This window comes from Malus domestica, chromosome 04, assembly GCF_042453785.1.
Source record: "Malus domestica chromosome 04, GDT2T_hap1".
Lineage (NCBI taxonomy): Eukaryota > Viridiplantae > Streptophyta > Magnoliopsida > Rosales > Rosaceae > Malus > Malus domestica.
In genome coordinates, this window is record NC_091664.1 from 12,598,664 (window position 1) to 12,670,752 (window position 72,089).

Consider the following 72,089-nt stretch of genomic DNA (forward strand, 5'->3'; position numbering starts at 1 on the left):
GCAGATGCACTTAGTAGGAAGCCTCAAGGAAGAATTAATGCTTTGTACACTTGTCATGTTCCTCTTCTAGCGGAGTTAAGGTCCACTGGAGTGAAGTTAGGGGTGGAAGAACGAGAGAAAGCTTTACTTGCTAATTTTCAGGTTAGGCCAATATTAATTGATTGAGTACTCGAGGCTCAAATGAATGATGAAGAAATCCAGGAATTAATTCTGTTGATGCACAAAATAAGTGAAGACTTTGCTACAACAGAAAATGTTAAGTTTGTGACCTTCGCTAGATTGCTTTGGTCACTGGTGTGGATAAATATGTAAATGGATAGAGACAGGGAAGCAAACACAAGATGTACGTGGTTCACCCAGACTGACTACGTCCATGGAGTAGAGGAATTCTCATTAATTGTGAGGAGTTTACACAAATACATAGGTTCAAGCTCTCCTTTAGTGAGTACAAGTGAATGATTTAGTACAAATGACATTCAGAAATATTGTGAGAGAATGATCTCTATTTATAGTTTCATTCTGACATTGACACGTGTCATGTTGTGATTGGCTTCTGATGTTGACAAGTGTCGCACTATGATTGGCTTCTGATATCAACATGTATCATGCTGTGATTAGTCTCTTGGTTGGTGGGAAACTCTTCTAGGTCCTTGACGATATAACGTTGACCGGTGCTCAGTAGTTTCAGGATTGGTCAAGTATGGTACAAACAGTGCTCCCCTAAGTTCCCGAGTGAGGGAAGTTTCTCGGTTGGGTACTTGTAAGATCCAAGCCATTGAGTAATCACGAAACTTCTAAGTACCGAAGTGTGGTATCATTTTCACTTGCCTTATCTGTCTCATACGTAGATGTGGCATTTTCTCAGGAAGTACTTTTCCTCCATCCAGGGGTGGTATTTTTAACCGATGAAGATACACAAGGTAATGTATCAATTTCCCTTGAAGCTTACTTGTAGTTTCGGGCTTGGTCAAGTGCAATACAAAACCCTATAGTAGGAGTCCCCTAAGTCGCCGAGCTAGGAGATTTTCCGAAAGAGGTAACAGACAAGGTAAGTAATCAGACTTCCAAGCAAGCAACCTGGATCGGAGGTTTGACTTTGGCTTCCGGTTGATTGTTCTCCTTCTCCTTGTGTCATAAACAGCAACAAGGATAAAGAGAAGCAAATGGAGAAGAGATGATATGAGATACTTTTGCTTTTGAAGAAGTAACTTTCCACAGGCTTATTCTTGAACTGAGCTGAAGGGTTTTCTGGTTTCCTCTAAAGTATAAGGCCCACTCAAGAATTTGAGGGTCAAAACAAGTCCATCAAATCAAAAGTGCGTTTGACCTTGATGATATGGGATACTTTTGCTGTTGACGAAGTAATAGATGAATCGGCACGTTTTCTATTGCGCTTGTCTCCACATGTTTCCTTGTATCCTTCTCACTTGCCCTATCTGTTCCTCATGTAGATGTGGTGTGTTTTCTGGAAGCATAAGATGTTGAAGATGAGTACTCGAGAGCAATGCCAGATAAGTAATTAGGCAAGGGGTTCCAGGCAGTCAGTTCCTGACTGGAAGCTTGATTCCAAGTGCTGACTGATTGCTGTCTTTCTCTTTGTCTTGTAGGTAAGAACAAGGCCAAAGGAAAAGACAGGGAAAAAGCATGATATGGGATACTCTTGCTTTTAACCCTGATGATATGAGATACTCTTGCTCTGGTGTGGCTTGTTTGCAGAGGTATTATCGGGAGGAAAAGAAGTTGAGTATTTCGAGAAACTTCGTTGGGAGTGCCCTCTCAAATATAAGGAAGGGTTGAGCATTTTTGCAGGTTTACCTGTCCGTGGAGGATGGAGGTCGACATATATAGGAGTCTCCCTAACAAGTAGTAATGATATTCCTTTACCCTTCTTGGTCGTAGCAATGTAGTGGGAGCTGCAAGCTTCACGTGTTTTAACTTTGTCAGAGCACTTTGAAAAAGTGGTATGTGGTATCTGGAAAGCTGATGTTGCATGTGAAGATTGCAGACAAGCTTTATCCAAGGAAATCTGGCTCTTGAAGTTCGGAGAGCGATGCCTCTTTGATTTTCGAACAAGCAATCTTGTCGAGCATCTGGCTCTCGAGATTCGGAGAACGGTGCCTCTTTGATTTTTGAGAAAGTAATCCTGTTGGGAGTCTGGCTCTTGAGATTCGGAGAGCAATGCCTCTTCGATTTTTAAGAAAGTAATCCTGTTGGGAGTCTGGCTCTCGAGATTCGAAGGGCGGTGCCTCTTCGATTTTTGAGCAAGTAATAATGCTATTCCTTTACCCTTCTTGGTCATAGTAATGTAGTGGGAGCTGCAAGCTTCACATGTTTTAACTTTGTCAAAGCGCTTTGAAAAAGTGGTCTGTGGTATCTGGAAAGCTGATGTTGTGTGTGAAGATTGCAGACAAGCTTTATCCAAGAAAATCTGGTTCTCGAAGTTAGGAGAGCGGTGCCTCTTCAATTTTTGATCATGCAATCCTATCGGGGATTTGGCTCTCGAGATTCAGAGAACGGTGCCCCTTCGATTTTTGAGAAAGCAATCCTGTTGGGAGTCTGACTCTTGAGATTCTGAAAGCAGTGTCTCTTCGATTTTTGAGAAAGTAATCTTGTTGGGAGTTTGGCTCTCGAGATTTGGAGAGTGGTTCCTCTTCGATTTTTGAGCAAGCAATCTTGTTGGGAGTGTTTTCTCGAATGTGAGTAAAGGTTGGGCATTTTTGCCAGTCTGCCTTACCACGGAGCATGGAGGTTGACACATATTAGGACTTTTTAGTTATCAAGTAGTGGTGCTGTTCCTTTACCCTTGTGGGTAATAGTAGGGTAGCTGGACCTTCAAAATTTATGTGTCTAAACTTTGTCAGAGATCTTTGGTAAAGTTATCTGTGGTACTCGAGGAGCTGATGTTACGTGTGGAAAGTGGTGCCTCTTCGGAATCCGGAGAGTGGTGCCCTTTCTTTGATTTTTGAACCAACGGCCATGTTGCCCTTTCTTTTATAAGGGCCCAATTGTGTAGGAATTTTCCCCTTACATCAGAGATTTATTGCACCTCATTTCTCCTTCATCATTTCTGAGAATGTCTGGCCTATCCGACCGTCGTTTTGACTTGAACTTTGGTGAAGAGGCAGCCATGCCTTCTCAAGACAATATATGGTGCACATCCTTCTTATCCCCTACTAGTCCTCTTAACATTGGGGACTCTGTGATGAAGAATGATATGACCGCTGCGGTGGTAGCTAAGAACCTTCTCACTCCCAAAGATAACAGACTACTTTCCAAATGGTCTGATGAGTTGGTTGCTAGGGATTCTCTGGCTCTCAGTGTTCAGTGTGCAGGTTCTGTGTCTAATATGGCCCAACGCCTATTTGCTCGAACCCGCCAAGTTGAATCATTGGCGGCTGAAGTGATAAGTCTTAAACAGGAGATCAGAGGGCTCAAGCATGAGAATAAACAGTTGTACAGGCTTACACATGACTATGCTACAAACATGACGAGGAAGCTCGACCAGCTGCAAGAATCTGATGGTCAGATTTTACTTGATCATCAGAGGTTTGTGGGTTTGTTCCAAAGGCATTTATTGCCTTCGTCTTCTGGGGCTGTACCGCGTAATGAAGCTCCAAATGATCAACCTTCGGTGCCTCCTCCTTCTGGGGTTCTGCTTAGTACTGAGGCTCCAAATAATCACCGTCTGGTGCCTCCTCGTTCTAGGGCTCTGCCGACTGCTGAGACTTCTCCTGAGCAACCTTTGTGAAGGCTCCCTCTTGTTTGTTTATTTTGATTCATGTATATGTACATATTTGTAACTTATCAGAGATATCAATAAACAAGCTTTGCTTCATTTCAACGTATTGTGTTAAATACACCAAGGCCTTCTTCACTAAGTTCTTTGAATTTTTCCTTTTGTTAAAGCTTGTATGTTGAAGCTTTGTGATTGATGCATGTAGGTTGAGGTAGTGCTCCCTTAATTTCCCGAGTGAAGAAAACTTCTCGTTTGGAGACTTGAAAAATCCAAGTCACATAGTGGTCATGAGACTTCCGAGTATCAAGGTGCAGTAGCATATGGTAGGAGTCCCCCAAGTCTCCGATCAAGGGAGTTGACGAATGAGGCATTTTCTTTCTAAGTGGTAGCCCAAAACTCCTTCTTCATATATATTTGTTATGAAAGTTGTTAGGCCCAAAGAAGATGAGGCCTAGGCAATTTTTTTTTTTTTCGAATTTTCGAATTTTTGAATTTTCGAATTTCTGAAAAAAAAATTAAATATATATATATTAAAGCTTTGTAGGTGAAGCTTTGGTATTGAAGCTTTGTAGGTGAAGCTTTGAGGTTGAAGCTTTGTTGGACACTATGAATTGATTTTGCTTCACACTATCTTGATCAAGATAGTGTGAAGCTTTTGTAGGTGAAGCTTTTATGTTGAAGTTTTGTAGGTGAAGCTTTTGTGGGTGAAACTTTTGTGGGTCAAGCTTTTATGGGTCAAGTTTTTGTAGGTGAAGCTTTTGTGGGTCAAGCTTTTGTAGGTGAAGTTTTTGTGGGTCAAGCTTTTATGGGTGAAGCTTTTGTGGGTGAAGCTTTTGTAGGTCAAGCTTTGTTGGGCACCATGAATTGATTTTGCTTCACACTATCTTGATCAAGATAGTGTGAAGCTTTTGTAGGTGAAGCTTTTGTGTTGAAGTTTTTGTGGGTGAAGCTTTTGTGTTGAAGCTTTTGTAGGTGAAGCTTTGAAGTTGAAGCTTTGTAGGTGAAGCTTTGGAGTTGAAGCTTTCGTTGGGTACCATGAATTGATTTTGCTTCACACTATCTTGATCAAGATAGTGTGAAGCTTTTGAGAATTTGTAGTTGTCCTCCTTTGATGAAGCTTTTGTTGGTAAAACGTTTGTGTTAAAGCTTTATAGGTGAAGCTTAGGAGTTGAAGCTATTTTTGGGTACCATGAATTGATTTTGCTTCACACTATCTTGATCAAGATAGTGTGAAGCTTTTGAGAATTTGTAGTTGTCCTCCATTGACGAAGCTTTGTTGAATTTCCCTTTTTTTTTTGTTTTTTTTTTTTTGGGGAAACTAGAAATTTGGAAATGTGGGAGAGACAACATATACAAATTTTGCTTCCACACTGTTGAGCAAGAGATTGTGATGCAAGCCACACCTTGTAGTAGTCGAAGGTTTGGATGGACCATATCAATTGAATTTGCTTCGAAGGTCTGAGAATTATAGTTGCCCTCCATTGATGAAGCTTTTGTTGGCACCATAAATTGGTTTTGTTTCACACTGTCTTGATCAAGAGTGTCAAGCTTTTGAGAATTGTGGTTGAACTCCTTTGGTGAAACTTTTGTTGGGACTATAAATTGGTTTTGCTTCACATTGTCTTGATCAAGAGTGTGTGAAGATTTTGAGAATTGTGGTTACCCTCCATTGATGAAGCTCTTGTTGGCACCATAAATTGGTTTTGCTTCACACTGTCTTGATCAAGAGTGTGTGAAGCTTTTGAGAATTGTGGTTGAACTCCTTTGATGAAGCTCTTGTTGGCACCATAAATTGGTTTTGCTTCACATTATCTTGATCAAGAGTGTGTGAAGCTTTTGAGAATTGTGGTTGCCCTCCATTGATGAAGCTCTTGTTGGCACCATAAATTGGTTTTGCTTCACACTGTCTTGGCACCATAAATTGGTTTTGCTTCACACTGTCTTGATCAAGAGTGTGTGAAGCTTTTGAGAATTGTGGTTGCCCTCCACTAATGAAGCTCTTGTTGGCACCATAAATTGGTTTTGCTTCACACTGTCTTGATCAAGAGTATGTGAAGCTTTCTACGAGTTGTAGTGTTTGCATTGTTATAGATGGGAAATGTTTGAAGCAGATGCAAGAGGGCTGAATAGCTTGATCTTCGTATGCCATGCACTGACGTTGTTGTTGGCTTGCAATTAGACTTTGTTGGTGACTATAACTCTTGTTGGGCATAAGTGCTCCCCTAGTTGAGTTGTCAAGCTTGAGGGTTTTTTATTATTTGTGAATGCTAGGAGTTCATATGTACAAGTTGTACCACTCGTCTTCTGGTAGGTGGAATGAATGGTGAGTTGCTTTCATCACTTGGTTGGTGGTACGCAGGTGAGTTCCTTCATCACCTTTCATCACATGTCATCACCTGGTTGGTGGCACGGGGATGAGTTCCTTCTTCCCCTAGTTGGTGGCATGAATGGCAAGTTGCCAAATGATATTAGAGTACGGGTTATACATTTTATCACCTGGTTGGTGGCATGAAGGAGAGTACGGATTATGCATATCATCACCTAGTTGGTGGCATGAAGATGAGTTCCTTCTTCACCTGGTTAGAGGCATGAGTGGCAAGTTGCCAAATGATATTAGAGTACGGGTTGTACATTTCATCACCTGGATGGTGGCATGAATGAGAGTACGGGTTGTACATTTCATCACCCGGTTGGTGGCATGAGGGAGAGTACGGGTTGTACATTTCATCACCTGGTTAGTAGCATGAAGATGAGTTCCTTCTTCACTTGGTCGGTGGCATGAGTGGCAAGTTTCCAAATGATATTAAAGTACTGGTTGTACATTTCATCACCTAGTTGGTGGCATGAAGAAGAGTACGGGCTGTACATTTCATCACCTGGTTGGTGGCATGAAGATGAGTTCATTCTTCACATTTCACACCTGGTTGGTGAGAATAAGGGCAGGGTGTCTAGGCACATTGTAGCAAGTTTCGAATGACACAAAGTATGTTGAACCTTTTCAAAGCACAGTTGGCTTATGTATGAATGTGTTGGAATGTATGATTGAACGAATATACTGTGAAGCTGTTCGTTTATTTGTATAGTCTTGTTGACATATACTTAGACTTTGTTTCATGTTGGAAGCATTCATGTTGAAGCTTTGAACCTGAGTGTTTCATTGCTATGAATGTAAGAGGATTAGGACCGAGTTGTCTAAATCACCTCTTTATTAAATTCATGCCAAATAGTCTTCCTTACATAGGATGCCGAACGGCTGAAGCTTGACACTTATACAATGTGAGTTTACTTGTAAAAGTATTTCAAGTGATCAACGTTCCATGGATGGTTAAGGGTCTTGCCATCGGAGCTTCTAAGCTTGTAGGAGCCAGGGCGACTGATGCCAAAAACTTCAAATGATCCATCCTAGTTTGGACTAAGTGTTCCTTCACTTGGGACTCTGTCGCAGAGTAATCTTTTCTTCAATACCCAGTCCCTCACTTTGAAAGAACGAGGTTTGACCCTTGAGTCATAGTAGTTGGAGATGCGCTGCTTGTAGGCGACATTCCTCAAGTGAGCCTGGTTTCTGTGTTCCTCGACTAGATCTAAGTTGAGGATAAGTTGTTTGTCATTTTCGCTTTGCACGTAGTTCTGGACTCGGAACGTTGCTTGCTCAAGCTCAATTGGGACAACTGCCTCTATACCAAAGGCAAGTGATAATGGGGTTTTTCCTGTTGATGTCCGATACGAAGTACGGTATGACCAAAGAACTTGGGGTACAAATTCTGGCCAACAACTTTTAGCCTTGTCCAAGCTGGTTTTCAAAGTTCGCTTGATTATTTTGTTGATGGTTTCAACTTGTCTATTAGACTGGGGATGAGCTGGGGAGGCAAAACATAAGTTGATGTTAAACTTAGAGCAGAACATCCTGAACTTATTGTTGTCGAACTGTCGCCCGTTGTCAGTGACTATCGCATTGGGAATGCTGAATCTGCAAAGTAATGGTTGCCAAGGGTTCTACTTCGGCCCACTTTATGAAGTAGTCAACTGCAACGATTGCATAGAGAACTTTTCCCTTCCTTGCAGGCATTGAACTGATCAAATTAAGTCCTCATTGGGCGAAGGGCCAAGGGCTGATCATAGGAGTGAGCGGCTCGGGAAGGGAGTGAGGAATAGTTGCGTAGCGTTGACACTTATCACATGAGCGGGATTTTCTGATAGCATCTTGGTGAAGTATTGGCCAGTAATATCCTTGGTGAAAAGCCTTATGTGCTAGGGATCGAGATCCAGCATGATCTCCGCAGACTCCTTCATGTATTTCCTAAATGACAGTTTCCGCCTCTGCAGGCGTAAGGCATTTTAGGTATGGTAGGTTAAAACCCCGCTTGTAAAGTTGGTCATTAATGATCAAGTAACGGGTAGCCTTGTATCGAATTTGCATAGCTTGGACTTTGTCATTTGGAAGGGTTCCATGAGTAAGGAATCTATAAATCAGGGTAATCCAACTATTCTCCTGTTGTAAGTTGCACACTTCCGCAGCCATGGTGCTTGGTGCTGCCAATAATTCGACTTGAATTTTTCTTCCAATCTTGTATTCCACCGCTGAGGCAAGGCGAGCCAAAGCATCTGCATGACTGTTTGCCGCTCGAGGAATTTGGGTGATCTGGTAGTAGAAGTGCTTGAGCAACAATTGTGTTTGTGCCAGATATGCTGCTATGTAGCTATCCTCAGTGTCAAAGTTGTTGGTGACCTGGTTAACCACCAATTGGGAGTCGTTGAAGATATCAATTCGTTTAACCCCAAGGTGTTTGGCCAAACGTAAGTCTGCTATAAGGGCTTCATATTCGACCTTATTGTTCGACGCCTTGAATTTGAAATGAAGAGCATACTCCATTGCCACTTTGTCAGGGGTTGTAATGACTAGTCCTGCTCCACAACCTTGTTGGTTGGACGAGCCATCAACATATAGGCTCCATGCTGAGGCTGTTGGTTCTGTTTTCTGAGCTTCCGAGGGTAATGAAACCACTTTTTTAGGTGTAGAAACAATGTCAACAGGATATGTGAAGTCGGCGATGAAGTCTGCCACTGCTTGGCCCTTCTCAGCTGGCTTTGGTTGGTAGGAGATGTCAAACTCATCTAATGCTATTGCCCATTTGATCATTCACCCAGAAGTGTCAGGACTTTGGAGTATCTGTCGAAGAGGATGATTGTTAAGCACGATGATGGAGTGTGCTTGGAAGTAAGGGCGAAGTTTTCGAGCAGACATGACCAATGCTAGAGCCAATTTCTCAATGTTGGAGTATCGTGTCTCCGCATCTTGTAAGGCCTTGCAGCATAGTAGACAGGCCATTCAACATTACCATCATTTTGAATGAGAACAGAACTTACTGCTGAAGCCGATACCGACAGATAGATAATGAGAGTGTCACCAACCTCAGGTTTGAAAAGCAGAGGGGCTTTACTCATGTAGTCTTTGAGGTTCTTGAATGCCTCAGCACATTCATTAGTCCATGTAATGTACTTCTTACTTCCTTTAAGTGCTTTGAAGAAAAGAGCACATCTGTCTGTGGCTTTAGAGATGAACCTAGTTAAGGCTGCCACCTTGCCAGTTAGGCTTTGGATGTCTTTTGAAGTTACTGGTTCCTTCATGTCGAGGATTACTTTTATCTTCTCGGGATTAGCCTCAATGCCTTGTTGGCTTATCAAGAAGCCTAATAATTTGCTAGAACCTACGCCGAAGGCACATTTGTTGGGGTTCAACCTCATTCGATACCTCTTTAGAATGATGAAAGTTTCAGATAGGTTGATGATGTGTTGGTCAGCATGTTTGCTCTTGACTGGCATATCATCAACGTAAACTTCCATGCTCTTCTCTATCTGTTCGACGAACATTGAATTGACCAGTTTCTAATAAGTCGCTCCTGCATTCTTTAGGCCGAAGGGCATGACTTTATAGCAATATAGTCCCCTGTCAGTAGTGAAGGCTGTGTGTTCTTAGTCTGGAGGGTTCATGAGGATTTGGTTGTATCCTGAGTAAGCATCCATGAAGCTCAAGAGTTCACACCCTGCCGTAGAGTCTATAAGTCTGTCTATGAGAGGAAGAGGAAAGCTATCCTTCGGGCATCCTTTGTTTAGGTCGGTGTAATCGACACACATTCTCCACAAGACCTTTTGGAGCAGGAGACTTTCCTTGGTCGGATTATTCTTAACAAGGACAACATTTGATACCCACGTTGGATAATTGACTTCGCGGACGAAGCCTATGCCTTTGAGTTTTTCAACTTCTGCCTTCATTGCCTTGTACCGTTCAGCGTCATAAGATCTTCGCTTCTATCTCACTGGCTTGATCTTGGGGTCAATACTTAAGCGATGACAGATTATATCGGGAGAGATGCCTGGCATGTCCTCGTATGACCAGGCGAAGACCTCATTGTTTTCTTGCAAAAAAGAGATCAATGCCAATCGAATGGGTGGTGACAAGGTGGTGCTAATCTTCACCATGCGATTCGGATAATCTTTTGAGATAGAGACCTTCTCCAACTCTTCAGCGAGTTGTGCTTACTGGGTGAAAGAGTCATCTCGAGGATCGTCGGGCTAACTATTGCCACCGTGAAGATCCAAGTTGGCTTCGTCTGGGCTGGTCTTTATGACTTGGTCATGTATAGAAAGGGTTTCCTTGGGCACATGCAGGTGCTGTTGCTTGACCGAAGTGTTGTAACATGATCGTGCACTAAGTTGATCTCCTCTGATGTAACCATTGCCATAAAGGGTTGGAAATTTCATCAACAACATATGTGTGGATACCATGGCCTTAAGATCATTGATGTATGTGCGTTCGAAGATGACATTGTATGTCGTTGGGCAATCAACCACCAGGAAGTTAGTGGTAATGGTAGCTGTGTAAGGGCCTGTACTAATGGTGAAAGGTAAGTGTATGCTCCCCAAAGGTTGCACGATATCACCGGAGAAGCTTATCAGAAGGGAAATCAAGCGATCGAGCAAGTGTTCAGCTACATTAAGTGCCCTGAAAGCTTCAGCAAACATGATATTGACCGAAGCCCCCGTGTTTACCAGGATTCGTCGTACTTCAAAGTTGGCTATGTGAGCTTCCACAATCAGTGGGTCGTTGTGAGGGTAAATGATACCTCTTTCTTCCTCAGGATAGAAACATATTGGATCCCAGTTAGGCTTTTGATACTTACCTCCCCTGATGTCTTCCACGTGAAATACTTGGTAGCCAGACCTTAAAGCTCGTTCACTATTTTTCATGGCCCTGTTGGAAGATTTAGATGTGGGTGTGCCACCACTTATGAAATATATCACATTCACCTAGCCTTGGTTACGGTTACCCCTTGGAGGGTGAAGGAGGAATTGATCAATTTTTCCTTCACGTGCCAAAGCTTCAATATGATCACGAAGGGTGATACACTTCTCGCCGTCATGGCCGTTATGCTCGTGGTAGCAGCAAAACGTGCTCGTGTTCTTCATGGGCTTGTAATCCGGGTACCTCAGCTTTGGCTTCGATATCAAGTGTGCTATGCTGGGGTAAATGGCCACGCATGTGGCGTTCAAAGGTGGGTATGCCTCATACCTCGGGGCAGGGGCTGTCCTGACACGTGCTTGGCCCACTGTGTTGACTGCCTGAGGTCGAGGATTATCATGGCGATACCCTTGGTTATCGCGATAGTGTCCTTACTCCTTTTACTAAAATGAGATTGGTGAGGATGGAAATCTTTCCTTTTGCCCTGAGATTGATATGTCTGTTGACTTAGCAAAGTATGAAGTAAGGCATGGGGAGGCACCGCTGCCATTTGGAAGGTCGAGGTCTTCTCATTTGGTTGAATCTGGCTTCCACTCCCTACTTGCTGATAAGGGGTGGTTGTGGGGGGTTTCCCTTGATAAGTTCTTGCCTCGGCGGAGGCATGGTTGTAAGCCTGTGCCATCACTTCAGAGTAAGTCTTCCAAGTGTTGGCATTGATCATGTACTTGAAGAAACAATCACGTAGGCCTACCGTGAAGGCTTTGAGGATGGTTTTGTCATCTGCCTCAGCGCAGCGAGAATATTCATGGTTGAAGCGATCGACATACTTTCGTATTGACTCGTCCGACTTCTGGCGAATAGAAGTCATCTCCAGAATGCAAGCGATCGGTCTGGAAGATGTGTTAAGAGACAAACAATTTACTCAGTTCCTCAAATGAGTCTACTGTCTTAGGTGGAAGACAGCAATACCAGTTTAAAACTCCGCCAGAGAGGGTAGAGGGGAAGAGAAGACATCGCTCTTCGTCGGTGTGCATCCGATATACCATGGTGGACTGAAAGAGGTTAAGGTGTTTAATTGGGTCTTCCCTTCCAGTATAGAGTTGTAAACCAAGCTTTTGTTTTGTGTTTGTTTGAAAGAGGGTGTCGATGATCCTCCTTGTGAGAGGGCCAGGCCTGGGTTGGTGCCAATCAGGTATCTCAGCCTGATGTTCCGCCATCAACTTGTTTACTTCCTCAAGGAGTTGTCGGATAAGGGGGTCCTGAATGGAGTCATGTACCACTGGGATTTTCTTTTATAAGTCTCCATCGCATCTTGGAAGTAGGAAAGTTTGAGCAAAGGCGTGTGATTTTTCCTTGGACTCGCCGTACTGACTTTTAGGGCGAGTCTGTAGGAATACCTCAGAGTCCCCTGTACCTTCATGTCCCTCAGGGACCTCTCGTTCCTTCCCTAGATTGGCAGATGGCCTGGGTCGTGGGAGGGGACCGAGTCTTTCAGAAACCCTTGGGTCATTGATCTGCGAGCATATGTGGAGGGGATTCTCTCGACGTTGCTTTAGGAAGTCTCAGCAGTCACGATAAACGGCTTTCGATCCTTCCAACCCTTCTGCGAAGAGGTGTCATCCTCCATTTCTCCTGCTTCGAGTCGAAGCAGCTGGGTTGAGAGATGTCTCATGTTGATCAATGTTTTGATGATTGATGTCGGAGGAAGGTAACCCTTCGTGTTGGATGGCACCCAGATGATGGTTGATGTCCACAACGGTAACGAGCTCACGTGTTTGAGTATGCCTAGTTTCGTGGAGCGTCTCAAATAGCTTCTCATACTGCTCCTGGAGGACCTTATTCTTCATTGCTATCTTGTTGTTCTGAGCTTCTAGCTCATCGACTTTAGCTTGAAGAGCAACCCTTTTTCCTTCATTCTTTCATTGCTTCACACTAGGTGCAAGAGGGGTGTCATTCTGTGTGCTGTGGCTTCCTTCGCTCCCCATGTTGGAGAGGGATGCCTGGTCAAAAGAGAGTGTATGAATGGTGGAAACCAGCTTGACAAAGTTGAAGATAGTGGGAATAAGTGTCATTCCCACAGACGGCGCCAAATGTTGATGCACAAAATCAGTGAGGACTTTAGTACAACAGAAAATGTTAAGTTTGTGACCTTCGCTAGATTGCTCCGGTCACTGGTGTGGATAAGTATGTAAATGGATAGAGACAGGAAAGCTAACACAAGATGTACGTGGTTCACCTAGATTGGCTACGTCCACGGAGCAGAGGAGTTCTCATTAATTGTGAGGGGTTTAAACAAGTACATAGGTTCAAGCTCTCATTTAATGAGTACAAGTGAATGATTTAGTACAAATGACATTCGGAAATATTGTGAGAGAATGATCTCTATTTATAGAAGAGAGTTTATAGTTTCATTCTGACATTGACACGTGTCGTGTTGTGATTGGCTTCTGATGTTAACACGTGTCGCGCTATGATTGGCTTCTGATATCGACACGTGTCGTGCTGTGATGGCCTCCTGGTTAGAGGGAAACTCTTCTGGGTCCTTGACGGTATAAGGTTGATCGGTGCTCAGTAGTTTCGGGATTAGTCAAGTATGGTACAAACAAATTCAGGCAAGAAATGATGGGAAAAAGAAAGATCCATGGATTAGAGAATCGGATGGCATGCTTATGTAGGAGGGAAGAATGTATGTGCTGAACAATGCAGAGTTAAAGAAAGAAATTTTGGATAAAGCGCATTATTCGGCTTATGCAATGCATCCTGGAAGTACTAAAATGTATCATACCATTCGACCATTTTATTATTGGCTGGGTATGAAAAGAGAAATTGCTAAGTATGTGAGCAGGTGTGCCATTTGTCAGCAGGTTAAAGCTGAAAGGAAAAAGCCATTTGGATTGATGCAGCCATTTCCCATTCCACAGTGGAAATGGGAAAACATTACCATGGACTTTGTGTACAAGCTTCCTCGTACACGAAATGGTTATGATGGAATTTGGGTGATAGTTGATCGGCTTACTAAGGTAGCGCATTTTATTCTAGTGAGGGAGAAATATTCTTTAAGCCAATTAGCTGAATTGTTCATATCGAAAATCGTTAAGTATCATGGAGTTCCAGTTAGTATTATCTCGGATCGGGATCCTAGACGGACGGACGAACGGACAATTTGATAGGACTATTCAGACATTGGAGGATATGCTAAGATCTTTTGTCTTACAGTTTAGCGATGCCTGGCATCAGCGGTTAGATTTGATGGAGTTTGCATATAATAATAGCTACCATTTGAGCATTGGTATGTCACATTTTGAGGCGCTTTATGGCAAGTCTTGTCGTACTCCTTTATGCTGGTCAGAGGTTGGTGAAAGAGTTTTGGTGGGCCCTGAGATTGTAGATGAGACTACTCAGAATATTCAGGTAATTAAATTTAACTTGAAAGCAGCCCACAATCGACAAAAGAGTTTAGCAGAGAGGCATGCCACTAATCTAGTGTATAAAGTGGGTGATTGGGTATTTTTGAAGTTATCACCGTGGAGAGGTGTTGTATGGTTTGGAAAGAAGGGTAAGCTGAGTCCTAGGTACATCGGACCGTATCCGATTATCGGCCAAGTCGGTGAGGTTGCTTACAGGCTTGAGTTGCCTCCAGAGTTATCTAAAGTGCACAACGTTCTTCATGTTTCCATGCTTCGCCATTATGTTTCTGATCCATCACATGTGATACTTTTTCAACCATTGGAAATTAATCCAGATTTTACTTATGATGAGGAGCCAGTGACGATTTTAGATTGGAAAGATAAGGTTATGAGAAATAAGACCGTGCGTTTAGTGAAAGTTTTGTGGAGGAATCATTCGGTGGAGGAAACCGCCTGGAAACGGAGGATCATATGAAGGAAATGTATCCACACTTATTTTATGGTTATTAGTGGTTGTACATTATCGTGTGAATTTCAGGCACAAAATTTTCTTAAGGGGGTAGGTTGTGACAGCCCGTCCGAAAATATATTTTTGATAGCGTGAAATGACTTTTATACCCTTGGACGTTAGATGGTGTTGTGTGACATGCACTTTGGTTGTGGACCAAATATGTGAAGTTCTAATTGTTTGGACCCAATTAGAACTAAGTTTTTCTTTGTTTTTGGTTGGTAGCCCAAGCTGGACCACACTCACACACACACATTCAATCCCGTTAACTCTCTCTCTCTCTTTTCTCTCAGATTTTTCCCATTTTCCATACAACTGTACGGACAACTCCTAACTGAGCTTCACCAGTTATGGATCGAGGTTGTAGTTGGTGTTTTTAGATTCCTAGCAAGCTCATGAGTTGTTTTATACCTTTGGTTAAATGTGAAAGCTTCGAAAGCTTGGGAACCAGGAAACCCTCGAAGAGGTGCATAGTAGCTCAAACGTGATCGCGAAGATTTCATTGAGTTTTAAGGTCCTAAGGAGCCTTAGAACTCGTTGACGAAGCTGAAGGAAGAATTTTGAAGTGTTTTGGATGTTAGGAAGCTTGGGTTTGACAAGTTACAGAGGTGGCCGGATTATCGTAATTTTTCCGCATAAATCTAGTGAGTTTTAGGACTAAAACTAGTAAGATTTTGTTCCTCTCATCATAAGCTTCATTTTGGTATAAAATTCGTGAATTTTGGTTAAGAATTGAAGAAGATATGACGATTATAACGTTTTTTCCAGTTTCCGGCGATGACGACGGAATCCGATGACTCGCCGGAGAAGAAGGCGAATATTCCGTCAAAGTTGATGGAATATTCTAATGGCGTCAGGTATATTTTACGGCATATTCTATATTTTAATGGAATATTCCTTAACGGCGTTATAGATTCCGTCCACTGTGCCAGGCACGTGCCTGCGAGTGGGTGTTCGGAAAATTTTTCTAAAAATATGGGGTTGTTTGTGGGGTTAAGTAGGTCACTGTGGTATATTCAAACAGTTGTTTCACATATAGGTGAGACCTATCCAGAGAACGAGCGCAATCAAGCGAGAGTTGGGGGCTACGACCCTTCCACATATCAGTGAGTGGGCTTTTGGTATATACTTGCTATTTTTCCCATAAAATGTGTTAAAATGAAATTATGTTTTGAAATTCCATGCTTATTGATTTATACTTAGATTATGAATTAGTATAGTAATTAAGGGTGGGCACGGGCCAGGCCGGGCCCATTTTTGGAGGGACCGGACCGGACCTGGGTGCAAAGGAAACGGGCCGGACCGGGCCGGCATTATAGTTTTGAATATAAGAACCAGACCTTACCCGGCTCAGTTGAAACGGGCCGGTTTGGGCCGGGTCCACGGGTCCTTGGTTTTTTTTTTCTTTGGGTTATCAAAAAAAAATTGCATAGAATGCAACTGCACAGATTGTTGAAATTTGCACAAATTGCTACAATTTGCAGATTTGCACAGATTGCTGCAATTTGCAGTTTTGCACAGATTGCATTTGCCCAGATTGTTGCAATTGCACAGATTCTTTCTATGATTCTACCACGGCAGTACCAACGTTCAAAATAACAACACATCCAAATTCCGAGAGTCCAAAAAAACAAAAGAACAACACATCGTCCAAATTCATAGATTAACAATACATCCAAAATAACAACATTACATCGTCCAACATCTAAAAATCAAATCAACATACAAAAATCATACCACATCCAACGTCCACATTCCAACAACATTCCTCATTGAACCTGTAAGGAAAAATAGTATATAAACATGACATTTTTAACGTCCAACATCAAACTATTCTCATTGAATCATTGAAATTTAAAGTTTATTCATTTGAGTTTAAAATATTACCACAATTCCTTTTCCTTTATTCGTTCGACTTGTTTGAGGAGCTTCAATTTCAGGAACACTTGGTGAGATTGTTGAACTTGTAGGTGTAGATATAATATTTGCTGCTCTTCTTCTGTTATATTCTACAACAAAGAACAAAAGCATGTTAATTGTAACAGGATGTTAGACATACAGACACTCATCATAACAAATAATTGGTAACTGAAAACCATAACAAATACAAAGTAAGTTACAAATACCGAGCTGTTATAAGTGATGAATCACCAGCGGATATGTGTCCAGCACTTGAGATATGATATCTTTGTACCGAGCTGTTAAGGAGCACTCATGCCCTAAAAAAAAAAGTGATACAATTGAGGCAAGCTTAAATATGGTTATGGTGTCAATTTACAAAATAGTGAATGAAGAAGGGCTGCATGTTTGTTCCACAAATGTGCATCAGAAATGTGCATCATTTCCACTTTCATTTAACACTTCCAAATACCAATACAGAAATCTGGGTGTTCCTAATCCTAATTGCCTTGCTATGATTCATGCGTAACCTACATTAGCATTCACTGCACACTATTTCTGAAATTAATTATTCGGTCTAGCTTCAAGTATTCTATCTCAAATATTCACTGCACATATGTCTTTAGCAACGAAATCAAATAGCTGCTCAACAAAAAAAAGAATCCAAAAGAGGTACCATGCAAAGGATTTGCATTACACAAGTTTACCTAAATTGATCAGAAAGTCAGAACAGTGGCCATGGGGGCTTCCTGGCAAGCAGAATAAAATAGAGAAGCGAGATTGTTTGTTAGGGTTTTTACCTGAGAACGAAGAGGCTGCGACGAGAGAGAGAGTGTGCGAATTTGAAGAGGATAGATTTGAGGTTCTGCCATTGTGTTGGTGCAGCATCTGAGTCAATGGATATGGATTCGAGGTTCTGCCATTGTGTGACTGACTGTGAGAGACTGATTGGAATCTGGAAAATGGAAACCTGGACTCGGTAAGGGTAGGGTTAAAAACTTGAAACTCAGATACGAAACCAATAATACGAATCAAATAAAAGAGAGAAGCGAGATCGAATTGTTTGTTAGGGTTTTTACCTTAGAACGAAGAGGCTGCGAGTCTGCGACGAGAAAAAGAGAGAGTGCGAATTCGAAGAGGAGAGAATCGAGGTTCTGCCGTTGTGTTGGTGCGGCGTCGGACTCGGAGTCGAGGGATATGGACTGACAGATGGTGGTGGAGAGGTGGGAGTGAGTGACTGTGAGTGAGTCGAGAGACAGATCTGAAATTATGAATCTGGAAAATGGAAACCCGGACTAGACTCAGTAAGGGTAGGGTTGAAACTAATGGTTCAGATTGAATGATGTAGGACTCGGCCCCATTCAATCTCAACCGTTCATTATAAATAGAAACGGGTCAATTCGGGGCCCTGTCTAGGATGTAGGACTCGGCCCCCCCCATTTAGTTTCTAAAATATTTGGAACCAGCCCATACCCGCCCCGACCCGCGGTTCCTCTACCCGTTTGCCCACTTCTAATAGTAATTACATATATCTATGTTAGACGTTGTGGATGCTCAGGTAAGTGACAGGTGAGTTGTAAATTGTTAAAGTGAGTTGATGATTATTTTGAGATGCATTGAGAGCTCATAAACCTGCACCTTGGTGTTAGTGCTCCCGCCTGTGGTTAGGGCATGGTCCTTCATGTGATGTTCACCTCCCTCACCATACGCTCACATTGGATCTAAGTTAAGTGCACAGTCTTGTCGTACAGACCACTATAGGTGGTCCGACTCGTAGGTGACCGGCGATTATTCACACAGTCTTCACATGATCGTAGCACTTGAGCGTATTTGTTTACACCCAGTCCTGTCGTACAGACCACTATAGGTGGTTCTGATTCGTGTGCAGGCATACTTGTTAAGCTATAGATTCAGCCGTACAAGCCACTTTAGGTGGATCCAGCTGATATGTTATTTTCATGAATATATTTCGCCTGAGCTGCTTATTCAGCTATTTTGAGATATTTGGCATGGCATACTTTTGAATATTACTATTCTGAGCATGGTTTTGAGATATGTATATATTCTATTTTCTAGGAAATTATACAGGTTTTACGGCGAGGGTTTACTATCTTTGATGTTGAAATGGTTTTGAAAAGCTTTGTTTTTGCCCACTCATACTTTCTGCTTTGCGCCCCTCCAGGTTTTAGGTAGGAGTGCTTGTTGGTGGCTTACGAGGATTTGACGAAGGTTTTGACAGATTATCACCGATGTAGGATCACCTTTGGGTGTTGTATAATTCGTATTCGTCCTGCTGGAATGCACTTTGGCTACTTATACTCTGGTTGTGCAATCACACTTAATATCGCACTTGCACCTTATCTTATCTAGTGCTCTAGTTGGTTTGGTTTTTTGTTTATTCGCATTCCTTATATTAATATTGCTTCCACACTGTGCACATGGCTACGTCACCCTCATGCGACAACTAGCATGCCTCAATCTTGGTCGGGGTGTCTCAATAACTGTATGTATGTTTTAATTGAAAATATAACTTTAGCTCTTAAAACTTAATTTTCTCTACATAAAACCCGACATAAGTTTTTTACTTGAATAAAATCCATTGACTAGATTCCACATCAGCAAATTCATTAATTATGTTTGAGTTTACACATTTAAAAAATTCAAATTCCTAAAATACCCCTATATGAATTTTTTTTTTGATTAACCCTATTTGGATGTTTGATGTACATAATTCATGCAGATTGTAATGATTTTACAAAAAAAGAAAACATTAATGTTATAAATTCGTTGGCTAATATATAATAACATAAAACATGTCTAATATATGTTATTATACATGGTTAATTAAGTCAATAAAATTATATTTTACACATTAATGTAGGTAAATTATTTCACACATGCGTGCGCACACGCACACGCACACATACACATACATACATACATATATATAAATGCCTGATATATGTAAAATTCATGCAAAATAATTTACCTACAAAAAAAAATATTTGATTCAAATAGTGCGCCTACTATTAAAATTTTAAAATGTTAGATTGCTTAAAAAAAAAAGAATTTACCCAATATATGTAAAATACATGAAAAATAATTTACCTACATAATAACAAACCCAAATATGCAAAATACAAGAAAAATAATTTACCTACATAATAAAAAAATATACTAATTTACCTAATATACATATAATAATAAAATGTGCAATATATATATATATATATATGTGATATTGATACATACAAAATAAAATAGCTACAGAACACAAGAATGCTATTTGATTCAAAATTAATTTACTTACAAAATAAAGCAAGGTTATTTGATTCGAAGTTAATTTACCTATTAATTATAAAACATTTGAATATCGTGTGGCGAAACATAAAACGCAGAAAGCACATCACATAGTCCAACCAGTTAAAACTAAGGGAATCTGTGCACTTCTGAAAGAGGTAAAAATGCTACTGGATTGTGGAAGTCCTTTATGAAGAAGTAGAAGGCACTTCCAAATTACATGTTTATATTAGTGCTCGTGAACCAAAATGTTTCTTACATACACTACAAGACAACAGTTCATCTACCACGAGAATTCTACCACGGGCTTTATCAGCTCGTTGTAAAAAGTATAAATTTACCACAGGCATAGTAAGTGCGTGATGAATAATAATTTTTTACCACGGGTAAATCTTAGCCCGTTATAAAATAGTAGTTAATAATCACGCGCAAAGTTGCACGTTATAAATATTCTAAGTAACTACGGACAATGCTCGTGGTCAATATTGTTAGTATCCACAATGTCTTTTTATTATCTACCACAAGCATAATGTGTGATAGAATCATAAATTCACATATTTGGAGGAGGCGGGACACCAAAATTTTGCAAAATTTTAGACATCTTTTGTTGAAATTTCAAATTTTTTTGACAAATCCACTTTTTGCTCTATCTCCTTTCCATGTCCATCTCTTCCACTTTATCTTCCTTTCCCTTTTCCAAAAACAAAAACAAATTCTACCCCCTTTCAACTACGCTCCCATGTTTTTCCAAAGCTCAACCGCTTCGGTTTCTTAAAACAAAAAAAAAAACATCATAATTTGTCTCTCCCCGGTTTCCCATAATTTAATTTGCATCTGCTACAATGGTGTGTGGTATGTTAATCCTATCAATGTTCTATCCAGTCTCTTCGGAATATTTCTCTGCCCCTGGTAAGTTTCTTCACTAAATCTTCAAGGACCTGTTTGAACTTTAAACTCTCTGTGTTATTTAAATTCAGTTTTTCTTTTCTACTTTTTTTTCTCAATATCTTTTTGTCAGTTGCTACAATGATTGTTAAATTATGAAGCAGGGGAATCTTAGGTGATGGAAATATCAACAAATTTTACACCGGTGATTTCATATAATTTTTTTTGCCGTAACTAATTTATTTTTTCCTTTGTGAATGTTGGTATTGTAGGTAACAATCACAAGAAGCTTACAGAAATGAAGCAGCAAATTGTCGAGACCAATTTGTGCTTGACAATGGCATTTTTTTCTTAAACCCATCAGTTTAGATTTACTTGAGTTTATTTGTTTGCGTACTCTATTTTACATGGTTTGAATGCAACAATCAGTTTGTTCCTTTCTTTTTACTTTTGTTTCTTTCCATTTGGTTTCTTTGCAAGTGTCTTTGCAGTGAAGTCTGCAGACCTGAAAGAAATTTGTGCATAGCGAGGTAACAGTTGTAGAGGAGTGTAGAGAGGAGAGGTTAGTGGCTATCTTAAGAGGACGGGTCACGTACTATCCTACATATCTAACTTCTCTTTGTAATACGTAGCATGATCATTTTTATCTTCAAGTATATCTATATCAGATGGAATCAGATGGAAATGTATTTTTAATTTTTTTCATACCTTGATATGAAAATGATTATTTTTGTTGATTTGGTGGTTATGTTCAGTAACATATGAAGAACTACCAAATTCGACACTACGTACCATGCGTTCGAATGTTTTAATTATGCACAAAATAATAAAAAAGACCTTATTTTTCTTTCTTGATAAAAAGTGTTGGTGTTTTGCAGGCACTTGCAAACTTAAAGTGTGATTGGCTTGCTGGAGATGTGTGTCTTCTGGAAGAAACGATTGAAGAGAAGAAGATCATCATTGGAGGACGAAGGTTGGAACTAGGACTTGAGTTTTGTTTTATAGTGTGAAATAAAGCCTCTACATGTTTTGGTGATTTTGGTATTTCTTAATATATATATATATATATAACTACTCATTTTGTTGTTATTTTTGGTGTAATATTTGAATATGTGAATTTTATAGAGTAAATTTGCAATTTTGTATATAAATATCTTTATATATATATATATATATATTACTTGTTTATTTATTAAATAATTTTTTTTTTAATTTTTGGAAATCTTTTTATAACGGGCATTAGCCGTGGTCAATTTGTAATCCATAATGGCCATAGCACGTGGTGTTAGATCTCAATCTACCATGGGCACAATCCATGGTTACATTGCATTTGACAACGTGCATAGTCCTGGTAAAAGCAAAGATTTTTTATCACATCCAGAATACTAACGGGCACGATGTCCGTGGTAGATTGCACTTTACCACGGGCATCCACCGTGGTAAATGAGCTTTTTTCTTCTAGTGATAGTCAAACGAACCCTACCAAAAGATGCATGTGACTTTTTCAGCCCCCACTACTGTCATGATCAAAGGTTCCAACCCTGAAATTTCGATGCCGTATAATTCATTGAAAATTGAGGTATCAAGAACAGTGCATGATGAGATATACATCCACAGATTTATGCCAAGACAAGAACCTGGTAATTTGGCAGCCCCCACCACACAAAAATACAAAAGTTTGCCTCTAATTTGTTTACTCTGCCAGCTAAAATCCCAAGGGCACACATGGAGCTAGCTCGGATTAATCATTTAGCGCATTTCTAATTTTCTATTAACTTAAACTTGAAACCTCACCGTTCCTGAACCCTATAAAATCCTAATCCCTCTACACCTTAATTCCTCACCCCACACCATCACATCTATTAGTGCTACTACCCAGTATAACTGAAAGTACAATAACTACACACCCAGTTCTTCTAGGGTTTGAGAGATGGCATCCAAAACGACGTCCTCACTTGCTCTCTTCCTTGCACTCAATCTCTTCTTCTTTGCCCTTGTCAGTTCTTGTGGCACATGCCCCGGCCCTAAGCCGAAGCCAAAGCCAAAGCCAAAGCCAAAGCCGACACCGAAACCTAGTCCTTCCACTGGCACCAGCTGCCCTAGAGATACCCTCAAATTAGGGGTTTGTGCTAATGTCCTCAATGGGTTACTTAACATCAGCGTTGGCAAACCTCCCGTAGAACCTTGCTGCTCTCTCATCCAAGGCCTTGCTGACCTTGAGGCTGCTGTATGCCTTTGCACTGCTCTCAAAGCCAACATTTTGGGTATCAACCTCAACATTCCAGTTTCTCTCAGCTTGCTTCTTAATGTTTGTGGAAATAAGGTTCCCAAAGGTTTCCAGTGTGCCTAAAAGCTACAAAATATGATCCTTCATTTCTTTCATCTTTATCATTTGGCTTTTGTACTTGTTATATATTCAGTGTGAAATTGTTGTGTAATTGTAAGTGGGGAATTTATCGTTTCCTTTGTTATGGATGTTGCCTGATTAAGGGGTGATAAGATTTAGTTACTAAAGTTTTCCTCATTATTATGGGAATGAAATATGTCATTTAATTTACTTCGGTACCAGTTGCCTTAATTTGTTAATTTTGTATGTCTAATTTGGAGGTGTATTTCATTAATTAAGTGCTTAATTACACATGGATCTTATAGTTCGTTGGTCAAAAACCAATTATCTTTGTGCTTGAGGTTTGGAGTTCGATTCTCTTTTCCCTACTATGATGTATGTAGGTGTTAGGGCCAAAGATCAACTACATCTTGAAGCCTGATAGTTGTAAAAATGCCACGAGCCAATCCTAAATGCCTGAAAGAAGTCCAATGTCGACCATCTAGTGGCATTAGGTCTCCATTTTATGTTATGAATGTCTTGAAAATCTCATGAACAATATATTGGCTAGTTGCCCAAGCAAATTAACTGAACTTTGTAGTCTATGTTTTAAGTCTTATGGCATTCAGTCTCCGTTTTATTGAAAGAGGACCAAAGATTAAAGTAGAGTGATATATGATGCTCTCCTTCGCATCAAAACACAAAAAGAAAAGGTTGAGTTTGAACCAAATCTCATTGGTCAACCGCTCATTTATAAAAGACAATGTGTGAGAGAGAGAATTTTTGTAACCAAGAGTACCCTAGTAGGGCTTTGGTGAACTGGATCCCACATCAAGGTATGGACACCAAGAAAAGAAAAGAAAAAACTAGTAATAATTTTTTTTTGGTAAATAAAAATAAAGGTAAATTATATTTTGCACCCTTAAGTTTGGTTCAATTGCAATTGCAATCTCATACATCGTCTTTAAAATATTGCAATGTTATACACAAACTTGTGCGTACAATATCATAGATCTATTTGTCCATTTGTTGATACGTTCATTAAGTGATGATGTGACAAGCACGGAGTCCATATTTTTGTTGATGTGGATGCCATAAATATTTCACAAAGGAAAAAAATAGAAAAAAATATAATTGTTTTAGAATGTTTACTTAAAATCATTAGTACTACGGTCTAGTGGTATTCTTCTTCACTTGTAAGTGAGAGGTCTTAAGTTCAATTTTTGACAAAGGCGAATTTGAACCACATTATTGCTAGCCCATTATGAGGTTAAGCCACCATTTTCCCATAGTGTAGTAATATCGTTTGTTAAAAAAAAAAAAAAAATATTTATTTAAAAGACGATAAGCACTGCACAACTTTGACTGGGTTTCGAACGAGAAGGAAATCAACGGCAAATTTTTGGAAATCATTCATGGGAGAGGGAGAGTTCTGGGTGAAGAAGCCCACAACTTTAATAATTGGTAACTATTGTTGGGGAGAGGGAGAGTTTAAGTTGAAAAAAAAAAAATTAACTGTTGCCAGGTACAACTTTTTATCCAAGGACGGGTCAATGACCCGGTTCCACCCTAAACTTGTTTGATTGATTTGTTTTCGCCCATTCAGAGTTGATTAAACTGACCATATCTGGTCCTCACCTAAAGTCTGCAAAGTGCGATCCGCAACTTAGAAACCTATTATTTCCATTGTTCAACCCGTGACTGATCCTGGCTTGGAATGGAAGAAAAGGAATTTTGAGATCATTTGTAGACGTTTCATTCCAACCATATCTAGGTATCTGACTTTTAGCAAGAAAAGGGTCATGGACTCATGGTAGTCATCCCAAAGTCCTGTATACTTTTCCTTTCGTGTTATGTAGAAGTAATGCAACTTCGGACCTACATCGATGAAGCCCTACAATTAAAATACAAAGGGTTAAAAACACAACCAAGACTCGATGATAATTTTTTCTTTTTAAGAAATTAATATTTAAGTTGACAAATATGGTGACGTAGTGTTAGATACTCACATATAAATTATAATACTTGAACAATCATTACTAATTAAACTTAAAAGAAAAAAGAAAAAGAAAAAAACTAAGCCAATATGCTATGACACGCCAACATACCACGTGATTTAGCATTACATTACAATAATTTTCTGAAAATATTATTTTAGGCCATACATGCATGAACGTAACCTTTTCGTTATTACTAATGCCAATAAAAGTAGTAAAGCCAGTCAGATGTAATCCGGTTAACTTCTTACTCTACAACAACAACAACAACAACAAAGCCTTTTCCCACTAAGTGGGGTCGGCTATATGAATCCTAGGACGCCATTGCGCTCGGTTTTGTGTCATGTCCTCCGTTAGATCCAAGTACTCTAAGTCTTTTCTTAGAGTCTCTTCCAAAGTTTTCCTAGGTCTTCCTCTACCCCTTTGGCCCTGAACCTCTGTCCCGTAGTCACATCTTCGAACCGGAGCGTCAGTCGGCCTTCTTTGCCCATGTCCAAATCACCGGAACCGATTTTCTCTCATCTTTCCTTCAATTTCGGCTACTCCTACTTTACCTCGGATATCCTCATGCCCAATCTTATCCTTTCTCGTGTGCCCACACATCCCACGAAGCATCCTCATCTCCGCTACACCCATTTTGTGTATGTGTTGATGCTTCACCGTCCAACATTCGGTGCCATACAACATCGTTGGCCTTATTGTCGTCCTATAAAATTTTCCCTTGAGCTTCAGTGGCCTACGACGGTCACATAACACGCCGGATGCACTCTTACACTTCATCCATCCAGCTCGTATTCTATGGTTGAGATCTCCATCTAATTCTCCGTTCTCTTGCAAGATAGATCCTAGGCAGCAAAAACGGTCGCTTTTTGTGATCTTCGCTAGATTGCTCCGGTCATTAGTGTGGATAAGTATATAAATGAATAGAGATAGGAAAGCAAACACAAGATGTACGTGGTTCACCCAGATTGGCTACGTCCACGGAATAGAAGAGTTCTCATTAATTGTGAAGGGTTTACACAAGTACATAGGTTCAAGCTCTCCTTTAGTGAGTACAAGTGAATGATTTAGTACAAATGACATTAGGAAATATTGTGAAAGAATGATCTCGTAATCACGAAACTTCTAAGTATCGGAGTGTGGTATCGTCTTGACTTGCCTTATCTGTCTCATAGGTAGATGTGGCATCTTCTCTGGAAGTACTCTTCCTCCATCCAGGGGTGGTATCTTTAACTGGTGGAAATGCACAAGGTAATGTATCAATTTCACTTGAAGCTTACTTGTAGTTTCAGGCTTGGTCAAGCGCGATACAAACCATGTAGTAGGAGTCCCCCAAGTCGCCGAGTTAGGGGATCTGCTGAAAGAGGTGACAGACAAGGTAAGCAATCAGAGCTCCGGCTGATTGTTCACCTTCTCCCCATCTTGCAGCAGCATGAAGGATAAAGAGAAGAAAAATGAGAAGATATGATATGGGATACTTTTGCTTTTGAAGAAGTAACTTTCCACAGGCTTATTCTTGAACTGAGCTGGAGGGTTTTCTGGTTTCCTCCAGAGCCGACTGAAGAATTTGAGGGTCAAAACAAGTTCATCAAATCTAGAGTACGTTCGACCCTGCTGATATGGGATACTTTTGCTTTTGACAGAGTAATGGATGTATCGGCACGTGTGCTGTTACGCTTGTCTCCACATGCTTCCTTGTATCCTTCGCACTTGCCCTATCTGTTCCTCAAGCAGATGCGGTATCTTCCCTGGAAACATAAGATGTTGAAGATGAGTACTCGAGAGCAATGCCAGGTAAGTAATCAGGTAAGGGGTTCCAGGCAGTCAGTTCCTGGCTGGAAGCTTGATTCCAAGTGCTGACTGATTGCTCTCTTTCTCCTTGTCTTGCAGGTAAAAACAAGGCCAAAGGAAAAGACAGGGAAAAAGCATAATATGGGATACTCTTGCTTTTAACCCTGATGATATGAGATATTCTTGCTCTAGTATAGCTTGTTTGCAGAGGTATTATCGGGGGGAAAGAAAGCTGAATATTTCGAAAGGCTTCGTTGGGAGTGCCGTCTCAGATATGGGGAAGGGTTGAGCATTTTTGCAGGTCTGCCTGTCCGTTGGGGATGGAGGTCGACATATATAGGAATCTCCCTAACAACAAGTAGTAATGCTATTCCTTTACCCTGCTTGGTCATAGCACGGTAGTGGGAGCTGCCAGCTTCACATGTTTTAACTCTGTCAGAGCACTTTGAAAAAGTGGTCTGTGGTATCTGGCTCTCGAGAAGTCTTCGACAGAATGCCCATAATTTCCGCAAAGCTGAGTGTGCGTGTGACAGGTGCTGACAAGGCTAGAAAAGTAGGTGTCTCTTCGATTTCTGAGATCTGCCCTCGTGGTCTCTGAGCAGCCCAGCTTTTGAGAAAGCGAGCGTCTCTTCGATTGATTTGGAGAACGATGCATCTTCGAGTTTTAAGAAAGCAATCATGCTGGGGGTCTGGCTCTCGAGATTCGGGGAGCAGTGTCACTTGGATTTTTGAGAAAGTAATCATGTTGGGAGTCTGGCTCTCGAGATTCGGAGGGCGGTGCCTCTTCGATTTTGGAGCAAGCAATCTTGTTGGGAGTGTTTTCTCGAATGTGAGTAAAGGTTGGGCATGTTTGCTAGTCTACCTTGCCACGAAGCACAGAGGTTGACACACAGGGATTTTCCAATTATCCAGCAATGGTACTGTTCCTTTACCCTCTCTTCGATTTTTGAGAAAGTAGTCATGTTGGGAGTCTGGCTCTCGAGATTCGGAGGACGGTGCCTCTTCGATTTTGGAGCAAGCAATCTTATTGGTAGTGTTTTCTCGAGTGTGAGTAAATGTTGGGCATGTTTGCTAGTCTACCTTGCCACGAAGCACAGAGGTTGACACACAGAGACTTTCCAATTATCCAGCAGTGGTACTGTTCCTTTACCCTTGTGGGTAATAATATGGTAGCTAGACCTTCAAAATTTATGGGTCTAAACTTTGTTAGTGCTGTTTCTTTGCTATTCTTTTACCTTTCTTGGTCAGAGCGATGTAGTGGGAGCTGCAAGCTTTACGTGCTCAATTTTGGCAGAGAACTTTGGCAAAGTTATCTGTGGTACCCATGAGCTATTGCTGCGTGTGGGAAGTGGGTGATTGAACAGTAAGATTCATGTGTTTTCTACTTCCTCAGAAGTCTTCGACAGAATGCCCATAATTTCCGCAAAGCTGAGTGTGCGTGTGACAGGTGCTGACAAGGCTGGAAAAGTAGGTGCATCTTCGATTTCTGAGATCGGCCCTCGTGGTTTCTGAGGAGCCTAGCTTTTGAGAAAGCGAGCGCCTCTTCGATTTCTGAGATCGGCCTTCGTGGTCTTTGAGCAGCCTAACTTTTGAGAAAGCAAACGCCTCTTCGATTTCTGAGATCAACCCTCGTGGTCTCTAAGCAGCCCAGCTTTTGAGAAAGCAAACGCCTCTTCGATTTCTGAGCAGGCGCATCTTCGATTTCTGAAGCTCCGTCGAGTGCAGATTTTTATAGGGGCTGTCATTAAGTTCCAAAGCACACTTGAATCTCCACCAGTAGAAGCTCCATTCTTGCACTTCTAAGATATTGATTTGTCCAACCTCTTCTCTCTTCAACACCTTTGAAAATGTCTGGCCCCTCCAACCGTCGTTTTGACTTGAACCTTGTTGAAGAGGCAGCCCCGCCTTCTCCAGACAACCTATGGCGCCCATCCTTCGTCTCCCCTACTGGTCCTCTTACCGTTGGGGATTCCGTGATGAAGAATGATATGATTGCTGCGGTGGTGGCCAGGAACCTCCTCACTCCCAAAGATAACAGACTACTTTCCAAACGGTCTGATGAGTTAGCTGTTAAGGATTCGCTGGCTCTCAGTGTTCAGTGTGCAGGTTCTGTGTCTAATATGGCCCAACGCCTATTTGCTCGAACCCGCCAAGTTGAATCATTGGCGGCTGAGGTGATGAGTCTCAAACAGGAGATTAGAGGGCTCAAGCATGAGAATAAACAGTTGCACCGGCTCGCACATGACTATGCTACAAACATGAAGAGGAAGCTTGACCAGATGAAGGAAACTGATGGTCAGGTTTTACTTGATCATCAGAGATTTGTGGGTTTGTTCCAAAGGCATTTATTGCCTTCGTCTTCTGGGGCTGTACCGCGTAATGAAGCTCCAAATGATCAACCTCTGATGCCTCCTCATTCTAGGGTTCTGTCCAGTACTGAGGCTCCGAATGATCCCCCTCCGGTGCCTTCTCTTTCTGGGGCTCTACCGACTGCTGAGACTTCTCCTAAGCAACCCTTGTGAAGGCTCCCTCTTGTTTGTTTATTTTGACTCATGTATATGTACATATTTGTAGCTTATCGGGGATATCAATAAATAAGTTTTCCTTCATTTCAACGTATTGTGTTAAATACACCAAAACCTTCTTCGCTAAGTTCTTTGAATTTTCTTTTGTTGAAGCTTGTATGTTGAAGCTTTCTGAGTGGAGCATGTAGGTTGGGGTAGTGTTCCCTTAATTTCCCGAGTGAGGAAAACTTCTCGGTTGGAGACTTGGAAAATCCAAGTCACTGAGTGGGATCGGCTATATGAATCTTAGAACGCCATTGTGCTCGGTCCTGTGTCATGTCCTTCGTTAGATCCAAGTACTCTAAGTCTTTTCTTAGAGTCTCTTCCAAAGTTTTCCTAGGTCTTCCTCTACCCCTTCGGCCCTGAACCTCTGTCCCATAGTCGCATCTTCTAATCGGAGCGTCAGTAGGCCTTCGTTGCACATGTCCAAACCACCGTAACCGATTTTCTCTCATCTTGCCTTCAATTTCGGCTACTCCTACTTTACCCCGGATATCCTCATTCTTAATCTTATCCTTTCTCGTGTGCCCACACATCCAACGAAGCATCCTCATCTCCGCTACACCCATTTTGTGTATGTGTTGATGCTTCACCGCCCAACATTCTGTGACATACATCATCGCTGGCCTTATTGCGGTCCTATAAAATTTTCCCTTGAGCTTCAGTGGCATACGGCGGTCACACAACACGCCGGATGCACTCTTCCACTTCATCCATCCAGCTTGTATTCTATGGTTGAGATCTCCATCTAATTCTCCGTTCTTTTGCAAGATAGATCCTAGGTAACGAAAACGGTCGCTCTTTGGTATTTCTTGATCTCCGATCCTCACCCCTAACTCGTTTTGGCCTCCATTTGCACTGAACTTGCACTCCATATATTCTGTCTTTGATCGGCTTAGGCGAAGACCTTTAGATTCCAACACTTCTCTCCAAAGGTTAAGCTTTGCATTTACCCCTTCCTGAGTTTCATCTATCAACACTATATCGTCTGCGAAAAGCATACACCAAGGAATATCATCTTGAATATGTCCTGTTAACTCATCCATTACCAACGCAAAAAGGTAAGGACTTAAGGATGAGCCTTGATGTAATCCTACAGTTATGGGAAAGCTTTCGGTTTGTCCTTCATGAGTTCTTACGGCAGTCTTTGCTCCTTCATACATATCCTTTATAGCTTGGATATATGCTACTCGTACTCCTTTCTTCTCTAAAATCCTCCAAAGAATGTCTCTTGGGACCCTATCATACGCTTTTTCCAAATCTATAAAGACCATGTGTAAATCCTTTTTCCCATCTCTATATCTTTCCATCAATCTTCGTAAGAGATAGATTGCCTCCATGGTTGAGCGCCCTGGCATGAACCCGAATTGGTTGTCCGAAACCCGTGTCTCTTGCCTCAATCTATGCTCAATGACTCTCTCCCAAAGCTTCATTGTATGACTCATTAGCTTAATACCCCTATAGTTCATGCAATTTTGTACGTCGCCCTTATTGTTGTAGATAGGCACCAAAGTGCTCGTTCGCCACTCATTTGGCATCTTCTTCGTTTTCAAAATCCTATTGAAAAGGTCAGTGAGCCATGTTATACCTGTCTCTCCCAAAACTTTCCACACTTCGATTGGTATATCGTATGGGCCTACTGCTTTTCTATACTTCATCTTCTTCAAAGCTACAACCACTTATTCCTTCCGGATTCTACGATAAAAAGAGTAGTTTCTACACTCTTCTGAGTTACTCAACTCCCCTAAAGAAGCACTCATTTCATGTCCTTCATTGAAAAGATTATGAAAATAACCTTTCCATCTGTCTTTAACCGCGTTCTCTGTAGCAAGAACCTTTCCATCCTCATCCTTGATGCACCTCACTTGGTTTAGGTCCTTTGTCTTCTTTTCCCTTGCTCTAGCTAATTTATAGATATCCAACTCTCCTTCTTTGGTATCTAGTCGCTTATACATATCGTCATAAGCCGCTAACTTAGCTTCTCTCACAGCTTTCTTCGCTTCTTGCTTCGCTTTTCTATACCTTTCACTATTTTCATCGGTCCTATCCTTGTATAAGGCTTTACAACATTCCTTCTTAGCCTTCACCTTTGTTTGTACCTCCTCATTCCACCACCAAGATTCCTTTTGGTGTGGGGCAAAACCTTTGGACTCTCCTAATACCTCTTTTGCTACTTTTCGAATACAACTAGCCATGGAATCCCACATTTGGCTAGCTTCCCTCTCTCTATCCCACACACACTGGGTGATTACTTTCTCTTTGAAAATGGCTTGTTTTTCTTCTTTTAGATTCCACCATCTAGTCCTTGGGCACTTCCAAGTCTTGTTCTTTTGTCTCACTCTTTTGATATGTACATCCATCACCAACAAGCGATGTTGATTAGCCACGCTCTCTCCTGGTATAACTTTGCAATCCTTACAAGTTATACGATCCCCTTTCCTCATTAGGAGAAAATCTATTTGTGTTTTTGACGACCCACTCTTGTAGGTGATCACATGTTCTTCTCTCTTCTTAAAGAAGGTGTTGGCTAAGAAGAGATCATATGCCATTGCAAAATCCAAGATAGCTTCCCCATCCTCGTTTCTCTCCCCAAAACCATGGCCACCATGGAAACCTCCATAGTTGCCTGTCTCCCTGCCCACGTGTCCATTTAAATCTCCTCCTATAAATAACTTCTCCGTCTGAGCAATTCCTTGCACCAAGTCTCCAAGGTCTTCCCAAAATTTCTCCTTCGAACTCGTATCCAACCCTACTTGAGGTGCGTACGCACTAATCACATTGATAAGTTCTTGTCCTATTACAATCTTGATTGCCATGATTCTATCTCCTACCCTCTTGACATCTACAACATCTTGTGTCAAGGTCTTGTCCACGATGATGCCAACACCGTTTCTCGTTCTATTTGTGCCCGAATACCAAAGTTTAAACCCTGAGTTTTCTAGATCCTTTGCCTTACTACCAACCCACTTAGTTTCTTGTAGGCACATAATATTTATCCTTCTCCTCACCATAACTTCCACTACTTCCATAGATTTTCCCGTTAAGGTTCCTATATTCCACGTTCCTAAACGCATTTTGCTCTCTTGAACTCTACCATTCTGTCCTAGCTTCTTCACCCTCCCCCGTCTAATAGGATCAAAGTACTTCTTTTGTGTGTCCCGTGTAAAGTTGATAGGAGCATATGCTCCCAAACAACTTTGGGTGGAGTCGTTCGAAAAGAAGTTTCTATGGCCCCCTTGCTCATTTAACACTGCATCCGGGTGCCGATGGAGATACAGCGACCCTTGCTCATTTATCACTGTGCTCGGGTCACACAGCGCGCCACTTACGGGTGACGCCCTAGCTTTAGCGCGATTTTGTTCTGGATTCATTTTCATAAGGATTCGACGTGATCATGGAGTGCCGGCTGTCGACTACCTGACGCCCTCCCCCTCCTCCTTTATCCGGGCTTGGGACCGGCAATGTAAGATACATAGGCGGAGTTGGTTAACTTCTTACTCTATGACAAAAAAATTCTTGTGCTGTTTCCTTAAGGCCAATATACACATATCTTTTGATGACGACAGCCTCTCTATTTGAACTGGAGATAGGAAGGTTCCTTATTATTGGCTTGATTCTCAAATTAGTTAATTAATTAGATGGTCCCTCCTAACCACCACTTCAGTCGGTGAACAAATATTGGCACATTCAATTTATCCAGTATAATAAACAGAGAAATGATCAGATTTCTTCGTTGGATCCACATACATGTATGGCCAATGGTCTTAAGCAAACATTTTGTTTACAAGTATGATAACTCAATATTCCTAGCTTCTGCATAGAGTTAGTCTTGATAATCCAAAGAACAAGACAGAGATAAAAGGGGAAATATATGATATGACTGTTTACGTATATAATGTTGAAAATATAGAAGGAAATAAAAAGAGAATAACAAAAAAATGAGATCGTTGGGTCAAGGGACGAATGGAATTCGTTCTCTTTGAGACTAGTTAATTTGTTGCCTTTTTTCTATTAACTTTTTTTTTTTAAGGATGATAAGGCGAGTCGAACAACATATAAGGCTTGGTCGTCAGACTACAATAGTAGAAACCTTACTCTCTAAACTACACAATACACTGAGAAAGAACAAAGACCCCAAGATTAGCCGTCAACATGTATATCTAGGCTCCTTCCTTTGCGCTCAGAGCAATTAGAAAGGGCTATTTCCCTAATAGAACGACTCCGCTGTCCCCTATCTTTGAATTTATTAAATAAAGAAAAGTGAAAATAATAGAATACAACCAGGGGGATGAAACCAAAATCTGCTAAGAGAAAAAATAAAATAAAAAATCAACAAAAATGGAAAACAAGACGAAACTAAAGGCAATATCATGGGCGGCAGATGCAAAATTTGGAACAGTGGATCACCAATTGTATCCACAGATTGTAGGAGTGGATATTGAAGGAAAAATTTGTGAAAACAAGTTCATTTGACACTAGTACAAAAACATATTTGCGCGACGGAGCAAATTTTGTCGCGCAAAGTATGTTTGCGCGACGCTAAACAGGAGGCTTCGCACAAATGGTCATTGCACAACGAAACTTTGTGCGACGAAGGATGGTGTCACGCAAAACAGCTTTACGCGATGCCACATTCGTCATGCAAAGTTTTGTTGCGCAAAGACCATTTGCACGACGCCACTTGTGGGTTGCGCAAGATTTTAGAGCCAAACCAAGAATGCATTATCGCTTTTTTCACAACATTGCGCAAAATAGCTTTGCGCAACGCCAGTCTTCGTCATGCAAAGTCAATGACTTTTTTCCCATCAGTTTGGGAGACAGAAACTGCAAAACCAATTGCAGCATCTACCTCCCTCCCCCATCTCTTTTCAAAAATTTCTCCAATCCTCTCCCTTCCTCAATCTATTCCTATCCGGTAAGCAATTTGATTTTGTATATGTAACTTTGAATTGAGAATTCAAACTAAAACTACTAAATTTGTTTTGTACAGGATTTTTGTATACAAATATCATTGAAGAACGAATTTGAAGGTATTTTCTTCATATTGCATATGGGATTTTTGTATATGTACCTTTGCCTACTTGCTATGCCCCTTTTTGGAGTTTTGTGAGATTGAATTTTGAAGTAATCTTTATTAATTTTACCTATTAAAAGGAGTGAGAGTGTAGATATATTGTTGAAGACTTGGTTGGGCTTCATTTGGAATTAGCATTTGAATACTTTATCGGGGTTAACTTATATATTTACACGGAAGAAATTGTAAGAAATGTTTGTTTCCCCTTGAAATTTCCTTGATTTACATTATACAGTTGAATTGAGGGTAAATCCAATGCACCACAGATAATTAAGAATTACATAGAAAACCTATAGAAGCCATGATCTTCAAAGCTAATCTTATCCTCACTATTAAATTCTCAATGCTAAGACAATAGGTTTTAGTTCAATAATGAGCGGGTTGATTTTTGTGAGCATATGCCATATTTATGTAGATAAACGATGGCTACGCTTTTCCTATTAAATCCTTGTAGAAAATCAATATCATCTTCCAATTTTAATACAAATAAGTAATTCAGAATTCATTTTCAGTCTCAATCCTTTGTAAACTTGAAGACAACCAAAACATCTTTCAATAAGATTTTTTAAAACCAATATCTAGCCAAAATACGCATACACTTGTGTTCATATTGTAACACTACATTTATCTCACCACCAAAATTACTCAAGTCCAACTAACTACAATATGTATATTCTATGATATAATTAGTATAAACATGTAAAAACTAAGGCCATCAACATTATAGTTTAGAAGTATTAATATTTTGTATCCATTTTATTTAGTTTTACTAATTATTGTGGTTTAATTTATTTGTATGCACATATTTTTGTACATCAAGTACAAAATTGTTTTGTGTTGTACGAAGTTAATAATACTACTTAACTTCATACACATTTTTCAAGAAAAGCTTAGTTTCCTGTTTGAGAATAGGTGGATTTCGTGCATGGATGCGAAAGTATGACTGCGGTCCAATTAATTCTTGAATTGTCTCATTTTTTGGACAGTTTGGGAATGCATAGTTATGTGTTGTAGTTTGCGGTTCACGGATTAGGTTTCAATGGTGGAAATTTTGGTAACATTTCCTAATGTCCTTTGAGTACACGGTGGATATTATGTATCTACGGTGTGCACTTGAAGAACTGTAAAGAGATGCTGCCGAAATTGGCCCACGTTGAAATTTAATCCATTGGAATCGTAAATTATGGCACATAACTATGCATTCCTAAATGGCATAGGGCCCTTACAGGAGGAATAAGGTGACTAGACAATAGTTGAAGTTGTTGTAATTCTTGTACTTTTATTGGGATTGCAGACAAAATGGACAGACAATGGATATAGAATCATAATAGATGTGTTGTTGAGTACTTGGATGGAATAGATGAGTTCATTGAATTCGCAACTAGACACAACCAGATTCAACTCATATTTGGTGTTTGTGTAGGAGGTGTAACAACTCAATAAGGGAGACATTCGAAAATGGTTTTGTACAATGTGTATGCCATCAAAACAATAGATTCACTAACACTTGGAGTTTATTTATACTTTCATTAAGTATAACATAAGATTTTGTGGTATCCACTTGTGTAAATATTTTAAAATGACGATCGAATCAGTTCATTGTATTCATATAGGATCAAGGAGTGTAGCTATACAAAATCATCAAAATAAGGGTTAAAACTACCGTTAAATCATGATTTTTCATTTATAACTATCGAAAAGTTTTATCCTGTTACTTGATCTCTAAATGCTTGTTTTTTGCGATTTTTGGCTTATGGGATCTAGAAGCATATGCAAACAAGTTTGACGGTTGGATCGTTGAAATTAGTTTCGTAGGATGCGCATCCCATCAAAACGATAAATTCACTAACACTTAGAGTTTATTTATACTTTCATTAAGTATAACATAAGATTTTGTGGTATCCACTAGTGTAAATATTTTAAATAGATGATCGAATCAGTTCATTGTATTCATATAGGATCTAGGAGTGCAGCTATAAAAAATCATCAAAATCAGAGTTAAAACTACCTTTAAATTGTGATTTTTCGTTTATAACCGTCGAAAAGTTTTGTCCCGTTACTTGATCTTCGAATGTTTGTTTTTTGCGATTTTTGGCTTATGCGATCTTGAAGTATATACAAACAAGTTTGACGGTTGGATCTTTGAAACTAGTTTAGTACAATGCATATGCCATCAAAACAATAGATTCACGAACACTTGGAGTTTATTTATACTTTCATGAAGTATAACATAAGATTTTGTGGTATCCACTTGTGTAAATATTTTAAAATGACAATTGAATCAGTTCATTATACTCATATAGGATCAAGGAGTGTAGCTATAAAAAAATCATCAAAATCGGAGTTAAAATTGCAGTTAAATCGTGATTTTTCGTTCATAACCGTTTAAAAGTTTTGTCCTGTTACTTGATCTCTGAATGTTTTTTTTTTTGCAATTTTTGGCGTATGCGAAGTCAAAGTATATATGTAACGACCCGTCCCTAAAAATTATAGTTTATATAAATTTGAAAGTGAATTTACAAAAATGCCCTTCGAGTCAAATGTGTTGACTTTGTTTGACCGCCTTGTTGTGTCATGTAAGACCTTTTTTCTTGGCATATCCTCATAGTACTCGTCACTACAGATGCGTGGGCGCAAGCGGAATGTAATTTGAAGTTATAACGAAGATTCTACGAACCTTTAAACGTCAAGGGCATTTTGGTAATTTTCCATATGAAACACATGTGGTATTTTATCTGGCCATTGGATGAGTCCCATGTGGGGCAACCCCCACTTTTTTGGAACATTCTCTCTCTTTTTGTTTCTTCTTCTTCCGTAGCTTTTCTCTATAACTCTCTAACTCTCTAACTCTCTCTCGGCTCTTCCTTTCTCCCGTCAAACAAACCACCATCATCACCAAAAATTTCGTCATGTTGAGCAACAAAACCACCATTATCTGCATGTCTTCACCATCATAAACCCAGTTTTCAGATTTGTTTCATTGAAAACGAATCCTAACCTTGAGTTCAAAGAATAAGGTTTTGGGGCGAGACTTCTAGGCGTGATTCAGACAATTCCCAGTCATCTTTTGACCTCTAAACAGGTATAAATCAATTCCTCAAGTTGTGTAGATGAATTTTCATGTTTGGATCGTGTGATTTGGTGGAGAAATGCGAAAGCTATAACGATTTAAAGTTTGCTCAGTTTCCGGCAACCTCCGCCACTTTCGAGGAGTTTTCCGGCCAAATCACGGTGAGATAGTCATCATGTATGGTACCAATCTCTTCTTCTCATCGAGAACTATGATTTCTGTTTTTGAATCACTTGATTTCGTTGCGTATTGACAAAGTGATGGACGTTGAAATGTTGCCCAGAAATTCTGGCGAATTTCCTTGTTTTCCTGGGGACAGCGGTCTTTCTGGCCATGTTCTGGCCATCTCTGGTGGCCATTTGGACTCCAAGTAGGTATAATCTTGTTCAACACTTATCTAGCTTCATTTTGGTATATTATGGGTTGAATTTGGTTGACATACAAGTCAGATATAGAGTTCCAAAGATTGCCTAGAAAATTTGCAAAATCTGCAGAATCCAACGAAATTTCGTTAAGGTTCGCCACTGGAACATTATAGCAATTGACGATCCGACCGTTGGATTGTCACTAAAATTTAACACATTATAGTTTGTAATATTTGAGGAATGTAGGAACGTACGGATCTTCCTGAATTGAATTTGTAAGTTTATATAATAAAACGTTAACCGCCATTGGACCGTAATGAAACTTTATTATGTTGGTCTAGAAGCATAATGTGGGTCTTTGGAAGTTACAGATTGGAAATCTGATATGCGGATCTTTCGGATCGAGTTTCCTAGGGTTGTGGACCCTACTGTCAATCGTTGACCGACGGTTGACTTTTGGTCAATGGGTCTCAAATCATTCTAGATCATCCTTGGGGATGTGTTTTATGTAAATTACGTGTTCTATCAATAAGGATTCTGAGATGTGATTTGATAATTGTTCTAGGTGCCGATTGCTCGTGACGCCTCAAAGCTTGTGCTAGGAAATTGTAGCGCGGGCTCCAGGTGAGTGGGCTTTTGGTTTTCTATGTACACGTATGTATGCTTTACGTTTTTCCCAGAAATTGTTTGAAATGAAATGTGATTGAAATGTCAAGTCATACTTGCGTTATATTTTAGTAGGGTAAATCGCCAAAATGGTCCCTAAGATTTGCATAACTCATCACTTTGGTCCCTGAGATTCCAAATCGTTAAAAATGGTCCTTGAGATTGTCCACCATCCATCATTTTAGTCCTTCCGTTAAAAACTTCGTTAAGTGTCTTGAAGCTCTTGGCCGGAAGTTTGTGCAATTTTCAAAGCTTCGTAACTCAATCATTTCTTAACCAAATTCGACCCATAATATATCAAAATGAAGATAGGAAAGTGTAGAATAAGATTAAACCTATTTTAAAGCCCAATGGTTGCCAGAGATTGCCGGGAAATAGCCTCAAAGTTGACTGATCCGAGTGAAAACTTGGAAACTCGCCGGAAACTGGGTAAATTTTAAAGGTTCATAACTTCTTCAATACTCAATGAAATCAAGTGATTCAAAAACGAAAATCATACTTCTCAACGAGAAAATAGGAATAATACCTTTTTTTACGGCTAACTGGCCGTGGTTTGGCCGAAAAATGGCTTGAAAGTGGCTGTCTTGGTTTCGAGTTAGCCACTTTCGAACCGTTTGTTGGCCAAACCAAGGCGATTTAGCCATAAAAAAGGTACCATTCTCTTTGTCTCATCTAGAAGTATGATTTTCGTTTTTGAATCACTTGATTTTGTTGAGTATTGAAGAAGTTATGAACATTTAAAGTTTACCCAGTTTCCGACTTGTTTTCAAGTTTTCACTCGGACCAGTCAACTTTGAGACTATTTTCTGGCCATCTCTGGCAACCATTGGGATTTGAAATAGGTATAATTGTATTCTACACGTTCCTATCTTCATTTTGATTTATTAGGGGTCGAATTTGGTTAAGAAACGATTGAGTTACGAAGCTTTGAAAATTGCCCAAACTTCCGGCCAAGAGCTCTGAGACACTTAACAGAGTTTTTAACGGAATGACAAAAATGATGAATGGTGGACAATCTCAGGGACCACTTTTATCAATTTGGAATCTCAAGGACCAAAGTAATGAGTTATGCAAATCTCAGGGACCATTTTGGCGATTTACCCTATTTTAGTATATGTATTAGTGTAGTTATGCATAATGTTGCATGATGCTATGGACACTCAGGTAAGCTTTAGGTGAGTATATAGCGATGGCAGTGTGTATGATTATGATGAGTTGCATTTAGTGATTAATATCCTGCACCCCGGTGTTAGTGCTCCGCCCGTGGCCAAGGCCTAGCCTTCACGTGATCGTTCACCTCCTGCATCAAACGCTCACCTTGGATCCAAGGCAGGTGCCAACCTGTCGTACAGACCACATTAGGTGGTTCCGACTCGTAGGTGACTTGCCATACTTCGCACAACCTTCATGTGATTGTAGCACTTGAGCGTATTTATTTACACCTAACCTGTTGTGCAAACCACATTAAGTGGTTGCGACTTGTGTGCAAGATTTGAATTATGAGCTATGGACTCAGCCGTACAGGTCACGTTAGGTGACTCCGGCTGATATGTCATTTTATATTGATTCATTTCACTTGGCTTACTTATTCGTTGTTGAGATAATTGACATGGCATACACCTGGTTTCACTCCTCTCGAGCATAGTTCTTATATATGTATGTAGTATTATTTTATGGGAAATTATACAGGTTTTAAGGTGAGGGGGGGTTATTACTTTTGGAAAGATAAATGGTTTTTTTTGTTTGAAAAGCTTGTTTTTGCCCACTAACATTTTCTGTTTTGCGCTCCTCCAGGTTTTAGCTGCTGAAAGTTCGTATCGACGAGGATTCATGGCGAATCTAGTATAAGTGGCTACCTCTGAGGGTATGATCTTTACCCACACTACTGTACTTTACTTATGCTCTGACGACACATGTGGAGTGGGTGCATACCCGCTCACCAACGCACTCTGATATTTTAGGCACTCTTAGATTTAAATTTATTCACATTTTCCATATAACTGGACATTATGGCTTCGTCATCTTCCTGGTGTCGGCCAACATAGCTCAATTCGGAGTCCTAGTGGACATTCCAAGTCAAAGTGTGTCAGTTTGGCATCAAAGCATAAGTTGGGCAGTATTGCATCCATCATACGCGTGATGAAATCATTTTAGGTTCTTGAACCTAATTATTGAATCTTGCCACCTCGTCGAATACAAAAAATGTGTTAGACATTTTAGGCATTTTAAGTTTTGGTCAGTTTTGCTGACTTGTCAACATTTTAGAAGATTACTTTGGCGAACGCTTTTACGTTTTAAAGCGAAGAACTTCCTTGCCAAGGAAAGATGTAGATATGAGACTAGTTGATGACCCTAAAGCAGGGTTAATGTATCGATAACGGTGTATCACCAGGGATCTATAAATCAATTCTATCACTATTCTTTAGCCATCATTATTAAACTTTTTGAGATTTGAAATCAGAAATAGTTTTGGTTCCTTGGCAGTGTCCGTTAGAATTGTTGGAAATGTGCCCTAAAACCAATCATGTGATGATACTTTACGGACATTTCACATGTTAAACTAATCTAGTTTAATATAAAGGGCAAAGATTATTGTTTGAGCCGTCTCATATAAATGTTATATGCTTAAACGATAAAGTCCAAGGAATATGTGATTGGGAGAATGCAATCTAATGAAGTTAGATTCATGAGACCATTCTTTCGTAGACACATCCTAAATGTTCCTGATCATAGGATTGCCAATTGGGCATTGACAGTCCGTCAAGATCGGTACGTGCTATGTCTTCTCTCAGGGAGAGTGATTAGTCTCGAGTCATTGGTGTGTGTGACATCAAGACAAGTACGTAGGTGCTCAGTAGAGAATGAGTTCACTGAACGCGATTAACGAAGAGTTCTCATACTCATGTCACATGAGAACTCATGGTTGGGATAATGCAAAGTAGTCCTTTGACCTGAGGCATCACAGTTGTCTTGTGGTTAAGTCCTTAATCTTTGATTATGTCAAAGTCACCCTATCGGGGTGTCCACGGCATCGTTGGGGTTAAGCCACTTAGTCATGGAGGCAAGTGAATGCGCAACAAGGGATCTCTAACCTTCAAATTGTTTGAGGGAGAATACTCTATGATATGATTCAGAATCTCTGGCCAGAGTATGAATGAGATTTAGGAATGCATTTCAAATCACATTCAAGGTAATCATATAAGCACACGAATCACATTGGATAGTAGACATGAATAAATAAACTATCAAACCAAACAATGTGGTCAAGAGTATTAGATTAGAGAAAGACCGTATTGCATTTGTAATCCCAAACTGAATAGGTTTTCTCTACCTCTTCTGATTAGCTTGGGTAACCATGATATGCTGCAAGGTGTCACTCATGGTTTGTGGAAGCCTTATACGTGTGTAATCACTAAAGGGAGAATTGAAAGTAAGTTTCAATTCACAATCGATTTGAAATGGTTTTAATCGCCCACTGCCTCGCTAAAAGGAACCTAATGGATCGCACACCATAAGAGGTGGAGATTGGAGATTAAACGGAGATGAGTAAGAATGATTAAATGGTTTAATCATTTATTTATGGCAAGGATTAATTAATATGTTAATTAATCAAACGAATAAGTTCGTTAAAGACCTCGGGATAGTTTTGGACATTAAGGCCCAATGGGCTTCGAACGTCAAGCCCATTGACTTAAGTTGTATGACAACTTAATGAATAATGATTCACAAAGGCCTAATTAGCCCAAAAATACCCTAGGGCCGGCCATGATGCTAAGGGTAGTGAACTTGGACTTATTTACAAGTTTGCCACTCAAATGAATAAAGGTATAAATATGACTTTATAGCCTAAAATTCATTAGGGTTTGTTTTGGAGAAAATTGGAGAGAACATGTCTCTCCATTTCTCTCTAAAGAGGCCGGCCACCTTGGGGGGTGCTTCTTGCAATCCCACTACTCCAAGGTCACTCATTTCTTCTCCAATCTCTCCTTGGTGAAGAGACTTAGAGGTTCCCTATTTTGGGAACTTGGAGAAACCTATTCATCTATCCATATCCATAGATTTAATATGCAAGGAATGAAGGCCCCCTCTTTGGGTGATTAGCCTTTGCTTATGCAAAGAGGAATCTACAAAGGAATAAATTTCAACTCACTTTGTTTTGAGTTGATTAATGGTTCACCAATCTACTAGGCTTTGAATTTCTTGGTTAATGTTTTGTTTTTAAGTGCATGCTAGCATGATTCCGCCTTTAATTGTTAATTGCATGCTATATGATGTTGCTTAAATGAACATGTTTTCACAAAATATTCCTTCAAGTGGTATCAGAGCCTAGGTCTAGTAGTTGGTGAATCCTTTTGGGTTTTGTAGTTCATAGTTTGTGATTTAAAAGTTGTAATATGTTACAAGCTTTATTCTTGTTTCTTTGAATGTAAATTTTGTTAGAAAATTTGCCATCTCAAATGTTATAGATGTAGTTCATATGAGCATGAATATTGGAGCTAAAATTTGGTGCCATGACTTTGGGGATTTTCGGCCAAATCCAAAGGGTGGATTTTTGGGTTCTTGTTTGACTTGTTAAAAGTGTTTTCAAGTGACTTTTGGAACCCCTATGTACCCTAGTTTGGTTAGATGTTATTTCCCTAAAGTTTGAATGGTTTTGGAATGTTTTTGGGTGAAAAATGTTCATGGAAAATTTTGAGTTTTTTTTCATGAGTGTTCTTCATTGTTCTTGACATTTTTGCCAAGAACAAAAAGGTTTGTGTTTTGATTCAAAGTTTTGATTTATTTCATAAAGTTTATGTTTTATGTTTTTCAAATGTTTTAATGCATTAGACATTTGTATGAAAGGTGATGGAAATGGTGATGGGTGTGTAAGGATTAATTCCCTTTCACACACACCACTTGCACCACTTGCATGCTTTATGTCAAAACTCACAAATCAACACACACATCACTCTATCCTCTTCCAAAACCGGCCACCCCCTAGTGGGGGTACTTTTGGGTCTTTTATGCAATTACATAAAGTTTTGATACTTTTGTGTATTTGCACTTTGGCCCAAAAGTTTACGTTTTTACGTTTAGGTCCAAAAACGCTAAAGGACAAATTGTTTTGCTCCTTTAATGAAGTTTTTGCATTGATTAAATTTTGGGTTCTATTGTAATTACATGAAGTAGTGGACTTTTGTGTCTTTACAAAGTGACCCCAAAAGTTTTGCAATATAGCCCAAAAGTTGAGGTTAATTGCTTTATGGCCCAAAAGTTGTGGTTATTGCATATTGGCCCAAATAAGGTAGAGAACAAAATTGTTTTGTCTCTTTAAATGAGAATTGGATTTTCATTTTGTTTAGCTCCATTTAAATCAATTTTATGGATACAAAAACCAAATGAAAATGTTGCATTCAATTTAATTAGTTAAAGTGTTAATTAATTAAAGGGTGATTATGAACCTAAGCCTAATATAATTGAGCTATGTGAAAGGCCGTTTCAAATTTGTTTGAACCATGGGAATGTGTAGATTAATTTTGGTTGTAATTTGATTTGATCAAATGTTGTAAAAGGGCTTAAGCTCTTCTTTACTTTAAAGTAATTTGTTTTATGCAAATGTTGTAATGAGCATAAGCTCACCTTTACTTTGAAGTACTTCTTTCTTGCTTTATATGATATGCATGAAAATGAAGTAGTTGGGTCCAACGCCCCTAAGACAACACGCCTTAATGTGATTAAACGCGTAACTAAAATCAATCACCATTCCTAGACCGAGATTCAACACAAGGCTCGTGTTGAATCTAAACAAAGGTTCATAATCATCCTAAGGCCCTAAGGCAACTATATAGTCCATCAAATGAATGCAAAGGTTATGTTAGTAGTATCATATACTCTTGCTTTAAAAACCGTTTTATAAGCATAGTGGGAGTATTATATACAACTAAAAACAATCATATGGACCAATAGTTGTAATAGGACCAAAGTTGTTTTAATAGAGATTAAAATATATGTTTATGTGATGAGACCTAAAACCCTCAACCAAACCATTATTAAGTTGATAAGCGTGAGAGTGCTTAGAACACTCTTTCGTAGGCCTTCCACCGTGGTGGGATCCAATCGTTTATGACTTGTACACCGGCTTCACCCTATCATGGGGGAGTACAAAGTGCATGCTTATACTCAGGAGGAATCCATACACATATGATGAGGTGAGTGTAGGCAACGAGGATGGCCGACATCGTATCATCGTGAGGCTATTCTTGAACCCCTTCACGCACTAAGCATGGTGGGAATGACTTAACTAAGTGCAATGGAGCCAATATCATATCATTGTGAGGTTACATTCTCTAGAGGCCAAATAAGATGGGTACTTGCATTAGTTGCAAATGAGTAAGCGTACTCTCTCATTATTATTAATGCTAGCCAATATCATATCATTGTGAGATGGGCTTGGTAATAGTGAGCCTCCCATAACCTACTAGGAGTTTCATCCAAAACTCTCGAATTCCAATGAGGGATATGGAATTTGCCAAAAATAGTGGGTGGTGCTATTTGATTTAAAGACCCGAATCAAATGGCTTAAAATCAATCCATTTATATTCGTTATGTATTTGTTTACCAATATATTTGCAAACGCTATCCAAACACTTGACAAATAAAACCGAATGTTTTAGTTTCCGGACTTAGTACCACAATCCCAAAGAATGTCTTATAAAGATTGCATATGTATCTAAGTAGTCTCATCCTCACAATCTTCCTAATGATAATGTATCATTGGAAGAACATGTTAGAAAAGTCTATCATGAAGAGGACAACACAAACAACCAATGCTTAATCCTTTGTTAAATGAACAAAGGAACTTACGAAGATTAGCATAATGACAAGGACACTTTTAGTGTTATTAGTTCTTCACTTACAAATCGTTGTATGAAGAAATAATAGTTGCTTTGAACAACCCTTAGTCAATGCAAACACTAGTGCTTGTTTCTTTGTTAAATGAACAAGGAACTTGAGAAGAAAGCACAAAGGCATGGACACTTTATGTGCCATGATTCTTCACTTACAAATTGTTGTATGAAGAAATGAGAGTTGCCTTGTACAACTCTTGAAAGTTTGTAATTATGTTTAGAACATAATGGTTGGTTGACAAAAATAGTCCATTAACATGGACTTATGATGATTTTGAATCATTGAGTGTTGAAGTGATAAACCACTTAATGAGACGGAAACTAGGCAAGGACTTCACTTTTGTGTCCCTATCCTTATGGTTCACTAAGTTTATTGTAAACTATATAGTGAACAATAACCACATGCTCTCCAAAATGTTTGATGTGTATAACACAATTGAAATAAGTTTCAAGAGAGATAGTGGGATTTAGGGACCATGACTATTGTAGTCAAAGGAGAAGTCAAATGAAGAAGATTAAAATTAACTCCTAGGGAACAAACTTTCTTTATGAAAGGATGGACATTGGAAAGGGTATTTGCAAGAAATGTCTTGCAAGTGTCAAGAACACACCTTTCGAAGGTGTTGTAAATTGTTCTTGAAAAGTTCAAAACAGTTGGTTCTTCTACTTGAATGCTTGATTACGTATTAGTAACTATGTTTTACAATCGTTGTAAAAGTGTGGCTAATAAGAAGTGGAAGATTAATGAGAGAAGAGAAAGTACTTCACATTCGAAACGTGAATCAAATATAGATCTCTACGAAAGCAGATGGTACTTACTTCCTCATATGAACTACCAAAGAAATTGGAAAACATAGATTGTCTTTATATTCCAATTTTAAGGAACTAAATTCCGTCACTATAGTAGAGATGGATGAATGTTTTGTTTGACAAAACGTTGTTCTTTATTAATCAATGATTGGATTATAGTAATCTAATTGATTGTCTCTATAGTAGAGATGATATGGTAGTGTTAACTGTTTAGAAAATAATGATGCTTAAAACCCAAAAGGTTGCAAGGTAGTGACTAATCCCAACTAAAGTTGTGATACCTCTAAAACATAAATTACGAGTTGGTCATAGATGGACGCTTTGGATCGTTAGATCCGGATCCAATACCTTCTTGTTAAAATTGTATAGAGGCGAAATGTTCGAATCTTTATTCTTTTGGAAAGAAGAAAGAATCACAAAGTTGTTGAGGTTAATTCACTTAGATGTTAGTGGCACTTGTCCACAACATAATACTACTCATGTTGGATGACATTCACCGAAGATCACTCTCGGTTGGACTATAGTTTATTTTGAATAAACACAAGTTCGCATACTTTGCAAAAGGTTTCAAAGAATTCAAGAAATGTAAGTTGATGAGTAAGACGTCTAAAGTATTTACCTCCTTAGATTTGATCCAAGATAAGGTAACACTTTAGAACAGTTTCCTTGAAAGATATCAAGGAAATAAGCATCATAAGATAATGTATTTCTCCATTAGGAGAAGAACGAACTCGAATAAGATTTAGTTCGTTAGATGTTATCTGTTACCCATATATAGGATATATACTTCTAAAACAATATGATTGTAAATTAGAAGATCTTCCAATATTTTCATGACTCCATAAGATGTAGTTGGAAAGAAAGACAAATCTCAAGCATGTTAAGATTTGGGGTTGTGTGCTAATAAGCAATATTTGTTTGATAAACAATCTTGTAGGATATCCTTAAATTAACTTTTGGATATCGCTTCTATAAACCAACTAACAAATGTTGTTTTGTTGGGTAGTTCATTGTAATCCTACAATGTGATTTGCCTAAGAGCAAATGAACGAGAGATAGAACTCAAAGAATAGGTTCTTTGAGAGACAAGATAGTAATCAACAAATATAACAACCTAGTTCCTATACCACAAGCTCCAAGGTAGTCGAGAAGGATTTATAAACCGTCTCAGTTGAATGGTTTGAACTTTATGACTATGTCATAGAGTTGCACCTCTTAATTCGAAAGAAATAAGAATGAAAATCCTTATGACTACATTGAGTGTATATATGATATATACTCAAGGAAATGGTAAAGTACCATTTGACTCGAAATAATGAAACCTTCATAGCTAATTGGTAGCTTAAGGTGACTACAATCAAAGAGATTGGTTGACTTTGAAGGAACCAATTTTGACGTAGTCTTAGTTTCAATTAATTCGAAGAATGCTAGCTACAACTAAATGGTGATTCAATGTTTGGACATAATTTGGGTTTTTCGAAACCATTATTAAGATAGTCTTGATAATATATGTCTAAAACTATGAATCACAAGAATTGTAAGTTGTAGAGATCCATCCATCATGGATCTTAGCTAGCTAGTGGGAGCTATAAGCGTCTTATGAGAGAAAGGTCAAATCGTTTGCTTTCTCATAAAGATGTAAATGAATCTTTTGTTTACTAGGTTTACAAAAGATTAGTGGGAGTTAATCATATTCCTAAATTTATATATATATATATAAATATATATGTGATATATATGAATGTATATATGATATATTAATTTTGGAAATGAAAAGAATATTTCTTCGTTAAAGTTATGACTTTAAGCATTCTATAACGATATAATGTATATGGGAGACATAGTCTATAAACATGGGATGGAAATCTATAATGATAGATTTTAGGATATAATTGGATTATATCAAGCCCTAAATAATAGACAAGAGTTGCTAGGAAGTTTCTCATATGATGATAAACTTCAATTAGAAGGATGACTCTAGTGTGACTAGCAAGTTGCCCTTCTCAAAGGGAACGTACCCTTTGACTCCCAAAGAAATAATGCGTAAATAGAATCCTTTATGCATACGCATAAAGGTGATTTATGTATTTCATATTGTATGAAAAACATTGATATGAGTTGTACCTAGAACGGTACAAGACGATATCAGTGCAAGCCCAGGATCAGAACCATGGCAACTGTCAAGTGAGTCCTTAAGTATTTAAGAAATACTAAAGGAAAGATTCCTCAAAGAATGAGGAAGAATTAGAGTAACGTAATGGAAGCGTAAATGTATTAGATTATGAATCTAATCCATCATTGGATGTTTCTTCATTATGAATGAAGAGATAAACAGATATCTCTTTATTATGACTAAAGAGATATTTGGATGGAAACATTAAAGTAATGACTTTAGTGTGTTCCATTATGAATGCAAGGTATATTGCCATATAGAAGTTTGCAACAATGTTGTTTGGATGGGAAAGTTCATTTATGAACTCTCTATTCGGTTCCAACCAGAAAGTGTATCTAGTGTATCGACACTATGACACTAATGGGGCGATAGCTCAAGCCAGGGAATCAAGGTCTCATCAAGGTCCGAACTCAAATGAGAGACTGAACCACATGATTGAGAATCATGTATAATGGTGACGTCGATATTCTCAAGGTTGCTTCTATGGATAACATATAGATATCCATTGTCTAGGCCTACTACTCAGCCATTTATGAAATGACTACAGAAGAGGTATCATCACTGATGACCAAGCTGATTGGCTCTAGTGCAAGTGGGAGATTGTTGGAAATGTGCCCTAAAACCAATCATGTGATGATACTTTACGGACATTTCACATGTTAAACTAATCTAGTTTAATATAAAGGGCAAAGATTATTGTTTGAGCCGTCTCATATAAATGTTATATGCTTAAACGATAAAGTCCAAGGAATATGTGATTGGGAGAATGCAATCTAATGAAGTTAGATTCATGAGACCATTCTTTCGTAGACACATCCTAAATGTTCCTGATCATAGGATTGCCAATTGGGCATTGACAGTCCGTCAAGATCGGTACGTGCTATGTCTTCTCTCAGGGAGAGTGATTAGTCTCGAGTCATTGGTGTGTGTGACATCAAGACAAGTACGTAGGTGCTCAGTAGAGAATGAGTTCACTGAACGCGATTAACGAAGAGTTCTCATACTCATGTCACATGAGAACTCATGGTTGGGATAATGCAAAGTAGTCCTTTGACCTGAGGCATCACAGTTGTCTTGTGGTTAAGTCCTTAATCTTTGATTATGTCAAAGTCACCCTATCGGGGTGTCCACGGCATCGTTGGGGTTAAGCCACTTAGTCATGGAGGCAAGTGAATGCGCAACAAGGGATCTCTAACCTTCAAACTGTTTGAGGGAGAATACTCTATGATATGATTCAGAATCTCTGGCCAGAGTATGAATGAGATTTAGGAATGCGTTCCAAATCACATTCAAGGTAATCATATAAGCACACGAATCACATTGGATAGTAGACATGAATAAATAAACTATCAAACCAAACAATGTGGTCAAGAGTATTAGATTAGAGAAAGACCGTATTGCATTTGTAATCCCAAACTGAATAGGTTTTCTCTACCTCTTCTGATTAGCTTGGGTAACCATGATATGCTGCAAGGTGTCACTCATGGTTTGTGGAAGCCTTATACGTGTGTAATCACTAAAGGGAGAATTGAAAGTAAGTTTCAATTCACAATCGATTTGAAATGGTTTTAATCGCCCACTGCCTCGCTAAAAGGAACCTAATGGATCGCACACCATAAGAGGTGGAGATTGGAGATTAAACGGAGATGAGTAAGAATGATTAAATGGTTTAATCATTTATTTATGGCAAGGATTAATTAATATGTTAATTAATCAAACGAATAAGTTCGTTAAAGACCTCGGGATAGTTTTGGACATTAAGGCCCAATGGGCTTCGAACGTCAAGCCCATAGACTTAAGTTGTATGACAACTTAATGAATAATGATTCACAAAGGCCTAATTAGCCCAAAAATACCCTAGGGCCGGCCATGATGCTAAGGGTAGTGAACTTGGACTTATTTACAAGTTTGCCACTCAAATGAATAAAGGTATAAATATGACTTTATAGCCTAAAATTCATTAGGGTTTGTTTTGGAGAAAATTGGAGAGAACATGTCTCTCCATTTCTCTCTAAAGAGGCCGGCCACCTTGGGGGGTGCTTCTTGCAATCCCACTACTCCAGGGTCACTCATTTCTTCTCCAATCTCTCCTTGGTGAAGAGACTTAGAGGTTCCCTATTTTGGGAACTTGGAGAAACCTATTCATCTATCCATATCCATAGATTTAATATGCAAGGAATGAAGGCCCTCTCTTTGGGTGATTAGCCTTTGCTTATGCAAAGAGGAATCTACAAAGGAATAAATTTCAACTCACTTTGTTTTGAGTTGATTAATGGTTCACCAATCTACTAGGCTTTGAATTTCTTGGTTAATGTTTTGTTTTTAAGTGCATGCTAGCATGATTCCGCCTTTAATTGTTAATTGCATGCTATATGATGTTGCTTAAATGAACATGTTTTCACAAAATATTCCTTCAAGAATACCACTTATTAGAATTCCTACAAAGCCTACGCTCGTCAAGATTCCAGAAATGTATGGAGTGACAACATGGTGCTACAGGGGTAGCACTCAATGGAAGAACACTTGGGACAATCACTTTTGGTCCCCGATAACACTAATCTTACCAAACGCACTAGTGATCATTCCATATCTTTAAGAGGAAGATCGATTTCCGTTTAAGTTTGTCTTAAAGTAAATTGTTAGAAAATTCTTTCTCTGGCCTTAGGACGTTCCAGCCAACGCCAGTTCCCGAGTTTTCTTTTGTTGCTATACTCGTCATTTGATGAGTATAGGCACATGTGTATGAGTTGTTATAGCTACGGTCAGTAGGAATCCCTGAAGTAGAAAGTATTTTCCCTAGAACTAATGAACCACCTCCTAGGACTAATTCATTACCAATCGTTCAAAACCATTCACCCGAGCGAGCTCTAACCTGTAATCGGCCTATGGTGGCACTACTAATTGGCGACACTGTCTGATATCTAGAAGCTATTAACCAGTATTCAGGTGGTATGATTTCTGATACTGGACATTTGTTAGTATTTAGAAGTGATACTTTTATGCCAGGACGCCGGTTTATAGTTTCAGGGTAGCGAACAATATTAAAATATCGTATATGCATCAATTAGCGCCTCGACTGGTAGACTGATAGAATGTTTTGAGGTAGACAGTAGGATCGAAATACAAAATGACATCTCACTGCTAGAATGTTTTAAGTGACGAGAAAACTGTGAAGACTATTTAGTTCATGTCGTAGAGTTGTTAATAGTTCAGTACGTTTCGAGGATGTATATCTTTGGCATCATTTCTCAAAATTCTACTTGAGATGCCACCATGTGCGAGAAGTAGAATACACCAGTGATTCACCTTCTTAACACCACATTTATTCTCCCTATTTCTTATCGAACCACTTCTATATCAGTTTTCCTTGTGACTTTTCGAACGAGTCCTACTTTATTGAGAGAACTTAGTCACTAAAGCTTACCGATTAGAGAATTACCCAACTAAACACTTTATGTAGGGGACTTCAAATCTATTCGAGAAGGCGTAAGATTGAACAGTAGGTTTGTGCCTAGACTTTAGCAGCTTGATCGAGTGATGATTAAAAATTGTGTAAACCCTACTTCGAACTGATGGTTTAGTCGATTAACCTTTGTAACCCAAGTTTGCCTCTATGGTCTGATGAATTTTTAGTGGTTTTATCGGTGATCTTCTTATCTACCTCGACAGTGAAACCAAATTCTTTAAGCTCTATTAGTCATCTTTATACCAGATTCCTCGACTGTAAACTTTGATTAAAATGATACTCTTCTTGGGAGACGTGATCTCAGTGGATGAGATTCTTCTTTTTCCCAAAAAGGTTGTAGCGGAAGAAAGTTGACATTCTCACAAAGTGTTCTGAATTCGAGATATCCTTAGTCTTGTCGATTTTATCGACAATTTGTTAGTGATTCTTTGATTATAATATCCTTCCTCACCTTTCGACTGAAGAAAGTTTAGTTTGGAAAGTTGGATATGAATAAATTTTTTGACAACCGAATTGTTGTCTCACCTTACCATCGCTTACACTCTTCGATGACGTTGAACTTTTTGAAAATTCATGCTGACGTGTCCTTGGATGTTTCAGCTATGTAGAGGCAGCATAGCGAATTATCACTTATATTTCCAGTGTGTAGAACTATTTGGAAAGAGCCATCTTATCTATGACCTAGAGTCAACATTTACCATCTTTGCTCGGAAATTGAATGACATTTCTTTGTGGAGAACGTGTCCAAAATCTTTATCAACTTTAGATTTTTCAAGTACATATTCATCTGAAAAGAATCAGATTTCTGACTGCGATAGTGGAAGAATCTGAAAGACGTCTACTCTTACACTATTGTACATCATCCTGTTTATGCAAACTTAGTTACTGTTTACCACCGCAAAATATATAATTATCCTTGATCACTTCCAGCCATTTCTATTCCATTTCAGCTAGAGTTCACCATTATTGATTTGACATTATTTATGGATTATCAAGAATTGTTCGAATGATTATAATCACTTCTTGTATTCGATCAGAGATGGGGAATCATCACTATAAACTCCCTATATGAGCTCTTTTGTACATATAGAGAATGTGAAAATCAATAATCATGATGCTAAACTAATGCTACGTCTAGGTGGTGTTTCAATTGGTGGTAGCTTTACTCAAGTGGAAGGCAGTGTTCTTCCAGCCCCAAAGCTTAAAGTCGGTAATGGTGAAAACTTCTTTCCTTAAAATGGGCACTAGAATTTCAACAACAAGACACTAGTGAAACCAACTAAGATAGAATAGTAAGTTGTTATTAATTTCTCTACACCCTGGGATCTAAAAACCCTTGTTCGCGATCTAATCAAATGTGGAGATATGAAAGGAATTAAAACTGAGGCTCCACTAGAGGTGTTTGAAAAGAATTCTCGGTCTAGGCGCGCCCCGCCTTTGGTTAGAGTAGAAAGGATGATTGAGGAAATAAAGTCCAAACTTCCTAGACAACCACAGTTTCTACTCTATTTGCTTTCAGATGATGATGGCATTATGAGAGAGCTGCTTCTAGACTTCTGTGCTAGTTTAGGCAAACAGAAACCCGACAAGATTATCATCTTGGCGTATATATATCTCATCGTGCTACGCGTTTCACTTGTAAGCCTTTGGAAGTCTTTATGAAGGTTATGAGTATTAGATTTTGTTTAGTATCACAGTTCCACTCCTAGACTAACGACTAGACTAAAATGAGTTACTCAGACCTTGGTGGACGTATTGCATTTTGTTCTTCCCACCATTAGTTTTGTTGCAACATAACATTATCTTTATTTTAGTTGTTGGTAGCTATGGTTACAATTTTGGTTTATCTATGGTACTATTGGGGGCTGATATGCAAAGATTTTATGCCGGTACATGATTGGTAGACACTTACTCTTGTTAGAGTTATGCGTAACTGCGGTTACATTCCTAGTTATGAGCATAGCATCATTTGAGTAATGGTATAAATATTTATGCACAATATGTGATATTTAGAAGAGAATTATGAACAGGTATTTGAATGATCGAGATTGTGACATGGAAATTTTATGATATTGACTATGTTGCCTGAGAAGGTAGTGCGTGAGTGCAATGGAGGTTTTATTCAGGCAATGTATGTGTATTTCCCAATGAGGGGCAATATGGTAATATTGCACCCTCAGAAATTCCTTACTTTCTTGTCGAGACGACAGTGAGTTATTGGTATTGCGGGTTGCAGACTATAATATCAATAACTTATTGTTGGGTTCGTTAAGCAAGTGGGCAACTAGGTTCGTTTACAAGAGCATAAGTGAAATCTTTCGATGTTCGGTCTTTGATTTCAGTACAATTACTTTAACTTTACGTTATTATATATATATACATATACGTAATTTGGCGTTATGTTTTTACATATCTATTTTTGACTTGATATTTTCGTAAATGGTTTTATATTGAAGTATTGTACTGAGGGAGAAGAAACGTATGAGCTTGGAGGCATGAAAGTGGAATAATTGCAATCCAATCGCGATGGAATGACATTCTCTTTTATGCAACGGCTCTAACTTGATACCTCATTCACGTATTTATTTTTCCACTATCTTTTCACTACTTCGGTCTAGCAAATGGTTTTAAATTTCGGGGACAAATTTTTTTTAAGGTGGTGGATTGTAACGACCCGTCCCTAAAAATTATAGTTTTTATAAATTTAAAAGTGAATTTACAAAAATGACCTTCGAGGCAAATGCGTTGACTTCGTTTGACCGCCTTGTTGTGTCATGTAAGATTTGTTTTCTTGGCATATCCTCGTAGTACTCATCACTACGGACTATGAGCGCAAGCGGAATGTAATTTGGAATTATAACGAAGATTTTGTGAACCTTTAAACATCGAGGGTATTTTGGTAATTTGCCATACAAAACACATGTGATATTTTGTCTGACCATTGGATGAGTGCCACATCGGGCCACCCCTACTTTTCGGGAACACTATCTCTCTTTCTTTTTCTTCTTATTTTGTAGCTCTTCTCTTGAACTTTCTCTTGGCTCTCCCTTTCTCCCATGAAACAAACCACCATCATCACCAAAAATTTCGGCTTCTTGAACATCAAAACCACCATTATCTGCATGTCTTCACCACCATAAACCCAGTTTTGAGTTTTGTTTCATTGAAAACGAATCCTAACCTCGAGTTCAAAGAACAAGGTTTTGGGCTGAGACTTCTAGGCGTGACAATTCCTCGTCATTTTTTTACTTAAAATAGGTATGAATCGATTCCTCATGTTGTGTAGATGAATTTTCATGTTTGGATCGTGTGATTTGGTGGAGAAATGAGAAAGCCATAATGATTTTAAGGTACCAATCTCTTCTTCTCATCGAGAACTATGATTTCTATTTTTGAATCACTTGATTTCGTTGTGTATTGACAAAGTTATGGACGTTGAAAGGTTTCCTAGAAATTCTGGTGAATTTCCCTGTTTTCCTGTGGATAGCGATCTTTCAGGCCATTTTCTGGCCATCTCTGGTGACCATTCGGACTCCAAATGGGTCAAATTTGGTATATTATGGGTCGAATTTGTTCTACACTTATCTAGCTTCGTTTTGGTATATTATGGGTCGAATTTGGTTGACAAACAAGTGAGATATGGAGTTCCAAAGATTGCCCAGAAAATCTGCAAAATTTGCAGAATCCGACGAAATTTTGTTAAGGTCTGCCACTGGAACATTATAGCAATCGACAATCTGACCGTTGGACCGTCACTAAACTTTAATACATTATAGTTCGTAATATTTGAGAATGTAGGAACATACGGATTTTCCTGAATTGGATTTGTAAGTTAATAAAACAAAATGTTAACCGCCACTTGAATTTGCAATTGGCAGAAATATAGCAGCTTGATCGTAATGAAACTTTAGTATGTTATTCTAGAAGAATAATGTGGATTTTTGGAAGTTACGGATCCGAAATTTGAGATACGGATTTTCCAGATCGAGTTACCTAGTGTTGTGGACCCTACCGTCGATCTTTGACCAACGATTGACTTTTGGTCAATGGGTCTCAAATCATTCTAGATCGTCCTTGGGGATGTGTTTTATGTAAATTGCATGTTCTATCAGTAAGGATTATGAGATGTGATTTGATAATTATTCTACGGGCCGATTGTTCGTGACGCCTCTATGTTTGTGCTAGGGAGTTGTAGCACGGGCTCCAGGTGAGTGAGCTTTTGGTTTTCTATATATACATATGTATGCTTTGTTTTTTCCTAGAAATTATTTTAAATGAAATGTGATTGAAATGCCATGTCATACTTGTGTTATATTTTAGTATATGTATTAATGTAGTTATGCATAGTGTTGCATGATGTTGTGGACGCTCAAGTAAGCTTTAGGTGAGTATATATTGATGGCAGTAGGGGTGAGTGCGGTGCGGTTGGATGTGGTTTTGAGTGAAACCACAACTGAAACAAAAACTTTTTACGGTGCGGTGCGGTTTTGAAGCCAAAACCAAAATGAAACCAAATCGTTTGTTTCGGTTGGGTGCGGTTTCAAACGGTTTCGGTTTGGTTTTTGAGAAAAAGATGTACAATTTAAAATACACACTTATTTATGCATAAGATGGTCTTATTTTCCTCATATATTAATTAAGACGGTCTTATGTCCTAACTTTGATTAATATTAATACTTACTAAAGTAATGTCCTAACTTTGAATTTCAATGCCATCGTATTAATGAGTTTTTTTTTTTTTTGTCAGATTGGCATGTTGAATTCAATGCCATAATCCACCAGTGCTCCAAAATAGAACAGAACAAAATAATTCAATGCCATAATCTACTAGAGAACAACAAAACAGAAATAAACAAACGAAGAAAGAAAGTGCTAATGTTGTTTTGTTATTCCAGCCCCCTCAAATTCAATATGACTGATGCTCATTGTCATTGCTCAGTGCTTACAACAGAAATAAACATATCCAGTAAATATTTGTTTATTTAGGCTCAAAGTGAGTTGCTTATTTGAATCACATATCCAGTAAATATTTGTTTGAGTTACTGTAGTCTCCATGATGAAACTTGTATGATTCCCAACCCAATAAACACATATTTAGAAAATGTAACAGCTTGTTTATAAGGATTCCCCAACTGACAAAAAAAAGGTCAGAGAACATGTTTCATCGCGTCCCATATTAAAGATTCAAAACTAGATGATAATGATAGTCTAGTAACCTAGTTGAACTAATTAAAAGTTTAAAATATAACATTTATTTATTAATTTTATTATATGGTGCAGTTTTGGTTTTGGTTTCGGTTTCGGTGCGGTTTTGAAAATCCAAAATCGAAACCAAACCGTTTTCTTTGCCGCGGTTCGGTTTTAAAACCGAAATCGTTTCAAAATCACAAAACCAAACCGTTCGGTGCAGTTCGATTCGATTCGTGTTTCGGTTTTGATTTTTGGTTCCAAGTGACCACCCCTAGATGGCAGCGATTGTAGTGTGCATGATTATGATAAGTTGCATTTAGTGATTAATTTCTTGCACCTCGGTGTTAGTGCTCTGCCCGTGGCCAGGGCCTAGCCTTCACGTGATCATTCACCTCTTGCACCACAGGCTCACCTTGGATCCAAGGTAGGTGCCAGCCTGTCGTACAGACAACATTAGTTGTTTCCGACTCGTAGGTGACTTACAATACTTCGCATAACCTTCACGTGATCGTAGCACTTGAGCGTATTCATTTACACTTAGACTGTTGTACAGACCATATTAGGTGGTTCCGACTCGTGTGCAGGATTTGATTGATGAGCTATGGACTTAGTTGTACAGGTTACGTTATGTGACTTCGGCTGATATGTCATTTTATATTGATTCATTTCACCTAGCTTACTTATTCGTTGTTGAGATAATTGACATGGCATACACCTAGTTTCACTCCTCTCGAGCATAGTTCTTATATATGTATGTAGTATTATTTTCTGGGAAATTATACAGGTTTTATGGTGAGGGGTTATTACTTTTGGAAAGATAAATTGTTTTTTTACAAGCTTCATTTTGCGCCCCTCCAGTTTTAGCTGCTGAAAGTTCGTATCAATGAGGATTCATGGCGAATCTAGTACAAGTGGCTACCTTTGAGGCTATGATCTTTACCCACATTATTGTACTTTACTTATGCTCTGACGACACGTGTGGAATGGGTGCATACCCGCTCACCAGCGCATTCTGATATTTTAGGCATTCTTAGGTTTAAATTTATTCACATTTCCATATAACTGCACTTTATGGCTTCGTCGCCTTCCTGGTGTCGACCAGCATAGCTCAATTTGGAGTCGTAATGGACATTCCGGGTCAAGGTGTGTCAATATACAAACGAGTTTGACGGTTGGATCGTTGAAACTAGTTTCATACAATGCGTATCCCATCAATTTCAATGGTATATATATTTCTTAAGTAGACTTAAATTTATTTATTTTGTACATATAACACTTATGAAATTGAAAAATATGTGTATTTATCAAGTAGTTTTAAATTCAAGGAAAACGAACGAAAAGTCCAAAAAAACTTCATTTTTAATGAAAAGCCCTTTTTAAAGGTATAATGAATAGTGACAGTTAAAGGTAAAAATGTGGTTTTTCGTTAAAAGTGAACAGTACCGGAAGTGTTTTATTAAAACTGTAAGATCCCACATTGCCTAGGGGAGTGATCCTTATATGTATAATCCCATCCCTACCTAGCACAAGGCCTTTTGGGAGCTCATTGGCTTCGGAGTTCATCGGAACTCAAAAGTTAAGCGAGTAGCGCACGAGAGCACTCCCATGATGGGTGACCCACTGGGAAGTTCTCGTGTGAGTTCCCAAAAACAAAACCGTGAGGGCGTGGCCGGGGCCCAAAGAGGACAATATTGTGTTACGGTGGTGGAGCGGGCCCGGGATGTTGTGGACCCCAAGTCGGGATGTGACAATTTGGTATCAAAGCCTAACCCTGGCCGTGGTGTGCCGACGAGGTCGTCGGGCCCCTTAAGGGGGGTGGATTGTAAGATTCGACATCGCCTAGGGGAGTGATCCTTATATGTATAATCCCATCCCTACCTAGCACGAGGTTTTTTGGAAGCTCACTGGCTTCGGAGTTCATCAGAACTCAGAAGTTAAGCAAATAGTGCACGAGAGCACTCCCATGATGGGTGACCCACTGGGAACTTCTCGTGGAAGTTCCCAAAACCAAAACCGTAAGGGCTTGGTCGGGGCCCAAAGCGGACAATATCGTGCTACAGCGGTGGAACGGGCCCCGGATGTGGTAGACCTCGAGTCGGGATGTGACAAAAACTCCCTTAAATTTATTGTAGTTCGGGTCGGGTTTTTTGTTATAAAATATATTATTGTGGGTTTTATTTAAAAAATTTGAATTTGAAGGGAGTAAAGTCACATGTTCAGTACATTTTATAATGTTTTTTAAACAAAATACCTTGTACGGCGCCACAATGTAGTGGTCACGTAAAAAGCCTTTGCGCGACGCCAAAATGTAAACCTGCGTTGCATTACGTGTGATAATTTTGGAGGTACAGTTGTTAAAAATAGGCAGTTTGTTTAAAATTTCGCTATTTGTGATAAACCCAAAGTCTTTCTTCTCACTCGGTCTCCTGATCTCTGTTCCCTCGCTCATATCGCCCTCTTTCCCTCTCGCTCACTCGGTCTCTTTCTTCCCTCTCACTCATGTCGACTTCCTCCTCATCCTTCATTCTCATCCTCTCTCGACTGCACCAGGTCAGAATCAAGCTTAATTCTTTATTTTTCTTCTTTCTAAGTTCATAATCAAGCTTTAATGCCTTAATTTGAAGATTTTGGTATTGTTCTATTTGGGAAATTAAATTAGAAATTAGGGGTTTTAGTGTTAAATCGAATATTAGGGTTTTAGTGTTAGATCAAATTTTAGGGTGGTGGGTTGGTGTGCTATGGTGTTAGTTTTCTAGTGTTTTTTCTCTGCTTCTTCACAAATTTCGTATTTTACTCGTTTTCTCTCTAATCCTAATGTTAATTTAACTAAATGGTGACTACTTACAAGTTCATATTTTTGCTACTGAAAAAGTTGAGAGCTATTGAAATGTTACTACTTACAAGTTCATATTTTTGCGGTATTTTTCATTGTAGTCCTTGCAACCTTCTCATTCTTGAACATTATATATGATCATGCTCTACAATGAGTAGCCCATTCTGGCAAGGCTATGCCTTTATTTCTAAAGTGCAAAGTTGACTTGGTAATTAAGATGCCTTGCATTTAAGAAACCAAGCGTAGATAACAGCTTAGATGAGAAGTTTTTAGTTCGCCATCCTGATATTCGATACACACAATTGGTATAGTATGCCGGTGTCTCACAGTAGTTTGGAAATTACCATTGCTGCAAAATATGTAAGTTGTTGTGAGGGATGTTTGCAGCAAACATACGTTGTTCTTTAGGTTTAGGATTTGCGAAGTTCTTCGCTAAATTCTTTGGCTAAATATATACCATATAGTCAGTTACCAAACAAATTTGATCCAATAAGTTGTCAGATGTTCCTAATTGTTGTGAACATAAGGCTTCATTTAGAAACAGAAATGAATGATTTGTGTAATTTAACTAAATGGTGACTCAAAATAATCATTATGGAAAACATGATTGAGTTCAGAATATATATGCAATGGGGTTTATTGTTCTATGGTTAAGGAATCACAGTCATCTCAGTACTAGGAATGTGATGCGAGCATGGATGCAGGTGGACTATTTTAGCCAATAAGGCCTTGCCTTCCCTTGATGTGCTATGCATCTTATGTTTTTAGTCTCTGAAGTAAGTCTCAGTATACAAACGTAATTGATTACGATGCGAATCTGTAGATTCTAGGTTTCTATCTCATTCTTTGTAAACATATGCATGCAAACACAACCACCTATACATTTGTTTTTACTATAAGGATTTGGCATCATCTTGGTGTACAGATCTTACAAATTTGTCTTACACTTTCATTTCTTTGAATGGGGTATCATCTTTCTAGAATACTTAATATGGGCATCTAGAATCCTCACCAATTTCTGTCTTACACTTTCATTTCTTTAAATGGGGTATCACTTTCTCGGCAACCAAACACATCTCCAGGTCCTTGAACTCTTTACAGTGATGAATTTTTTTCTAACATTTGATTTGGGGTTATCGAATTTCAGGGTATCAGAAGGTAGATAAAGGGAAATCTAGTCTCTACGCTCTTATTTATACTCAGGTACTCAATTTCTTTCCCTCTCTCTGTCCCTCTTCACTGTTGTCTCTGTAATTTCTTGAACCATTGGTTTTTTAAATAATCTTGTATTGATATTATTGTTCTAATTACTTATATTACTTTGGTTGTTAATTTATTAGTTTCAAATGCAAGAAAGGATTAGTTTGTAATGTTATATTTTTATTGTTCAAAAAGTGTATAGATGTTGGAGTTGATCACTCGTCGTCGGAGTGTGACCAATACGGCTCACGCATTATTAGCATCTACTGCTTTAGGCGTGAGTGCTCCATTGATTGGGGAGCCTACACCTCTTACTAAGGCTATGTTGGAAATGTGCCCTAAAACCAATCATGTGATGATGCTTTACGGACATTTCACATGTTAAACTAATCTAGTTTAATATAAAGGGCAAAGATTATTGTTTGAGCCGTCTCATATAAATGTTATATGCTTAAACGATAAAGTCCAAGGAATATGTGATTGGGAGAATGTAATCTAATGAAGTTAGATTCATGAGACCATTCTTTCGTAGACACATCCTAAATGTTCCTGATCATAGGATTGCCAATTGGGCATTGACAGTCCGTCAAGATCGGTACGTGCTATGTCTTCTCTCAGGGAGAGTGACTAGTCTCGAGTCATTGGTGTGTGTGACATCAAGACAAGTACGTAGGTGCTCAGTAGAGAATGAGTTCACTGAACGCGATCAACGAAGAGTTCTCATACTCATGTCACATGAGAACTCTTGGTTGGGATAATGCAAAGTAGTCCTTTGACCTGAGGCATCACAGTTGTCTTGTGGTCAAGTCCTTAATCTTTGATTATGTCAAAGTCACCCTATCGGGGTGTCCACGGCATCGTTGGGGTTAAGCCACTTAGTCATGGAGGCAAGTGAATGCGCAACAAGGGATCTCTAACCTTCAAACTGTTTGAGGGAGAATACTCTATGATATGATTTAGAATCTCTGGCCAGAGTATGAATGAGATTTAGAAAAGTCGTTCTAAATCACATTCAAGGAAATCATATAAGCACACGAATCACATTGGATAGTAGACATGAACATATAAACTATCAAACCAAACAATGTGGTCAAGAGTATTAGATTAGAGAAAGACCGTATTGCATTTGTAATCCCAAACTGAATAGGTTTTCTCTACCTCTTCTGATTAGCTTGGGTAACCATGATATGCTGCAAGGTGTCACTCATGGTTTGTGGAAGCCTTATACGTGTGTAATCACTAAAGGGAGAATTGAAAGTAAGTTTCAATTCACAATCGATTTGAAATGGTTTTAATCGCCCACTGCCTCGCTAAAAGGAACCTAATGGATCGCACACCATAAGAGGTGGAGATTGGAGATTAAACGGAGATGAGTAAGAATGATTAAATGGTTTAATCATTTATTTATGGCAAGGATTAATTAATATGTTAATTAATCAAACGAATAAGTTCGTTAAAGACCTCGGGATAGTTTTGGACATTAAGGCCCAATGGGCTTCGAACGTCAAGCCCATTGACTTAAGTTGTATGACAACTTAATGAATAATGATTCACAAAGGCCTAATTAGCCCAAAAATACCCTAGGGCCGGCCATGATGCTAAGGGTAGTGAACTTGGACTTATTTACAAGTTTGCCACTCAAATGAATAAAGGTATAAATATGACTTTATAGCCTAAAATTCATTAGGGTTTGTTTTGGAGAAAATTGGAGAGAACATGTCTCTCCATTTCTCTCTAAAGAGGCCGGCCACCTTGGGGGGTGCTTCTTGCAATCCCACTACTCCAAGGTCACTCATTTCTTCTCTAATCTAACCTTGGTGAAGAGACTTTGAGGTTCCTTATTTTGGAAACTTGGAGAAACCTATTCATCCATCCAAATCCATAGATTTATTATGCAAGGAATGAAGGCCCTCTCTTTGGGTGATTAGCCTTTGCTTATGCAAAGAGGAATCTTCAAAGGTGAATCAAATGTAGATCTCTGCGAAAGCGTGAATCAAATGAGAGAAGAGAAAGTACTTCACATTGGAAACATGAATCAAATGTAGATCTCTGCGAAAGCAGATGGTACTTACTTCCTCATATGAACTACCAAAGAAATTGGAAAAACATAGATTGTCTTTATATTCCAATTTTAAGGAACTAAATTCCGTCACTATGTGAAATGGATAAATGTTTTGTTTGACAAAACATTGTTCTTTATTAATCAATGATTGGATTATGGTAATCTAATTGATTGTCTCTATAAGTAGAGATGATATGGTAGTGTTAACTGTTTAGAATATAATGATGCTTAAAACCCAAAAGGTTGCAAGGTAGTGACTAATCCCAACCAAAGTTGTGATACCTCTAAAACATAAATTACGAGTTGGTCATAGATGGACGCTTTGGATCGTTAGATCCGGATCCAATACCTTCTTGTTAAAATTGTATAGAGGCGAAATGTTCGAATCTTTATTCTTTTGGAAAGAAGAAAGAATCACAAAGTTGTTGAGGTTAATTCACTTAGATGTTAGTGGCACTTGTCCACAAACATAATACTACTCATGTTATATGACATTCACCGAAGATCACTCTCGGTTGGACTATAGTTTATTTTGAATAAACACAAGTCCGAATACTTTGCAAAAGGTTTCAAAGAATTCAAGAAATGTAAGTTGATGAGTAAGACGTCTAAAGTATTTACCTCCTTAGATTTGATCCAAGATAAGGTAACACTTTAGAACAGTTTCCTTGAAAGATATCAAGGAAATAAGCATCATAAGATAATGTATTTCTCCATTAGGAGAAGAACGAACTTGAATAAGATTTAGTTCATTGGATATTATCAATTACCCATATATAGGATATATACTTCTAAGACAATATGATTGTCAATTAGAAGATCTTCCAAATTTTTCATGACTCCATAAGATGTAGTTGGAAAGAAAGACAAATCTTAAGCATGTTAAGATTTGGGGTTGTGTGCTTATAAGCAATATTTGTTTGATAACAATCTTGTAGGATATCCTTAAATTAACTTTTGGATATCGCTTTTATAAACCAACTAACAAATGTTGTTTTGTTGGGTAGTTCATTGTAATCCTACAATGTGATTTGCCTAAGAGCAAATGAACGAGGGATAGAACTCAAAGAATGGTTCTTTGAGAGACAAGAAAGTAATCAACAAATATAACAACCTAGTTCCTATACTACAAGCTCCAAGGTAGTCAGGAAGGATTTATAAACCGTCTCAGTTGAATGGTTTGAACTTTATGACTATGTCATAGAGTTGCACCTCTTAATTCGAAAGAAATAAGAATGAAAATCCTTATGACTACATTGAGTGTATATATATGATATATACTCAAGGAAATGGTAAAGTACCATTTGACCCGAAATAATGAAACCTTCATAAGCTAATTGGTAGCTTAAGGTGACTACAATCAAAGAGAATGGTTGACTTTGAAGAAACCATCTTTGAGATAGTCTTGGTTTCAATTAATTCGAAGATTGCTAGCTACAACTAAATGGTGATTCAATGTTTGGACATAATATAGGTTTCCGAAACCATTATTAAGATAGTCTTGATAATATATGTCTAAAACTATGAATCACAAGACATGTAAGTTGTAGAGATCCATCCATCATGGATCTTAGCAAGCTAATGGGAGCTATAAGCGTCTTATGAGAGAAAGATCAAATCGTTTGATTTCTCATAAAGATGTAAATGAATCTTTTGTTTACTAGGTTTACAAAAGATTAGTGGGAGTTAATCATATTCCTAAATTTGTATATATATATATATATAAATATATATGTGATATATATGAATATATATATGATATATTAATTTTGGAAAAGAAAAGAATATTTCTTCGTTAAAGTTATGACTTTAAACATTCTATAAAGATAGAATGTATATGGGAGACATAGTCTATATACATGGGATGGAAATCTATATTGATAGATTTTAGGATATAATTTGATTATATCAATCCCTAATAATAGACAAGAGATGCTAGGAAGTTTCTCATATGATGATAAACTTCAATTAGAAGGATGACTCTAGTGTGACTAGCAAGTTGCCCTTCTCAAAGGGAACGTACCCTTTGACTTCCAAAGAAATAATGCGTAAATAGAATCCTTTATGCATACGCATAAAGGTGATTTATGTATTTCATATTGTATGAAAAACATTGATATGAGTTGTACCTAGAACGGTACAAGACGATATCAGTGCAAGCCCAGGATCAGAACCATGGCAACTGTCAAGTGAGTCCTTAAGTATTTAAGAAATACTAAAGGATAAATTCCTCAAAGATCGAGGAAGAATTAGAGTAACGTAAAGGAAGCGTAAATGTATTAGATTATGAATCTAATCCATCATTGGATGTTTCTTCATTATGAAGGAAGAGATAAACAGATATCTCTTTATTATGACTAAAGAGATATTTGGATGGAAACATTAAAGTTATGACTTTAGTGTGTTCCATTATGAATGCAAGGTATATTGCCATATAGAAGTTTGCAACAATGTTGTTTGGATGGGAAAGTTCATTTATGAACTCTCTATTCGGTTCCAACCAGAAAGTGTATCTAGTGTATCGACACTATGACACTAATGGGGCGATAGCTCAAGCCAGGGAATCAAGGTCTCATCAAGATCCGAACTCAAATGAGAGACTGAACCACATGATTGAGAATCATGTATAATGGTGACGTCGATATTCTCAAGGTTGCTTCTATGGATAACATATAGATATCCATTGTCTAGGCCTACTACTCAGCCATTTATGAAATGACTACAGAAGAGGTATCATCACTGATGACCAAGCTGATTGGCTCTAGTGCAAGTGGGAGATTGTTGGAAATGTGCCCTAAAACCAATCATGTGATGATGCTTTACGGACATTTCACATGTTAAACTAATCTAGTTTAATATAAAGGGCAAAGATTATTGTTTGAGCCGTCTCATATAAATGTTATATGCTTAAACGATAAACTCCAAGGAATATGTGATTGGGAGAATGTAATCTAATGAAGTTAGATTCATGAGACCATTCTTTCGTAGACACATCCTAAATGTTCCTGATCATAGGATTGCCAATTGGGCATTGACAGTCCGTCAAGATCGGTACGTGCTATGTCTTCTCTCAGGGAGAGTGACTAGTCTCGAGTCATTGGTGTGTGTGACATCAAGACAAGTACGTAGGTGCTCAGTAGAGAATGAGTTCACTGAACGCGATCAACGAAGAGTTCTCATACTCATGTCACATGAGAACTCATGGTTGGGATAATGCAAAGTAGTCATTTGACCTGAGGCATCACAGTTGTCTTGTGGTTAAGTCCTTAATCTTTGATTATGTCAAAGTCACCCTATCGGGGTGTCCACGGCATCGTTGGGGTTAAGCCACTTAGTCATGGAGGCAAGTGAATGCGCAACAAGGGATCTCTAACCTTCAAACTGTTTGAGGGAGAATACTCTATGATATGATTTAGAATCTCTGGCCAGAGTATGAATGAGATTTAGAAAAGTCGTTCTAAATCACATTCAAGGAAATCATATAAGCACACGAATCACATTGGATAGTAGACATGAACATATAAACTATCAAACCAAACAATGTGGTCAAGAGTATTAGATTAGAGAAAGACCGTATTGCATTTGTAATCCCAAACTGAATAGGTTTTCTCTACCTCTTCTGATTAGCTTGGGTAACCATGATATGCTGCAAGGTGTCACTCATGGTTTGTGGAAGCCTTATACGTGTGTAATCACTAAAGGGAGAATTGAAAGTAAGTTTCAATTCACAATCGATTTGAAATGGTTTTAATCGCCCACTGCCTCGCTAAAAGGAACCTAATGGATCGCACACCATAAGAGGTGGAGATTGGAGATTAAACGGAGATGAGTAAGAATGATTAAATGGTTTAATCATTTATTTATGGCAAGGATTAATTAATATGTTAATTAATCAAACGAATAAGTTCGTTAAAGACCTCGGGATAGTTTTGGACATTAAGGCCCAATGGGCTTCGAACGTCAAGCCCATTGACTTAAGTTGTATGACAACTTAATGAATAATGATTCACAAAGGCCTAATTAGCCCAAAAATACCCTAGGGCCGGCCATGATGCTAAGGGTAGTGAACTTGGACTTATTTACAAGTTTGCCACTCAAATGAATAAAGGTATAAATATGACTTTATAGCCTAAAATTCATTAGGGTTTGTTTTGGAGAAAATTGGAGAGAACATGTCTCTCCATTTCTCTCTAAAGAGGCCGGCCACCTTGGGGGGTGCTTCTTGCAATCCCACTACTCCAAGGTCACTCATTTCTTCTCCAATCTAACCTTGGTGAAGAGACTTAGAGGTTCCCTATTTTGGGAACTTGCAGAAACCTATTCATCCATCCAAATCCATAGATTTATTATGCAAGGAATGAAGGCCCTCTCTTTGGGTGATTAGCCTTTGCTTATGCAAAGAGGAATCTTCAAAGGTATAAATTTCAACTCACTTTGTTTTGAGTTGATTAATGGTTCACCAATCTACTAGGCTTTGAATTTCTTGGTTAATGTTTTGTTTTTAAGTGCATGCAAGCATGATTCCGCCTTTAATTGTTAATTGCATGCTTATATGATGTTGCTTAAATGAACATGTTTTCACAAAATAATCCTTCAGGCTACTCCTACGGCATCCCAAGTGCTTGTATCATCAACGTCATCAGTGTTTGTTCAGGCCCTCAGTGCACGGCGGCCTCACCGGTGCCGTCGTGAGCTGGAGTCTTTTGATCACACTTCCTTGTCATCCAGAGTCAAGCATATTAGGGCCCAAGATGAGAAGATGAGTATGATTGTACGGGCCTTAGCGATGTCCGGCCTCCAAATCCTGATACCAGCACCTGATCTTGCTTCACCTTCGACTTCCCAGCCACTTCGCCCAACCGATACCTAGTAGCATGATGTACTAAACCTAGAAGACTTGTAGTTTTTTCTTTTTGGTTCGAACATCTTGTATGTACATTTTCATATATTTTATAATTAAGTACTTTTTCTTGGTTTATTGATTATTGTTTAGAATTTAATTACAATATTTATAAAAATTAAATAAATTTTTTTTTTGCCAAAAAAAAAGAAGGGTTTGCGTGACGTAGGTCAATTCTTCGTCGCGCAAACCTTACTATCACTGCCTTGCCGCAACAGTGGATGCGCGGCGAAGGTTCGTTGGGCTAATTTTTGCGCGATGTTTTTTTACTTTGTGCGACGAAGGACTTGCGTCGTGCAAAGTCTTTTTTGTATGCACTCAAAAACAAAACTTTACCCATGAAATTCAAGGCCTAGTAGTTGTGGTGAACCAAGACTCAACTCAAATCTTAAAGAAAGGAGTTAAGAAAATTTTATACCTTTGAAGCACCTCTTTGCTTAGCAAAGGATATTCACCCATGTGTGTTCTTTCTTTCCTTAGTCTCCTTGCTCCTTGGCTCCATGGATGTGGATGGAGGAACTTTGTTTCATTGCTCTATGACTTCTTGGATATGGATGAAGGAATGGATTCTCCAAGTTCCCAAGAAAGGGAACCTCTAAGTTTTCACACCAAGGGGAGCATTGAGGAAGAGATAAGTGACCTAGGAAGAAATGGATGCTAGTCCATTCTTCCTAGGGTGGCCAGCCTCCTAAGAGAAGAGAGAGCTTTTGTGTTTTTTTTTCTTTTCTCTCTACAAAACCCTTTTTTTGTGAAGATTTATAATTTCCTTTCTATAGCCACTTACATTAAGTGGCATAATTGAAATTAAAACCAATTCTCCCTCACATTCTCTATGGTCGGCCATGTGGGTTCATTGGGTTTTCATGCCCATTGTGTTTTCAAGTTGTCATACAACTTGAGTTATTGGACTTGACATTCGAAGCCCATTAGGCCTTAAGGCCCAAAACTAATCCGAGGTCTAAAGAGAACTTATTTGTTTGATTAATTAACATATTAATTAATTCTAGCCATAAATAATTAAACCATATAATTATCCTTACTCATCTCCGTTGTTTCTTCAATCTCCACCTTACAAGGTGTACGATCCATTAGATTCCTTTTAGCAAGGCAGTGGGTGATTAGAACTCTTCAAATCGATTGTGAATTGAAACTGACTTTTCAATTCTCCCTTTAATGATTATACACCTATAGGGCTTCCACAAACCATGAGTGACACCTAGCAGTATGTCATGGCTACCCAAGTTAATCAAAAGAGGTGGAGAACCTATTTTGTTTGGGATTACAATGTAATACGGTCTTTCTCTAATACAATTCTCTTGACCACATTGTTTGATTTGATAGTTTATTCATATCTACTATCCAATGTAATTCTCTTACTTATATGATTACCTTGAATGTAATTTGGAACAAATTCCTAAATCTCATTCATACTCTGGCCAGAGATTCTTAATCATATCATAGAGTATTCTCCCTCAAATGGTTTGAAGGTTAGAGATCCCTTATTGTGCATTCACTTGCCTCCATGACAAAGTGGCTTAACCCCAACTATGTAGTGGACATGCTTTGACGGAGTGACTTTGATATAGTCAAAGATCAATGACCTAACCATAAGACAACTACAATGCCTCAGTTTAAAGGATTACGTTGCATTATCCTAACCATGAGTTTTCATGTGACATGAGTATGAGAACTCCTTGTTGATTGTGTTCAGTGGATTCATTCTCTATTGAGCCCCTACATGCTTGTTTTGGTGTCAGTCACACCAATGACTCGAGACCAGTCATTATCTCTAAGAGAAGACATAGCATGTACGGATCTTAACAGACTGTCAATGCCTTATTAGCAATCCTATGATCAAGAACGTTTAGGATATGTATATGAAAGAGAATGGTCTCATAAATCTAACTTCTTTAGATCACAGTCTCCCAATTACATATTCCTTGGACTTATCGTTTAAGCATATAACATTTATATGATAGGGCTTTAAACAATAATCTTTGCCCTTTATATTAAACTAGATTAGTTTAACATGCGAAATGTCCGTAAAGTATCATCATATGATTGGCTTTAGGGTACATTTCCAACAATCTCCCACTTGCACTAGAGCTAATCGGCTTGGTCATCAGTGATGATACCTCTTGTAAATTCATTTCAAAAATGTCTAAGTAGTAAGCCTAGACAATGGATATCTATATGTTATCCATAGAAGAAACCTTGAGAAGAAGGACGTCACCATTATATATGATTCTCAATCATGTGGTTCAGTTTCTTATTTGAGTTCGGATCTTGATGAGACCTTGATTCCTTGGCTTGAGCTATCTCCCCATTAGTGTCATAGTGTGGGTACACTAGAGACACTTTCTGGTTGGAACCGAATGGAGAGTTCATAAATGAACTTTCCCTTCCAAACAACATAGTTATAAGCTTCTATATGGTGATATATTTTGCATGCTTGATGGAATACACTAAAGTCATTACTTATAACGTTTCACCCAAATATCTCTTTAGTCATAGTAAAGAGATATCCAATTATCTCTTCATTCATAATGAAGAGACATCCAACAATGGATACAATATTAGATTCATAATCTAATACAATTACGCTTCCATTGCATTACTCTAATTCTTCCTCATTCTTGAGGAATCTATCCTTGAGTATTTCTTAAATACTTAAGGACTCACTTGATAGTTGCCATTGTTTTGATCCTGGGCTTGCATTGATATCGTCTTATCCCGATCTTGGTACATCTCATAACAATGTTTTTCATACAATATGAAATACATAAATCACCTTTCTGCGTATGCATAAAGGATTCTATTTACACATTATGCAAAAGGGTACATTCCCTTTTAGAAGAGCAATTTCCCAGTCTGATTGGAATTGTCCTTTCATTTGAAGTTTGTCATTCGAGAAACTTCCTACATCTATCGTCTATCAATAGGGATTGAGATAATCCAATTATATCTTGAAATCTATCATTATAGATTTCCATCCCATGTATATAGACTATCTCCCATATACATTCAATCATTATAGAATGTTTAAAGTCATAACTTTAACGAAGAAGAATTCCTTTCATTTCCAAAATTAATATATCTTATATATGTTCAAATTTAGGAATATGATTAACTCCCACTAATCTTTTGTAAACCTAGTAAACAAAAGATTCATTTACATTTTTATGAGAAATCAAACGACTTGATCTTTCTCTCATATGACGCTTATAGCTCCCACTAGCTTGCTAAGATTCATGATGGATGGATCTCTACAACTTACACGTCTTGTGATTCCTAGTCTTAGACATATATTATGAAGACTATCTTGATAATGGTTTCGGAAACCCATATTATGTCCAAACATTGAATCACCGTTTAGTTGTAGCTAGCAATCTTCAATTTAACAAAAACCAAGACTACGTCAAAGATGGTTTCTTCCAAGTCAACCATTCTCGTTGATTGCAGTCACCTTAAGCTACCAATTAGCTATGAAGGTTTTACTATTTCGGGTCAAATGGTACTATACCATTTCCTTGAGTATAGGTCGTATATACACTCAATGTAGTCATAAGGATTTGCAATCTTATTTATTTCGAATTAAGAGGTATTGTTGGAAATGTGCCCTAAAACCAATCATATGATGATACTTTACGGACATTTCACAAAGTTAAACTAATGTAGTTTAAATATAAAGGGCAAAGATTATTGTTTGAGCCGTCTCATATAAATGTTATATGCTGAAA

At 38.6% G+C, this 72,089-nt stretch overlaps 1 protein-coding gene and 1 long non-coding RNA gene across 3 annotated transcripts; both read left to right on the top strand.

Annotated features, from left to right (window-relative positions):
• Nucleotides 1-20,741: 20,741 nt before the first annotated feature.
• Nucleotides 20,742-22,137, top strand: LOC114824357 (uncharacterized). Of its 2 annotated transcripts, none has more exons than XR_011579997.1 (4): nucleotides 20,742-20,996; nucleotides 21,245-21,335; nucleotides 21,453-21,534; nucleotides 21,851-22,137. It is a non-coding gene; the product is annotated as an uncharacterized lncRNA (long non-coding RNA). The 2 variants fall into 2 exon arrangements; XR_011579998.1 differs by having other exon boundaries at nucleotides 21,464-21,534.
• Nucleotides 22,138-22,762: 625 nt separating this feature from the next.
• On the top strand, nucleotides 22,763-23,529 carry LOC103452027 (14 kDa proline-rich protein DC2.15-like). Its single transcript, XM_008391500.4, has one exon. The coding sequence runs from the start codon at nucleotides 22,903-22,905 to the stop codon at nucleotides 23,320-23,322; it is 420 nt and encodes a 139-aa protein (XP_008389722.1). The 5' UTR covers nucleotides 22,763-22,902; the 3' UTR covers nucleotides 23,323-23,529.
• Nucleotides 23,530-72,089: the final 48,560 nt, after the last annotated feature.

Bases quoted from the DNA above. Each gene is read 5' to 3' on its own strand.
- LOC103452027 (XM_008391500.4), top strand. From the start codon at position 22,903: ATGGCATCCAAAACGACGTCCTCACTTGCTCTCTTCCTTGCACTCAAT.